At 36.0% G+C, this 63,477-nt stretch overlaps 2 protein-coding genes across 2 annotated transcripts in view; one reads left to right on the forward strand and one right to left on the reverse strand.

The window, feature by feature from the left end:
- The window catches only part of LOC142344544 (uncharacterized), a 566,363-nt gene extending 549,732 nt beyond the window's left edge, over positions 1 to 16,631 (forward strand). Inside the window, exons 2-4 of the mRNA XM_075396306.1 lie at positions 2,421 to 2,641; positions 15,597 to 15,835; positions 16,250 to 16,631. Of these exons, the coding sequence (XP_075252421.1) occupies positions 2,442 to 2,641; positions 15,597 to 15,835; positions 16,250 to 16,470 (660 nt within the window). The 5' untranslated portion in view covers positions 2,421 to 2,441 and the 3' untranslated portion in view covers positions 16,471 to 16,631. The remainder of the gene's footprint in view (positions 1 to 2,420; positions 2,642 to 15,596; positions 15,836 to 16,249) is intronic.
- Positions 16,632 to 22,712: 6,081 nt separating this feature from the next.
- On the reverse strand, positions 22,713 to 49,898 carry LOC142343981 (uncharacterized). The gene is made up of 2 exons (XM_075395402.1): positions 49,513 to 49,898; positions 22,713 to 23,825 (listed from the first exon to the last, which is right to left on the reverse strand). The coding sequence occupies exons 1-2, from the start codon at positions 49,715 to 49,717 to the stop codon at positions 23,161 to 23,163; spliced, it is 870 nt and encodes a 289-aa protein (XP_075251517.1). The 5' UTR covers positions 49,718 to 49,898; the 3' UTR covers positions 22,713 to 23,160.
- Between the last annotated feature and the right edge of the window lie 13,579 nt (positions 49,899 to 63,477).

Raw genomic sequence — 63,477 nt, forward strand, 5'->3', positions numbered from 1 at the left:
CTTCCTTTACGGGAAAGTTGTTGTTTAATTTTACATCTAATGATAGGATTTGTTCATCTTTTTCGAGTTTTATTTGCTCCAGAGTCTTTCGTGCGTCATTGGTGTTAGTTGCGAATGGCCTATTCATTGGTCAAGATTTAAAAAGAATTGTCAATTTAAAACTTTCTTACGAACGTTTTCGAACTCTGAGTTCATCGTCAGGTTATAAATAATACAAAATGCTAAAATGAAAAGCCAGAAAATAAAATGCAAATCACTAAAATAACTCTTTCAAGGAAATTTAAAACGAAATTTTACATATCTACAGTCTTATCTACAAAATTTTACATCTGAATATTTATACATTTTCGATTTGATGTAGCAGATGCATATCGACATGTTTTTTATTAAAAACCTACATAAATTGCTTTAAACTTACTTTAGTTTTGTTCAAATGTAAAATTGAAATTTTCGTTTCATAACGTGTCTTACTTTCAAGTTGGATTTTCATCTCCAAACTAAGCTTTCAGTGTCAACTCTCGTGTTCGGTATTCGTCGCGCGTGTTGATGGCTGGTTTCAGTGTTCTTATATAGAGCGCCTCTAGTGTCATTAATTTAGATTGGTTGCTGCATTGGTCTAATATCTTCCACTGGAAAGCTGATTTGTCACCGTTGCACTCGATTGCATGTACTCCCATCGGTGAGTCCGCCTTGGCATGCTCTGCAACCCTTGTGGTAATATGTCGGCATGTCTGCCCAACATAGATGGATTTGCATCCATTACAAGTGAGTTCATAAACCACGTGGGATTTGAGATCCTTATCAAAGCTAGACTTCAGGCTAGGTAAACAGCTTTTAAGTTTCCGAGTGGTAAAAATCGTCTGTACAGGATGAATTTTGTTGAGCTTCTTTACAAATTCATTAGAGATGTTGCCTCTGTACTGTAATACAAATTGTTGTTTCTCAATTTTTTCACGCTGTTTGACGTCAACACCCGCGTTATATCTATGACCTTTTCTTGGTTCTTTCATTCGCAGCTGGTTAATCGTATCCTTAACAATATTCCCTACCCAATGCCTAGGATATTGATTATGTTCCCAAATTTCTTCATTTTTTGTCAATGCTTCATGGAACGCTTCCCAATTGCTGGTGGCTCGGAACAGGCGGTGTATTGTTCCCTGTATAATGCTTTTCTTATGTTGTAGGGGTGCACAGCTTCGATAGTTTAGGATTGTTCCAGTATCTGATGGTTTTTGATACCATGTGCAAAAAATTGTCCCCTCCGGTTGTACGTTAATTGACATGTCCAGAAATGGCAAACTGTTTTTGTCATCTATTGTCTCTAGTGTAAATTGAAGATTTGGATGGAGGTTATTGACCGCATCTAACAGCTCTTTTGTGTCACCTCTAACTGTTCGCACAATGTCATCGACATATCTTAGAAAAACTTTTGTTTCGGACAAACAGTTAATGTCAGTCTTATCATTTTCACGGCAGAATGAGCACATCCAGAACTGGTTTTCCATGCTATCATATTCCGCGTTACTGATTTGCTGACATTTTGCGTGGAACCATCTATTGCAAATTTCACACTCAACCCCCCTGGACCGTGTTGTCACACGGTGTTCGCAATTGCGACACGTGCTAGATTGTGTGCTCATTTTACATTTAGGTGTCTGTAATTTCAATTGTGGCTCCCACGATTTCATCCAAAGGTTTGCCAAAATTACTGCCAAGGACGCACCCATTGCCAACCCGTCTTTCTGACAGTACCAACTTTCATTGCATTTAAAATGGACGTTGGTGACGGCTAATTCAAGCAGACGTTTCATTGTTGTTCTAGGTATGTCTGGTTTATCGTCCCTAGCGTAAAGCAATCCCAGGGCAATGTTAATGGCTTCCTTTACGGGAACGTTGGTGTATAAACTTTTTACATCTAATGATCTATTCATTGGTGTTAGTTGCGAATGGCCTATGGGGGTCCAGGCTCAGCCGTTATTTTTTTGACGTGAAGATCTTTATCCCACTTGCCAAGTCATGCCCGAAAAACTCAGTTGAAGCGTACAAATATTATGGGTAATTGAAGTGCGTCAAGTGACATACTTGACGCCGAGAAGAGTAACTTCGTTCCGCTCGTATTTTAATGCATGGGGGCGCAGCACCGTCCGCAACGCGCACTCTAAAACAACTAGCTAGCAAATTTGCTGAAAAGAAAGACGAATCATACTCGGAGGCAAGTTTATATAGAAATTAATATTGATTACAGAGCATTTTAAGTGAGTATTAGTTCTAAAATGTTGTATAAGAAAAATAGTTGCTTCATAGATTATTAAGTTATGCTGTTATACCGCTCGTGTACTGTTTTCAACTAAGTTTTTGATATGCGTCTTTAAGGCTATCTTTCACAATGAAAATGTATTTGGTTTTAGATGCTCTTTTTCAGATTAACAAATAGAGTAATAATGTCTCGGAAGCGTCCTTCATCAAGCAGTGCCGAAAGCAGCACCGGAGGGTCACCTTCCAAGAAAAGTACAACTTCGATAACATCTGTTGATAGACTGAGCAATGGTGTTCTAATATTTGAAGATTTTCCTGATTTCAGACCAAATTTGACCCCCAAAGAGGTTTTACAGCTAGGAAGTTTTGGCGGCACGTACTTCAGGTGAATGAAATATTTGTTTTGACAAGTTTTAGTTATTTTGTATCGAGCTGAGACCTTTTGACCTATGGAAATCTGTCTCGTTGCCGGTTCTACCGAATTGTGCAACTCTATTTTTGGCCTCCGGATTTTTACACTCTTTCTCCTGATTTTAGATAAATATTGTGGAATTTTGGTACACATGCTCGAGTTTTACGTAAAAACTATAACAACACTGAAAATTAGGAATTCTTAAAAATTTTTTCATTTTAAATTTGTAAATAGCTTTTAAAAGAAGTTGTTAGCCCTTATTATATTAGTCCTGCGGGTCTTTTCTTGCGCTTTTTTTGCACCACTGTCTTTCGTCTCGTTTTTCCGTTTTGTTACCATTCAACTTGTCGTCTTGAATTTTTTGATCTCCAGTTTTTGACATCATTGCACTGCATCCACCTCAAGTCGACGTAACGAATCGCAGCTCCACGAGCAATTCAAAAAGATCACCGGATTTGTAGTCGGGAAAATCAAGTGGCTTGCAAAAAGAGCTTATTAATAGATGAGCGAAGCTATTATTTTGCAGTCAATTTTTTGTTGCGACCTGTTGCATCACACTCCAAGTTCATTTCGTTTTTTTTCCATTAATCAAAACACATCCTAAACTTGCATCACACTCCAAGTTCATTCCGGTTTTTTTTTCATTAATCAAAACACATCCGAAACTTGCATCACACTCCAAGTTCATTCCGGTTTTTTTTCATTCATCAAAACACATCCTAAACGTCAAGACAAGCATAAGGACGTCGATTGATCACCATCTAGATCAAGACAAAAGCCAACGCGACCTTGGGCTCGTAGGTCTAGCAAATCTTTCTTTTTTTGCAACAAGTTAATTAAAATTATAACCATACGGTTAAATATACCTGAAACAAAAAATATTTCAAATCATTCAAACAATAATAATATAATAAACATCAAATTTCTTAAAGAATCACATTATAAAATTTTCTTTCGATTGTTTTCTTCCTAAAAATAAAAATAACTTTTAAAAGCTCCTATGTTACTATTCAAAGGAATTTTTTCATGTTGTGAGAGCAAGAAATAATTCAACGTTTTCCTAAAAACGTTTTCATTTTTTGTCAACCGAAGCCAATGTGGTAACTTATTCCATTTTTGTACGCATTGACGAACAATCGAATTCATTCCAAAGCTGGTTTTGGCATTTTGTAATTTTGAATTGTTTTGTTCGAGTATTTTGATGAAGACTCAGATACCCGTAAAAATTTTCTGAATTTTTTGGCCTAGCGATATCATAATGAAATTTGGTTAGCGACATTTTTGCCATTATTAGCTCAGCTGGTAGGGTCTTTGTCCGGATTAGCAGATCTCTCGTTTTGTCATACTTTTTGCGTAGAAAGCACACCTTTATACTCCAGTTAATCTGTCGGTTAAGGCGTTTTAAGTTTCTTGCAGATAAATTTTGAAAAAAGATTGCCGTAAACGATAAGTGTGAAAGCACAAGTGATTTTAGAAGAATACGGGCGTTCAGGGGAACTTGATGTCTTATAAGGTAAATTGATCTTATAGCATGAGCCATCTTTTTCAAGGTTTTATTCAGCTGCTCCTCGAAACTAAGATTCCTGTCAATTTGAATACCAAGATATCTGCAACTTTTTGTGTTGTGAGAACTTCGTTTTTGTAAAAAAAAATAGATCCGAAATCTGAATTATCGCGCGAGAAAAAGATTAAGTCGGTTTTGTTTGTATTCAAAGTTAGTTTGTTCATCTCTACAAATTCTTCAGTTTTTTTGTCAAATTTCCGTGACTTTTCCATGTAAGCTACCTTTCTGTCCACAACAGACAATACTTGTCATCTGCGAATTGAATTACTTTTTCCGTTGTGCTTATATTAGATGAGAAATCGTTCACATATAAAAGAAAAATGAGTGGTCCTAAAACAGTTCCTTGTGGCACACCGTGATTCAAAATTTAACAATCAGAGAATATGCCATTAAGTTTTACCTTTCGTCTGCGGTTGGCAAGAAATGAAAACAGTAATTCTTTCGCTTCCTGGGAAAAACCATATATTTCAATTCTTTAAGGAAGTTATGCGAAATGGAATTAAACGCTTTTGCAAGGTCTAGAAAAATAGCCACCGTTTCTTTGCTTTGATCTTAATTGGCGGAAACTGTTTCAACCAGTTCTAGAACTGCATCTGTTGCAGACTTTTTTCTGAAATCCGAATTGCTCTTTGTTTATTATTTTATGCTTATCAACGAACTCCATCATCTGAGTCAGAATGAGGCGCTCAAAAATTTTGATAAACTCGGAGTTACAGAAACTGGTCGATAATTTGTGCTATCTAATTTATCACCTTTTTTGAAAATTGGTGTTACATAGGCTAGTTTCATTTTAGTTGGGAAAATTTTCTCCTTAATGCGCTCATTTAAGGCGAACTGTAGATGTACGCCTATAGCTAATTTGCAAGACTTTGTGAGTCGAATTGAGATTTCGCCAGATCCTGCTGCTTTGTTATCGTCCAGCGAGTCAATGACTGAATAAAGTTCTTTTCTAGTCACAGTTCTGAATGTGAATTAAGGTATATTAAGTTTATCAGGGTGTTTACAAGCAATATCCAATCCTTTGGAAACACCAAGATTAGCAAATGATCTATTCAGACAATTGACAATATTTTTTTGGTTCCCTTGGAATTTCACCACTGTCTAATCTGATTTCATCAACCTTGACAACTCTTTCATTCAGACTGGTCTTTTGTTTAATGAATTTTCATTGTTCCTTACTTGTTGATAATTTTTGGAAGAAATTGATGAAAAAATTGTTATGCGCCTCCCTTATTCTCCTATTAACGAAGTTTCTTAAGCGCTTTAATTCTTTGTACGTCTCGCTGTCAGGATTTTTTTTCCATTTACTGAACAGAAAATGTTTTTGTGCAAACAAATGTTTCAATTCTTGTGTTAACCAGGGCTTAGAATTCTTGTAAATTTCTTCCCCCCCCCTTTTTAACACTCTGAAATGGTGCGTGTTGTTCAACTTTTTTTTCAAAAATCTCGAGGAATAAATCAAACATATCGTTGCCATTCTCACATTGGTACATTCTACACCATTCGGCGAGGGCAAAATCTCTGTTAAATTTAGAGCGTGAGAAAAGTCGAAAATTTCTCTTCGTTATTATGTTGTCACTCTCAGATTTCAATGAGAGGTTTGATTCGAAGATAACAAGAAAATGGTCGGCTTTAAAAGGAGTTGTTGTGACATTGTAGGCAATTATCTTTTTATGGGTAATTATCTGATCTTTATTATCTGATCTTTTTTATGGGTAATTGAAATGCGTCAAGTGACATACTTGACGCCGAGAAGAGTAACTTCGTTCCGCTCGTACTTTAGTGCATGGGGGCGCAGCACCGTCCGCAACGCGCACTCTAAAACAACTAGCTAGCAAATTTGCTGAAAAGAAAGACGAATCATACTCGGAGGCAAGTTTATATAGAACTTAATATTGAATTCAGAGCATTTTAAGTGAGTATTAGTTTTAAAATTTTGTATAAGAAAAATAGTTGCTTCATAGATTATTAAGTTATGCTGTTATACCGCTCGTGTACTGTTTTCAACTAAGTTTTTGATATGCGTCTTTAAGGCTATCTTCCACAATGAAAATGTATTTGGTTTTAGATTTTCTTTTTTAGATTAACAAATAGAGTAATAATGTCTCGGAAGCGTCCTTCATCAAGCAGTGCCGAAAGCAGCACCGGAGGGTCACCTTCCAAGAAAAGTACAGCTTCGATAACATCTGTTGATAGACTGAGCAATGGTGTTCTAATATTTGAAGATTTTCCTGATTTCAGACCAAATTTGACCCCCCAGAGAGGTTTTACAGCTAGGAAGTTTTGGCGTCACGTACTTCAGGTGAATGAATTTATTTGTTTTTGACAAGTTTTAGTTATTTTGTATCGAGCTGAGACCTTTTGACCTATGGAAATCTGTCTCGTTGCCGGTTCTACCGAATTGTGCAACTCTATTTTTGGCCTCCGGATTTTTACACTCTTTCTCCTGATTTTAGATAAATATTGTGGAATTTTGGTACACATGCTCGAGTTTTACGTAAAAACTATAACAACACTGAAAATTAGGATTTCTTAAAAATGTTTTCATTTTAAATTTGTAAATAGCTTTTAAAAGAAGTTGTTAGCCCTTATTATATTAGTCCTGCGGGTCTTTTCTTGCGCTTTTTTTGCACCACTGTCTTTCGTCTCGTTTTTCCGTTTTTTTACCATTCAACTTGTCGTCTTGAATTTTTTGATCTCCAGTTTTTGACATCATTGCACTGCATCCACCTCAAGTCGACGTAACGAATCGCAGCTCCATGAGCTATTCAAAAAGATCACCGTATTTGTAGTCGGGAAAATCAAGTGGCTTGCAAAAAGAGCTTATTAATAGATGAGCGAAGCTATTATTTTGCAGACAATTTTTTTGTTGCGACCTGTTGCATCACACTCCAAGTTCATTTCGGTTTTTTCCATTAATCAACACATCCTAAACTTGCATCACACTCCAAGTTAATTCCGGTTTTTTTTTCATTAATCAAAACACATCCTACACTCGCATCACACTTCAAGTTCATTCCGGTTTTTTTTTCATTCATCAAAACACATCCTAAACGTCAAGACAAGCATAAGGACGTCGATTGATCACCATCTAGATCAAGACAAAAGCCAACGCGACCTTGGGCTTGTAGATCTAGCAAATCTTTCTTTTTTTGCAACAAGTTAATTAAATTATAACCATACGGTTAAATATACCTGAAACAAAAAATGTTTCAAATCATTCAAACAATAATAATATAATAAACATCAAATTTCTTAAAGAATCACATTATACAATTTTCTTTCGATTGTTTTCTTCCTAAAAATAAAAATAACTTTTAAAAGCTCCTATGTTACTATTCAAAGGAATTTTTTCATGTTGTGAGAGCAAGAAATAATTCAACGTTTTCCTAAAAACGTTTTCATTTTTTGTCAACCGAAGCCAATGTGGTAACTTATTCCATTTTTGTACGCATTGACGAACAATCGAATTCATTCCAAAGCTGGTTTTGGCATTTTGTAATTTTGAATTGTTTTGTTCGAGTATTTTGATGAAGACTCAGATACCCGTAAAAATTTTCTGAATTTTTTGGCCTAGCGATATCATAATGAAATTTGGTTAGCGACATTTTTGCCATTATTAGCTCAGCTGGTAGGGTCTTTGTCCGGATTAGCAGATCTCTCGTTTTGTCATACTTTTTGCGTAGAAAGCACACCTTTATACTCCAGTTAATCTGTCGGTTAAGGCGTTTTAAGTTTCTTGCAGATAAATTTTGAAAAAAGATTGCCGTAAACGATAAGTGTGAAAGCACAAGTGATTTTAGAAGAATACGGGCGTTCAGGGGAACTTGATGTCTTATAAGGTAAATTGATCTTATAGCATGAGCCATCTTTTTCAAGGTTTTATTCAGCTGCTCCTCGAAACTAAGATTCCTGTCAATTTGAATACCAAGATATCTGCAACTTTTTGTGTTGTGAGAACTTCGTTTTTGTAAAAAAAATAGAAGAACTTCGTTTTTGTAAAATTTTGAAAAAAGATTGCCGTAAACGATAAGTGTGAATGCACATGTGATTTTAGAAGAATGCGGACGTTCAGGGGAACTTGATGTCTTATAAGGTAAATTGATCTTATAGCATTAGCCATCTTATAGCATTAGCCATCTTTTTCAAGGTTTTATTCAGCTGCTCCTCGAAACTAAGATTCCTGTCAATTTGAATACCAAGATATCTGCAACTTTTTGTGTTGTGAGAACTTCGTTTTTGTAAAAAAATAGATCCGAAATCTGAATTATCGCGCGAGAAAAAGATTAAGTCGGTTTTGTTTGTATTCAAAGTTAGTTTGTTCATCTCTACAAATTCTGTTTTTTTGTCAAATTTCCGTGACTTTTCCATGTAAGCTACCTTTCTGTCCACAACAGACAATACTTGCCATCTGCGAATTGAATTACTTTTTCCGTTGTGCTTATATTAGATGAAAAATCGTTCACATATAAAAGAAAAATGAGTGGTCCTAAAACAGTTCCTTGTGGCACACCGTGATTCAAAATTTAACAATCAGAGAATATGCCATTATGTTTTACCTTTCGTCTGCGGTCGGCAAGAAATGAAAACAGTAATTCTTTCGCTTCCTGGGAAAAACCATATATTTCAATTCTTTAAGGAAGTTATGCGAAATGGAATTAAACGCTTTTGCAAGGTCTAGAAAAATAGCAATCGTTTCTTTGCTTTGATCTTAATTGGCGGAAACTGTTTCAACCAGTTCTAGAACTGCATCTGTTGCAGACTTTTTTTCTGAAATCCGAATTGCTCTTTGTTTATAATTTTATGCTTATCAACGAACTCCATCATCTGAGTCAGAATGAGGCGCTCAAAAATTTTGATAAACTCGGAGTTACAGAAACTGGTCGATAATTTGTGCTATCTAATTTATCACCTTTTTTGAAAATTGGTGTTACATAGGCTAGTTTCATTTTAGTTGGGAAAATTTTCTCCTTAATGCACTCATTTAAGGCGAACTGTAGATGTACGCCTGTAGCTAATTTGCAAGACTTTGTGAGTCGAATTGAGATTTCACCAGATCCTGCTGCTTTGTTATCGTCCAGCGAGTCAATGACTGAATAAAGTTCTTTTCTAGTCACAGTTCTGAATGTGAATTAAGGTATATTAAGTTTATCAGGGTGTTTACAAGCAATATCCAATCCTTTGGAAACACCAAGATTAGCAAATGATCTATTCAGACAATTGACAATATTTTTTTGGTGACCTTGGAATTTCACCACTGTCTAATCTGATTTCATCAACCTTGACAATTCTTTCATTCAGACTGGTCTTTTGTTTAATGAATTTTCATTGTTCCTTACTTGTTGATAATTTTTGGAAGAAATTGATGAAAAAATTGTTATGCGCCTCCCTTATTCTCCTATTAACTAAGTATCTTAAGCGCTTTAATTCTTTGTACGTCTCGCTGTCAGGATTTTTTTTCCATTTATTGAACAGAAAATGTTTTTGTGCAAACAAATGTTTCAATTCTTGTGTTAACCAGGGCTTAGAATTCTTATAAATTTCTTCCCCCCCTTTTTTAACACTCTGAAATGGTGCGTGTTGTTCAACATTTTTTTCAAACATCTCGAGGAATAAATCAAACATATCGTTGGCATTCTCACATTGGTACATTCTACACCATTCGGCGAGGGCAAAAGGTAAATTGATCTTATAGCATTAGCCATCTTATAGCATTAGCCATCTTTTTCAAGGTTTTATTCAGCTGCTCCTCGAAACTAAGATTCCTGTCAATTTGAATACCAAGATATCTGCAACTTTTTGTGTTGTGAGAACTTCGTTTTTGTAAAAAAATAGATCCGAAATCTGAATTATCGCGCGAGAAAAAGATAAGTCGGTTTTGTTTGTATTCAAAGTTAGTTTGTTCATCTCTATAAATTCTTCTGTTTTTTTGTCAAATTTCCGTGACTTTTCCATGTAAGCTACCTTTCTGTCCACAACAGACAATACTTGTGTCATCTGCGAATTGAATTACCTTTTCCGTTGTGCTTATATTAGATGAGAAATCGTTCACATATAAAAGAAAAATGAGTGGTCCTAAAACAGTTCCTTGTGGCACACCGTGATTCAAAATTTCACAATCAGAGAATATGCCATTAAGTTTTACCTTTCGTCTGCGGTTGGCAAGCAATGAAAACAGTAATTCTTTCGCTTCCTGGGAAAAACCATATATTCATTTTTTTAAGGAAAATGTTATGCGAAATGGAATTAAACGCTTTTGCAAGGTCTAGAAAAATAGCAACCGTTTCTTTGCTTTGATCTAAATTGGCGGAAACTGTTTCAACCAGTTCTAGAACTGCATCTGTTGCAGACTTTTTTTCTGAAATCCGAATTGCTCTTTGTTTATAATTTTATGCTTATCAACGAACTCCATCATCTGAGTCAGAAGGAGGCGCTCAAAAATTTTGATAAACTCGGAGTTACAGAAATTGGTCGATAATTTGTGCTATCTAATTTATCACCTTTTTTGAAAACTGGTGTTACATAGGCTAGTTTCATTTTAGTTGGGAAAATTTTCTTAATGCACTCATTTAAGGCGAACTGTAGATGTACTCCTATAGCTAATTTGCAAGACTTTGTGAGTCGAATTGAGATTTCACCAGATCCTGCTGCTTTGTTATCGTCCAGCGAGTCAATGACTGAATAAAGTTCTTTTCTAGTCACAGTTCTGAATGTGAATTAAGGTATATTAAGTTTATCAGGGTGTTTACAAGCAATATCCAATCCTTTGGAAACACCAAGATTAGCAAATGATCTATTCAGACAATTGACAATGTTTTTTTGGTTCCCTTGGAATTTCACCACTGTCTAATCTGATTTCATCAACCTTGACAACTCTTTCATTCAGACTGGTCTTTTGTTTAATGAATTTTCATTGTTCCTTACTTGTTGATAATTTTTGGAAGAAATTGATGAAAAAATTGTTATGCGCCTCCCTTATTCTCCTATTAACTAAGTTTCTTAAGCGCTTTAATTCTTTGTACGTCTCGCTGTCAGGATTTTTTTTCCATTTACTGAACAGAAAATGTTTTTGTGCAAACAAATGTTTCAATTCTTGTGTTAACCAGGGCTTAGAATTCTTGTAAATTTCTTCCCCCCCCCCCTTTTTAACACTCTGAAATGGTGCGTGTTGTTCAACTTTTTTTTCAAAAATCTCGAGGAATAAATCAAACATATCGTTGCCATTCTCACATTGGTACATTCTACACCATTCGGCGAGGGCAAAATCTCTGTTAAATTTAGAGCGTGAGAAAAGTCGAAAATTTCTCTTCGTTATTATGTTGTCACTCTCAGATTTCAATGAGAGGTTTGATTCGAAGATAACAAGAAAATGGTTGGCGTTAAAAGGAGTTGTTGTGACATTGTAGGCAATTATCTGATCTTTTGAAACGAAATCAGAGAATATGCCATTAAGTTTTACCTTTCGTCTGCGGTTGGCAAGAAATGAAAACAGTAATTCTTTCGCTTCCTGGGAAAAACCATATATTTAAATTCTTTAAGGAAAATGTTATGCGAAATGGAATTAAACGCTTTTGCAAGGTCTAGAAAAATAGCAACCGTTTCTTTGCTTTGATCTAAATTGGCGGAAACTGTTTCAACCAGTTCTAGAACTGCATCTGTTGCAGACTTTTTCTGAAATCCGAATTGCTCTTTGTTTATAATTTTATGCTTATCAACGAACTCCATCATCTGAGTCAGAAGGAGGCGCTCAAAAATTTTGATAAACTCGGAGTTACAGAAATTGGTCGATAATTTGTGCTATCTAATTTATCACCTTTTTTGAAAACTGGTGTTACATAGGCTAGTTTCATTTTAGTTGGGAAAATTTTCTTAATGCACTCATTTAAGGCGAACTGTAGATGTACTCCTATAGCTAATTTGCAAGACTTTGTGAGTCGAATTGAGATTTCACCAGATCCTGCTGCTTTGTTATCGTCCAGCGAGTCAATGACTGAATAAAGTTCTTTTCTAGTCACAGTTCTGAATGTGAATTAAGGTATATTAAGTTTATCAGGGTGTTTACAAGCAATATCCAATCCTTTGGAAACACCAAGATTAGCAAATGATCTATTCAGACAATTGACAATGTTTTTTTGGTTCCCTTGGAATTTCACCACTGTCTAATCTGATTTCATCAACCTTGACAACTCTTTCATTCAGACTGGTCTTTTGTTTAATGAATTTTCATTGTTCCTTACTTGTTGATAATTTTTGGAAGAAATTGATGAAAAAATTGTTATGCGCCTCCCTTATTCTCCTATTAACTAAGTTTCTTAAGCGCTTTAATTCTTTGTACGTCTCGCTGTCAGGATTTTTTTTTCCATTTATTGAACAGAAAATGTTTTTGTGCAAACAAATGTTTCAATTCTTGTGTTAACCAGGGCTTAGAATTCTTATAAATTTCTCCCCCCCCCCCTTTTTAACACTCTGAAATGGTGCGTGTTATTCAACATTTTTTTCAAAAATCTCGAGGAATAAATCAAACATATCGTTGCCATTCTCACATTGGCTCATTCTATACCATTCGGCGAGGGCAAGATCTCTGTTAAATTTAGAGCGTGAGAAAAGTCGAAAATTTCTCTTCGTTATTATGTTGTCACTCTCAGATTTCAATGAGAGGTTTGATTCGAAGATAACAAGAAAATGGTCGGCGTTAAAAGGAGTTGTTGTGACATTGTAGGCAATTATCTGATCTTTTGAAACGAAACAGTGATCAATAAGTGTAAATGTTTAATCAGTACCTCTGGTTGCTTCCCTTAGATTAACAATTTCTAATCCTGAATTTGACGCAAAAATGTCCAGTTTACTTTTTTCTGTCTTGTTCAGATAATTCAAGTTGTAATCTCCCAGCAAAATAACGTTATCTGTAACGCTATATGCTCCCGATAATTCGGTACTTAACTGATGAAGAAAATACTCACCAAGACGTTTTTTGGGCAATAAGAAACGTTAACAAGTAATTTTTTCAGTCAGAGTGTAATTTTTCAATATTACAGTCAGTGTCCAACCAGGTTTCAGCGACAAACGTATTAATGGAAGCTGTTTGCAAAAAGTTTGCAAACTCTTCAAACTTGTTCTTCAAGCTTTGACAATTAATAAGAAAAAATAAAGGCGAGTGGCTTGTTCCTCTGTTTTTTAAGTAACTTGAATACTCAATCAAATTTTCCAGATGAGGCCCTGGGTTCAATTCAATGTCCCCTGACAGCATGAGACGTACAAGTGAACAGTTTTAGGAAGGAAACAAAAAAGTATGAATCAACTGTTCTAAAAAAATAATAAACATTAGGTTTGTTGGAATAATACTTTTCAAATGTGCGCTTATGAATTTCAGTATGATTTTCTCTTCCCATAAGTATACTGAAAATTAAAAATATCAAGAAAAGTCGCATTGTTCTATATTTCAACAAACCATCAGCCAAATTTATAATGAGTTGGAGGTAAAAATGCTTGTTTTGGATGGAAACCAAAAAAATTGTTGTTATCATAGTGATCAAAATTTTTTCCAAAATTTCGGTTGATAATTCTCGGTTTTATTTCTGTTTCTGACACCGTAAGCCCAAGATGCACGTAGAAGTTCCGAATATTTCTGAAAAGTTTAGGTACACCATGACTGACTGATGGGTGTACTTCATCATTGCTGATATCTTTCGTTTCCAGTATATTATTCAAAAAAACAACGTCAATATCAAAAACGCCACTCAGCACCGTTGCAGCATTTTCTAACGCTTCATTATATTTGTGTATGTTTTCGTTATTTTTGCTGCGACCAAAAAAAAAACATCTTTAACTGGTGGAATTTTGCAAAGTGCAACTTTGAGTGGTGACAGTTTCTTTATAATTTGCGACGCAGTTTCCATTAAAATACTAGCTGTTTCAAAACCGCTATTTCTCGAATCAATATTGTTATGTCTAGCATGTATGATAAGATTTTCAATCTTGTGATAACCGTTGTATTGTTTTACAAAATTTGATAAGTCTTGAACTTTTGCTGAAGGATAGGAGTGTATAGCTGTACTTGGGCTCAGATCTTTTGCTTGTATTTTTTGTATGTCCTATCCGAAAGAATAAGTGTCTTTGTTGATCTTGGTATAAATTTTGGATAAAAAATCTTGGTTTGTTGTTGATGTTGTTGAACTTTGTTGTTGTCATGGATTTGGTTCGATGTTTTTTCGTCTACTTTGTCAATTAGATTATCAAGCATTTTGTTATTTTGTTGTCGGAGGAAAGCATTTTCATCTTTAAGTTGTAATAATAATTTATTCAAATTCAAACATTCACTTATCGAGTCTTCTTTCTTCATTTTTTCAAAATCTTTCCTCTCTTTATGTACCTCTGTCATTGTTTCAAAAAAGCTGTGGTTTGTTTGTGTGTTTTACAAAAATCTCATGCGACTGACTTCGACTTCATTCAGGAAGCAAAAAGGATTATGCGCCCTTTTCAAACTCAAAAGCAACATTTCTCAAAAATGTCAGCTTAAATCAAAGCTAAACGCTTATTTAGATTACGTTGTACCGATATACTCCCTCTTAGTTCTTATATTGAATTGCATGACTTATTATACCTTATTCCTTTGAATGCAGGTAAATATGAGGAATTATTCTTTGGAATTATTCTAGAGTATTTTATTACGTATGTGTATTTGTATCTAAAGTATCTTTTTAAAGTAACTAGATACGTTTCATTCAGTTCATTTTCAGGGTTCGTTGGTACAAACAAGTTTGGTTGAAAATAATCGATTTTGTTCAGTTTCGTTGTTGGCTTAGATACATCTGCCAAGCAGTTTCACTGATGTGCTGAGCTGTTTATTTTAAACAAATTTTGTGTGATAAGAATTCATTACACACACAATATTTTATTCAATTGAGATACTTTTTATAACCGTTAAGTGGTTCTTTTTTTTTGTTATAGCGGTGAAAAATGTCGTTAAACTGTGATTCTGAAGCTGTGGCAATTGCGTGCAAGAGATATTCGTTCCGTCAAGGAAATGGATAGTTGATCCTATTTTTATCTTCAATTCAATTCGTTTCTCCTAAAATTCTTAAAAATGCATGTCATTTTAATGGCTAAACCACGCGTTGCGTCATCACGCAGATAAACTGAAACTTTATTTAACAAACTGCGAACTTTATTTAACATACTGCGAAGGTCTAAATCCAAGCCGTCCTAAATGAGGCAATTTTGTAAGAATTTGCAAGGAAGGCCCCTATCAACATTTTCGAGAAAAATTATAGCAACTAAAGTCGATTATTTGTGATTATTTGTGATAGAGAGGTGAGCCATTATTTTAAAAATAAAAATTATATTGTAAGTACGTTTCGTGATAAGGTCAATATATTCTGGAGTCACTAAGCAGAAGTATGGAGACGAGGTTTGGAAAGAGCTTCCAGATGACTGGCTCGAGGGACTGAATATAAAGAAGCATATTTCGAGCCAGCACTATGATGAGAACGTGAACAAGTACAAGGCCAAGTGCGGAGGATCTCTTGAAATGTGGGAGTCAAGTGGATGGATTAAGGCTTGTGACCCGTATGGCTGGTTCCAGTGGTACTGCCGATTCTACCAAGGTTTGGTTTATTTATTTTCATCAAATGCAAAACATAATTGGGTGGACTGTATTAGGTTTGAACTCATGGCAAAATTTTGAAGGTTTTGAAAACTATTTTGGAGGTAAATTAACAGGTTTCGTTATCGGATGGTTTTGTGGCAATTTTTCCCCCTGTATTTCAATTTTTGTCCTTATTATAAGCTTTACTGGTGATCTTAAAAATCAAATATAAATTGAATACATCGTGCAACTTAAATATGTTAACGTAAACTTTATCACATTAAATTGACATGGGTTATTTTTTTCAAACTAATGTAATTGTTGTCGGTTTGGGAGAAATTATAATGGATCTTGCCTCTTTCCATTTCTGAATTCATTTTTAGTCTTTAAATTTGCCTCATTTTTGAACGAAATATTGAACTTATTTCTGTAGGTCGTCGATGCGAAGATGATGAGCGTCAAGTTAGCAGATGGCTTAAATGTGCGGGTCTAAGAGGCAGGTGGAAGAACAATCTGATCAGCAAAATTGTCAAATCTGGGAAGAAGTTTGATGACGTATCAGTATCACCAGTTGTCAGACAGGTTCTGCAACATTGGGGGTACGTTTTGACAGAAGCGGATTTTAATGCGACCAAGAGCAAGTTTCAAAAATAGTCTGCAGGAAAATTTCGAATTAAAACTTTGTATTTATGGCTGACTACTTAAATCGTCGTTTCTTATAGTATAGTAGAATACAATGTAATTGTTCATGAGAGGGCTGTGTGGTAATATATTTGATAATTTTGTATCAAATTAATTCAATGATGGCTCGCCCAGTTTTGAACGTCAGGAGGATAAGATATTACGTAATGAAAGTGGCAAACGTGAGTTTGAAAACCTTCAAAATCAGGAATGAGTTCTGTCATAACTAAAACTGTTCATAATGAATCTAAATCGAATCAGTCAATGCCAAAAAGTCCTCTCGACAATCTAAAGAATTTCTGGGCTACAGAATGTTTATCCAGAACTCGTGATTGAGCTGTTGCATTGAGCCCGTGTTCCGTAGTGCAATTCAATTTCATTCTCAGTTTTTGACAGTGAGAGATTATAGTCAATACTCCGTTCTAATCTTGGCTTTTGGCTCACATTCCGCACTTTATGTTCAGGTTGGCGGATAAGAACATCTTTTCAAAACTTCAATAGACCTCGACTTGGGACACTGCAATATAAAATTGTTTAAAAATTTTTAATTGCTCTCAAATTGAAATTTGAAGTACTTATTGTAGTCATGTCATGCAGTGCCTTTTGCAAAAGTTCACCGTTACCGTTTTTGGTTTCTACGTCCTTGATTAATAGCCGCACAGCGATAGCTGGGGCTATTATTGGCCTTCTCTTGGTTTTTTACAATTCAAAGAATTTGAATTGTATTGGGGCGCTGTCTTTTTTTTTAAGATCTGTTCACACATTTCCATGATTTTTGAAGTCAAATTGGAGCAGTGATTTTGGTCACGCCGAAACAGGAAGTGGAGCGAAAAAGCGAGTCGTTTTGCGGCGTGAAATTTTTTCGCTCCAAATTTAAAGTAGAGTGAGAAAACGGTGTTTGAACAAAAATTCGCTTTCTCGCTAGTTGTTTTTTGTTCACATGCGGCAATTTCACTTTGATTTTTACTGTTTTTTCGATTTTTTAGATCGGATTTTTTTCTAAATGGTTTTTCCAATCCATTCATAGTCCGTTCTAGGTCTAGTTTTCTGTTTAGTCAATGAAAATTCTTTGAATTGTACGTCAGGACTTGTCCTGCTATGTTTTTTTTATTTCGTCGTCATGATTTTTGTTACGACCATATGACGTCACAGCCACTTTTTGTTCATTCGTTCATGCAATTTCAGCTGAATTGCATGTGTGACGTCATTTTTCGCTCTTAGTGGAGCGAGTTTTTTGTTCATGCGCGTGATTAAATTTTTGGTCACACTTGACTTACCTCACTCTCAAAAATGACTTCCTCACTGAAATTGACTTTTATTTACTTTAATTCAAAGAGATAAGGTCAAATGGATGTGTGTCACTCTAAATGAAGGTTATTTGAGATCAGCTAATAGAGGCAGCAATAACTTTACAGATTTTTAATCAAAATATAACAGATCAGCCTTCAATGAAAAGACGATTTTTTTTGGTCTGTCTCTTTTACTGTTTTTTTAGACTGCCGATTTACGAATCTATTGCGGCTATTTTCTGGCAATCTGCCAGCTATGTTTTTCGTTTTGCGCTATCCAAATGGCTCCTCCCATCTTATACGGGTTGAATTTTGTGTGATCCACTGGGCTCGTCCCGCATTTTATACGGTTGATTTCAATTGACTGCATTTTATTACTAAGTGAGATCGAAGGCGCGCTAAATTGTGTTTTAGGCATACAAACCCATTGGCAGTTAGTTCATCTGTTGCAATCTTATTTCCAAGTTCTTTTCCAAAAAAAAATGACCAACTTCGATTGTTAAAGTGGGCGATCTTATTCCCGATGTTTGATCATCAGTTTAAATCCTCTATTTTTCCTAATTTGGCCTAATTTTTAATGACTTTCTCATTAAAGATGAAAAATTTTAATTGTCTGTTTTTCATTTCTTTGATCTTGAAGTTGAATAATTCGGCTATGGCGCTAGAAGGCCACTGGAACTCCATATATTTCATTAATGGGGAATATTTTGAATAAAGTATTTTTAATTGCTCTCAAACAACGTTTAGCAATTATATTAGTCCTGTAGTCTTTTTTATGCCATTTTTCGGTTGACTGGTTTTGTGCTGACTCATTTGACTTTTCGTGCTCAAAAATGGGATAAACAGGTAGCGCTCGGAGGGCATTAAGTGGCAGCTCTTTTAGAGCGTTACGCTTAACTAGTCTCTAAGTATGCGATTCACCGGAACGCTTTTGGGGAGACAGTGTCAGGGTGTGAGTTGGGCAGTTCTTAACCTTAAAAATTTGACCCCCCAGTCACCATCACCCCTCCGCCCCCCCCCCCACCCACAGACACACACCAAGTCACCGTCCCCCTTGTTTTTTGTCAATGAGTGATCAGATTAAAGTAGTTGTTACAGTCACGCTGGTGTTGTTACAGTCAAGCTGCTTCTTTAATGGAGTGAAACTGGTGTTTGAACAGATTCTTCTTCAGAGCAATGTTTAATTGCTCTTGAACGCAGTTCATAGCATTTATTGTAAACGTGTGTCTTTTTTATGCAAATTTTTCGCGTGACAATTTTGCGTTTTTCTAGAACATTCTTTGACTTCTCCAGTGACTTTCACGTTTTCGTTCATCATTTTTGAGTGATCTCTAGTGCTCCGAAGTAAAACTTGTTGCTAATATAAAATCAGTTGCAGCATAGGAAAATTTTGTGACTCGTAGCGCAGTGGTTATTGCGGGTGGCCATGGATAGGAAGGTCAGTGGTTCGCATCCCGGTGGGGGCTAGATTTTTTGCACCCATAAAGAAAAATTGATCTACACGGAAGACCATAATCTAAATTGCCTCGCCTGTCGTTAAAGAGCAATTCTTCCGACATTTGTCGGTTTATGTTTTTCTACTGCTGTTATCTGTCTTGCAATTTTGTTGCCTGTTTCTCCTGATTTTCTCGATAATTGTTTTTTAAAGAGCATACACGGGTTCTAAAAATGCAGTTTATTTTTTAAAAAAATTATTAAAAGAGCAGTTTGTTTGAATCTAAAAGGTCAAACAAACACTTTTTACTAAAAGTTCATTGCTTTTTTGCCCGTTTTGTAGTTTTTTGTTCTGTTTCCTAATGTCATTAATGACAGTTATTGGCTCTCTCATTGATCTTTTGAGTCTTAGTTTATTTGTCCTGTCTTTTAGTCTGATTAATGACGGGTCTGACAGGCTCTCTGATGCGCTATTGTGAAAGCTTTTTACTGGTTAATAACCGCGTCCTCAATTCCAGGCGGCTATTATAGCGCTCCTAATTTTTTTTACAGTTCAAAGAATTTGAATTGTATTGGGGCGCTGTCTTTTTTTAAGATCTGCTCACACATTTTCATGATTTTTGAAGTCAAATTGGAGTAATGATTTTGTTCACGCCGAAACAGGAAGTTGAGCAAAAAAGCGAGTGATTTTGCAGCGTGAAATTTTTTCGCTCTAAATTAAAAGTAGAGTGAGAAAACGGTGTTTGAACAATAATTCGCTTTCTCGCTAGTTTTTTTTTTTCACATACGGCAATTTCACTTTGATTTTCACAGATTTTTGGATTTTTTGGATCGGATTTTTTTCTAAATGGTTTTTCCAATCCATTTATAGTCCGTTCTTGGTCTAGTTTTCTGTTTAGCCAATGAAATTGCTTTGAATTGTACGTCAAGACTTGTCCTGCTATGTTTTTTACTTCGTCTGACAGATTTTTGTTTCGTCTTACCCTGACTTCTTGGAATTGACTTTTTCAATGACTTCTGACCCAAAAAATGACTTCTGAACTCACTTATAGAACTGTAAATTTTATGAACATTTACTTGTTAAAGGTCAATAGTGTGCATCTAAGTAGGGCCAAACATATATGCCCTAATTCTTGATTATTAGAGTCTTGAGTTTTTGATTTCGAATATAAATTTTGGGATCTTCTCCGTTTGTGCCCCCAGTACGTTATGCGCCCATAGTTACAGAGCACGTGCCATCACAAAGTAGGTCCTTATGTAAAAAATATTGCACGTGCTTCTCAGGGGTGCAAATAATATGCGCTCATTAAGCTGAGGGGGCACAAACGGAAAAGATCCTAAATTTAAAAAGCCCTATTAGGGTTTTCTCCTTATAGAGCTTATGTGTCTCATAAAAATGACAGTCCAAAGCTAACCCAAAAAGTCTAGCGGTCAATTAAAGGACTGGTTGTCAATCTGTCCATCTAATCTCTTTAGTTGTTTCAATTCATGGAAGGCCCCAAGCGTCTATCGCGGCTATTTTCCGGCAATCTGCCGGCTATGTTTTAAATTCATATCCAGCGTTTTTGTAGATCTGATCCTACTTTTCTCCAGAAAACTATGTGACTTTTTTTTAATTTTACACGCCTTTTATTTTTATCAGTCTCAACCGCACAATAATTATTATTCTCGTTAGTGACTTTTCTGAATGCTTCGATGCAGTGTAATAGAAGCAGTTCGAAAGTTTCAATTGATATCTAAAGGTTCTTAACAACATCCTCACTTGTTTTAGAAAAATATTACTGACTTTCCGACTCATAACCAATTTGTACTTTTTTCCCCTATCGCTTGGTCTCATTAATGGCTGCTCTTAAGGGCTCTCTAATGATAGTGTCAAAATTGTAACTATTTTTTGAAGCTACTTCATTCTATAACTGACTTTTTAACGACTTCGACACTAATGATATCATTGATTGTTTGAGTTCTGACCATTTTTTGGTTATTTTTGTAATCATCTGACTTAACCTCGGTAATGACAGTGAGTTCGTATATCAGTGATATGAAAAAATGTTCGTGCTCTTTTATTATTGTTCTTACTTTTAGTTAGTTATTTTCGTTCTCCACTTACTGTCAATAATTGCAAGTGTCATAGATTTTCTGAATAACTCAAGAAGCACAAAATCTTTATTTCAGTTAGAATTTACTGTTTATGCTTCCCGTGACACCATTTAGTTTGAAAAATCGCTGTTATTTTTTGAGTCTTGATGGTGCTTTTAAAAACTAATTGGTTTCTAAATTTCTAGTCCAAGCATGGGCAGATATCATTTTTTTGACATGAGATCGGATTGATTCTATTTAGTCGTTTCAGGTTTTAGCTGGTAATTTTTTTACTTTAAAACCCTTTGCTTCAGGGAAATTCCTTTTTCAGTGTTTTGTTGCCTGCATTAGTTGTTTGTTTTGCTACATGATGCCTTCTTTGTACCTATAAAAGTTTTAACGTTCTTTCTAACGAGCAGTAGCTGTATGGTTTAGTGATGAATTTTTTTGCGTTTTAATTTTTGGTATGTTTTTGAGAGTTTGGAGAACTTTGAATGTCTTCAATTTTCCTGTCTTTCGTCATCTTACTTTGACTTCCCCTCTTTTTGGAAATTTGGCGTTACTGCATATGTTAACGATTTCATGGACTCAAACGACACGTCTTTATTTGTCTTGTTACTGAAAACTTTTACGAGAGCTCTTTATTTTTTCTTGTCTGTGTTCTTTTATATGCTATGTTGACTATTAAAAGTTGTACTTCTAAGGCAGTTGACTGTCAGATCATCAGTTTTCTTAATTCTTTGGACTGTATTTTAGAACTTCTCCTGCTATTTTCTCTGATCGCACTTGACTGACTTAAATCACTCTCAAAAATCACCATCAAAATGATTTCCGTGTTTCAACTCAAGGAGATGAGCTCTACTGAGATTCTAACTGAATGCTGTTTGAGAGCCACTAATAGAAGCAGCAATAAGTTATACATATTCTTAATCAAAATGTAACATCTCAACGATTATTAAGAAAAATTTCTGTTTCGATCTGTTTTATTTCATTATCTTTTTGAGATTAAAGATTAACGAAGTTATGGCAACTATTTTCTGGCAGTCTGGCAGCTGCTTAGTTTTCTTGGAGAGAAATCTAGAAAATTGTTTCAATTATCTCAGTGAGGTTTTGTTGTGAAAACTTTTTCAGTGAGTAAGAGGCTAGTAAAAAAAATCTATGACCCGAGCAGCTTTTGCGTAAAGTTGTCAGCAGTTATCAAAGACAATAGACAATAGACTTATCAAAGAAATAGACTTATCTCGTTACGCTATTTTGTATTTTTCAGAAAAAAACTGCTTTTAAAGTGCTGATCTATCAACGTATCTGAGCAAGGAAAATATTCGGCTTTAAATCTCATTTTATGGCATTCTGCTCTGCGCCCGTTCGGCTCTACCGGCGTCCTCCATTCCATCCACAGCGAAATGCAAGACAGAATCAGTTAAATGGTTTACTCGTCACAGCTGAAAAACAAGCAATAACAATATAAGCTCTTGTTGTTTTTAGAACTAAAGGTTGGCTGACAGTTTTTTATTAACGATAATATAAATTTACGCTATTGCTGTTGAGCCTTTTCATAAGACATCAGCAACGGAATAACCGCGACGACGGAAAATTAAGCTCTAGTAGAAATTGTTAGGTGATCATACATGTTAATGAAACCAAAATTTTGATCATGGGGTAAACGAAACAAATAGTTCGCAGAAATTTATGTCTTTTTTCGATCATTGTTTCTGTTTCCAAAAAATTTTGTGAGCAGAAAAGTCAGCAATCAATCAACGATTCGATTGCACAAAGGTATACAGCAATCTATTACATTATTGTTTTTCGACTGATGTACATTGGCAGAAAGTTCATCTGTTAATTTTCAATCGTCACTTCATTGTCAGCTGTAGAAGGTACTCTCCGAATGAAGAGAAGCGGACGATGTCGTGGCATTGTCATCATCGTCTCCAATTCCAGAACCGGATTCTTTCGACAGTAAAGAACCCTCTGAGTTTCGAGACTCTGAAAACCTGTATGAATTGCTCTCTTGCGCTGCTTTTAAGTTTCTCGGCTCTGAGTTTGAATGTTGTAATTTGGTTCCATTACATCCTAACCGGTTATTTGTTGGGTTCTGGCGAGAAATGGAACCAGATAAAGTGCCTTCAGTTTTCCCTAGCCGCTGACCTGAGTTGTTTGATCTAAGATTGGTCGGCGAGATTCGCTCCTTCTTCAGATGGGAATAGTTTGGGTTTGCTCCATTCCCAGATTGCAATCTTGGGCCTTTTGAAAAGTTGTGGTTGTATCCTTTGAAGCTCCTTGATACAATCTGATCATGAATATTAATTTCAGGGCTTTCTGAGTTTTTTTCTACTTCTATTACAACTACCGTTGAAAACTGCTCCTCTTGGTTCGGAATTGCGTCGAATATTTGAACATCTCCATGGTCTATGAACTTGAACTCTCTTGGAGGTCTTGCTGCATGTCGACTGGGAGTTTCAAAAGAGGTTTGGTGATTTGAAATTAGATCGCCGAGAAGGCTTGGAATGTGAAGTGTGCTGCCGCTACCTGGAAAATCTTGGATCATAGTAACACAGTAGGGCAGTAGTGAATCAGGATAGCATAAGCCTGCAGTTCTACTAAGATCGGGGTTCTGATTATGCTACTTTTCACCATGAAAAGTGCAAAATCAGACCAACGGAAATCAAACGGAATCGAATTACTGTTTGGAAGACCATGATTCCAAAATTTCCAAAATAACTAACTCTAATGACCGTTTGAGCAACAATCTAAAACCAATGTCTACAACTGAGGACTTAAAAGGTAGTGGAGGTGTATATGAAGCAAAAAAAATTGCTATGAATTTGGAAAAAGCAGAGTGATAATTTGTTGCTTCCTAGCTCCGATTTTAAGTGTACTTAGAGGTATTCAATTTGCGATTTCAAAATTACATCTGTTCGGTCTGGTCCATGGTCTGGCATCGGTTTTTATGGCACAAAGTGATGTGATCATATCCTGCCCGGTCTGATTGTGCGTAACTTCGGTCGTCGACGCTAGTCCGTCTGGTCTATCTATGTTTGGGTTCAAAGACCTCATCTTGTTGAATGATTACGACCCGTGATTACTTTTAAAACATAGATGTATGTTCAACAAATGCGAACCAATTTTCCATTGAACGTGACTTGATTAAACAGGAACAGCGAAAATTTACCAAATTTACCCAAAGTATGAGCCGCCAATCAATATAACGAAGAAACAAATCCTTAAAATCAAAATAGGCATGTGAAGTTAGAGTATCTTCCATAAATCACTATTGATTTTTGATGTGGTGAATTGATATTGAAAATTTAACTCTTTTATATTATAAGTCAATTTATAGATCAAGTTCATTCAATTCACTTTTTACAAGATGCCGTGTACTGAAGTACAAGTTACTTCTTATATTTGGAAACTAAGCTAAGTATTCAAATTACATCATTCTAAAAAAATGATGCAATTAGCTGAACCTTTCACATTGCGTAAAATGTCCAGTGGCATTTTACCGTCCAGCCAAGCGGACAACTTGCCGTCCAGCCAGCGGCACGGGAATTATCCCGTTCTAAAAACTATATATACCAAAGCAAAAAGTACAAATTTGAGAAATTAAGAATTAATAACTCAGAGAAACTGAGAATCTAATAACTCCAAATTGAGAGAGTAATCTCAAAATAAAAGTAATTCAAAGAGGAATTACTAAACACTTTTCTCAACTATTACGATAAGGGAATAGTTAGAGATATTATTCAAATCAGAACTTTGTCTAAGAAAAAATAATTAGTTACTGATAATGATTCAAGCTAATAAAGTTTTTACTAACCTTACCGACCCTTTCCTTTTTACAAGTTAGATTTTATAACTCTAATTGTAATTCTTATAATCATACATTTTGTGCTGTAAATTATATATGTTAAATTTCTACAACGCTTATGCAAATCTTATAACTAGAGTAATTAGTCCAATTTACATATTTAAATCTTTAAGTAATTTTATGAGACTTATCAGGCTTAGAAAGATAGCGTATACTAGGAGTACAACAAGCGAATCAGAAGTTTGAAACTTTGCACCCCCACCCTCTAGTATAAACTGGTGCGACCAGTGAGGAACGCAAAACAAATTCTATCTTTCTAAAGCAGGAAAATAACACAACAAATTTAACATAATGTCCTCCGGTGGAACGCCAAGTAGTGCGGCCTCTTCAACTACCTCCGGTACTACAAGTGGCGAACAACAGTAAGCTCCGGATCAGGTGGCACTACTACAGTAACAAAAACATTAATTGATACCCCCTCTCTCATCCCAACATGTCACTTGTCACTTTATCGGGAAACGACCCAAGACAATATGCAAGTGATTTCTGGAACTCCGTTGAACAAAAAATAAACTTCTCTTTAGGTACAGCGATACCTACAGACCCTACTGCATCAACATATCACCAAAATAGGCGCAAAGCGCTATTTGGATCACTACTAACAGAAACCGCGTTAGAGTGGTTCAATACTGTAGAACCCACAAAAACCTCGACCAAATTAAAGGAGATTTCAAAAATAGATTCACAGATAGCCGTGATCAATTCAAATATCGACGGGAAGTGGAAGGTGCCACTAGACAGGAAGGGGAATTAATGAAAAATTATTTCCACCGTATTAAACACGCTGTTGATAGAAGATGGCCTGAGAATATACCTGCGAGGATAACTAACCCTGCTCAAATTGCCAACGAACTAACAATACAGCAGAGAAAAGAGAGCAAAGGTACATTGATTTTGCTATAAGAGGTCTGCAACCTCCATCTCTAAGGCGCAAAGCTCATGAATATAGAATAGAAAATCCGGATAAAACATGGGATGAAATAACAACTCACTTAAAAACAAAAGACCTAACATTTACTGTTAGCACTGACGGCAGAGTAAAACAAACAAATGATAAAATTATTAGCCTTGAAGCACAAATTAATGAGCTTTCGAGCCTAATAAGAAATAACAAGGTTAGCGCTATTAACTCAGGGCCTTTTAAAGACCTCATTGTAAAAGGACGGCCATAATAACACACGCTTTTGCAACTTTTGCCATAATCATGGGCATTCTATATCTAACTGATCTAAGCATAGGATTGATGAAGGATTTTTAAAAAGAAAAGAGAGCTCACCGAGAAAAACGAGAAAAAGACATCCTTCAGTACTGACTACAAAAAACAGACTAACAGTAAGCCGTGTTTTAATAACCAGAATCTCCCAAATAATACTAACAGTGGACATGACAATCATTGGTACGGGAATAAACACTAAAAAAATAATTATAATAAATCCTATGAACAAAAGTTCCCCCAGAACAACCAGTTTAGTCCGCGTGAAACTGACGCGAGACAAAATTATGAATGTGAGAATCAAAATTTTCAACGTTCTTATCCCTCCCAATCGCACACTAACCCCGCTCGTCCCACTCTGTCCATGGGTAGAGGATCAAAACGAACAAACAGAATACTATGACCAAAATAATAACACCGATGCTATCACAGATTTCTTCCCTTTAAACTTCTAAAGTCTCCAAAAGTTACTACAAAAAGCAATCCAAAATCTAGGGTTTACCTAAATATGTACAATTTCACCACCGGAGACTTCAATAAAAATAGTGGATTGGAAATTTAATACCTAATCGACCCAAGCTCGACATGTACGATAAAAAATTACCCCGCATTTTTAGAAATGCAAAAACTGAACCCTTGCATGAGGATTTTCTCAGCCATAAATATCACAAAATCCTATAATGGATCACAAATTCGTATGCTAGGCCATACTACAGTAACATCATACTTTGACACTGACGGAAAGTATGAAGCGAACTATGAAGTACGGGTTACACAAGAAGGAACGTCTAACCTGATTGGTGTTGACTTCTGTCACATTTTCTTTAAAGCTCTGTATTTCGATAGTCCTGCTGTAGAGTTAAAAGAACACACAGGAGTAATCAGTTTTGGAACAATGAATAATGAAAAACAGTATCCACGGCTATAGGAGACAGAAGCAATAGTCTTGTCTCAGCCACTTTATATACAGGCAAGATCAACCTACTTGTACAAACACCAAAACACTGATTTATGTTACCCCCAAAGGCACTTCTTTTCTACCGCGCAAAAATACAGTAAAAACAGAACTAGTGTTTATTAACACAGTCTGTACACGAGAAGAGAAAAAACTACCTATACTAATAGAAAACCACAAAAATCACCCTATTACACTTAATAAAGGTTTTATCGGGTACGCTGTATGTGATATATGATTAAGTCGTGATACACGCAAAACCAACATGCTGACTGTAGTGAGTTCATATACTCGATACTAAATAAGTATGAGGAACTAGAAAGTTGTTTCATGCTTAGTACAATTGTTAACTTAGTACAAGAGGCTGAGTCAAACGAGTCAGATAATTGCATAAATTTTATTAACCACGAAGATTAATCAATATTCAATAGTAGTATGGCTATTGTACGCACAGTCTCTAAGGACTGTGCTATGAGCAAAGGTTTTGCACTTATGTTGTGTAAAAAGTTCCCCGACTTGAGAGAACATTGTAAGTGGCAAGTAGAAGTGAACGATCGTGATGGAAATACAATAAACCAAAAAGTATTACAATACATTGCTCCTAGATTAGGACACCAAATCTTTAGTCTAATAACTAAAGAAAATTATAATTGTAAACCGACAATCAAAAGTATTACAACCGCACTATTGGAACTTCGCAATATACTTCTAATGCAGAACATTAGATGTATAGCTATGCCAAAAATTGCATGCGGATCAAACAAAATTGACTGGTCTGAGATATATCCATTGCTATACAATGATTTTTATTTTTCGGGAAATAAAATATACGTTTATGGGAGTAAAGCCGAAATTAACCAATATACAGATGAAAGCATCGAAGAGATATTTGGGATTGTAGGTGATGAAATTTTGAACAAATGCAAAAATGATGCTGAAATAGCAACTGACTTCTCAAATGACGCAAAAACATTATGCAAGCCCAATAATTCTGAACAATTCCCCAAGTTCGGAACAAACGAACAAAACCACTTCATTATTCATGAAGTTGTTCAAGAAGGACTTGACACACGACCAAAATATGCAAGTAGAAACTATGCAAACTATATCGAGAACCTTAAAAAGTTTGATTTCACACAGAGTGATTTAACAGACGATGAAATCAGAGTGCTTCTAAAAGTTCTGCTAGTTGATGAGGATGCATACTCCCATCACAAATATGATGTCAGCCGCACAAAACAGAAATTTCATATACCCCTTGAAAGGATTGCCGGTTTAAAAAGCAACGTCCCAGCAAAGTTCCCCCATTTTTGCGTGATAAATTAGAAACATTAATGGACGTACTATTACAAGTTGGAAATACGCGAGCTAAATGAGCACAACGATCTAAATAGCTTATAAAATAGGTTTGTAAACCCAATTATTATATTTCCTAAGAATGATTGTAAAACTTGTAATTGATGCTCGCTACCTCAACTCAATTGCAGATACAAGTAACTCTAGCTGGCCACTCGAGCCACTTCAAGTTTTAATGACACGAATAAATGGAGCATATTTTACAAGTAGTGACTTACCGTGCGCTTATCATCAAGTTCCCCTTACGGAAGAAACTCAGAAATTAACTAGTTTTATTGTAGGTGGACGTCAACTTACCTATCAAGTCGGATTATACGGCTTAAAGCCCCCTCCGAACTTCTTTAGTAAACTTATGTGCTATGGATTTGGATCGCTTATAAAGAAAAGGCAAGCTATTACTGATATTGACGATGCACTACTACAAGCGCAAGATAAACAAGAATTGTTCACAGTAATAAATGAATGTCATGCACTACTGGACACCTAAAAGCTGCGCCGGATAAAACAAAATTCATCTTATGGAAATTGAAATTTCTCGGGCATGTAATATCAAAAGGAACACTTTGCCCAATCACTTCACGCATTGCCGGTATACAAAATTTGAAAATGCCAGAATCAAAAACCGACGTCCTCAGCGTATTAGGGGCGATGGGATTTTATGCAAATTATGTTTTAAACTATCATATTGACGCAAAACCGCTATAAGATTTAGTTAAGAACGACACAAATTTCGAATGGCTAGATAACCACAAGCAAGTATTCGATAAACTAAAAGCAAAAATTGCGAACGATATTTCCGTCGCTATCCCCAACCCAAAATATCCCTTTCATATACACGCTGTCTCCTCTAATTTAGGGACTGGTAGTATATTAATACAATAATTCCCCGAAGAGAAACGAATTGTATCCACCAATTCCCGTGTATTCGATAAAGCAGAACAGAAAATGTCCCCACAGCATAGAGAACTGTGCGGAATAATATCCGCATTACAAACTTACGAGTTCTTCGTTATAGGTTCCCCCTACCCAATATATCTATTTTGTGTTCACAGACCTATGTTGATCTTTTGGTCACGCGGCGGACATTTATCGCATAAATTCTTTAAGTATCAAGTTTTGCTTACTAAATTTAAAATGTAAAGATAATATACACTGAAAGTTAAAACCTTTCCTTCCCCGAATAACTTAGTAGACAAGTCCCACAAGAAGAAACGAGAAAGTTCCAAATTGAACACAAAACAGTTCCAAAGGACATTTGCTTCTACACATCGAATTACAAGCCGATAAACTATTCAATACTACACCGTGATGAAAAGAAAGCACCACCAAATACTAGTTATCCGGTTTATTGCACACATACCGGGACAGGAAAAGAAAATACTAAATATAACTGACGAAGACTTTAGTATCAACGACGCAAGTGAAGATATAGAACAGACATGTAGTGCAATATACAATATTGCAGATTCGTTCAGATATGGACGACAAATGAACCAAATACAAAAAATGTCACTGGAAAATGTATCTACAGAAAGCCTTAACGATCATACATATGAAGAAGTACCCGAAGAGGTACATGCAATAGACGACGGTCTCGATGACGAACATTGGCTAGATATACAAAAAGGGAATGTAGAAATGTCCCTAATACAACAGCTAGAACAAGCAAAAGAGGAATACAAGCAACGCACGCTCAAATGTGACATTGTAGAACCGACAACACTACATACAGAATTAGTCAAAGTATCTTGTAAAGGCTTACTACAAGAATTAACAAACTAAACAATTACTAAACAAACTCACTTAGAAACAGATAGAATTCTGCGCGAACAAATAAATGATCCGGTTTTACAAACCATCCGCCATTGGTTAAAGGCAGGCAAAGAACCGCCGAGCACAAGTACAATTAAGCATTGTAAAGGACTACGTGCATACAAAAATATATTTAACCTTCTACTACTCGAGGAACAGTATGATTTACTATGTTGCAATAAATCAGACGAGAACTGTTTATACGATACAAAGATCTGTGCTCCACTATCACTACTCATGAAATGCTTTGAGTTAGCACATAATAATCCGAACCATGGAGATACATGCACATTTAACATTAGTATATTCTTTTATTGGCCCGGAAGGTACAAATGGATTACAATGCTAGTACATGACTGTTTAGATTGACAAAAAAACTAAACCACAAAGACATGATCTGAACGAAGCACCCTTAGAACATTGGGGAGAATTAGAAAGAACCCCATTTTATACTATACACGTAGACCACAAAGGCCCATTTAGGCCTTGTAGCAACAAAATTAAATTTTGTCTAGTTATTGTAGATAGTTTCTCTTGCTTTATACAAGTATATCCATCAAAAACTGCTGATGCACCAGAAACTGTTAGATTAATAGAATAATATATTACACGATTCAGAATCACCCAACAAATAGTACGTGACAACGGTACTGCACTTTGGAGTAATGTTTTTTTTTACACTGTACGTATGAATTCGGAATTACATTAAAACCGCGAACTTCATACTCACCTTGGACAAACGGCAAGTTTGAAGTACAAAATAAGAACTCAGCAAATTATTTGCGCACTTTTATTAACGACACCGGGTCTAATTGGGCTAATCCTACTAATGAATTTGCCTTTGTGCAAAACACCGCTTTAAGTTACAGTACAGGATATACTCCGTACGAGGTACTATTCGTCATTAAACCGCAAATCCCAATTTCCCTTAAGCTTGGCTTACTACGTGATAACAGAAGAAATTGTTTTTCAGAGTATTCTAAAGACCTTCCATTACATACTCACTGTGAAAATTCTTTTAAAAACGAGAAGGTAGCTAAGCTATTGCAAAATCGACTGTCCAGTACTATACTACAACGCGATAACGAATTCAAAAAAATATATTTTAAAACATATACTCGGGGTCGACGAGTTACAAACAAGGCACACGAGTATAGGAACAGATTAAAATTGGGTAAAACAATCAAAATCGGTCGTGAAGTTTTACTAGAGAATCACGCTAAGGGATTATTGAAATCCAAAATAATATTACAGATGGGCTCTGGACCCTCTACTGTTACTAAACAAATTACTAACACTACGTATGAAATTGTTCACGACTCGAATGAACGAAAGAAAGTAGTGCATAGAAATCATTTAATAGAAAACTTTCCTAAAGAACAAGAAATAGACAAGTTAGTACAGGACTATAGTACTAACTATCATGATTCACAGGCCTGCTATGATTGAGTTCATCCAGTACTCAATAAACAGATTCAATCGCCAAACAATTAATAACCCGGAATATATGCCGTGACCTATTATTAACAACGCAAGTAATCAGGCTGAATAAATAACATCACCACAACCAGTTGAATACTCAACTACTGTTAACCCGTGCCGGAGTGCGCCTAACAGCCCATACAAAACAAATAAAATTGATAGTGAAAGTGCACTACATATCAGGATCTTGTTTACACCCCAAAGTAGTTCACAAAGTACTACATCCAATTCTCATACTTTTTGCCCTATCAATAGTTCAACCCCCCACCCAGTAAAAACGAAAACTAATCCTAACCAAACTTATTCTGATGTCAGACCGCAGAGAAGACGGACTGAACCTAAACGCTATGGTAATACATTTCCATCAGATTTAATTCCCAAAGTTCAAAAGAAACAATTCTTTTGTACAATTTTCTTTATTAAGATTCGAAATTACAAAAACGAAATATACAAATTATAAAAAGAATTAAACCAAGATTACAAAAATTATAATAATCGAGCCCTAACACTGTTAATCAGTTTAATGAACTCGCGGGTGAGAGTAAAGTCTAAAAAGATGCCCGCATCGCAGGACAACAGCCAACCCATATAGTTGCTGAGCAGCTCTTGCTGTCTCAGGGGTCCACCACACTCGCCAAAGCTCGAATTCATAGTTCATCTTTGCTTAATGACACTCAGGGTTCGGAGTTGTTAGCTTACGCTCGAACTAAAATTCAAAGAAAATTATATACCCCACTATATTCTCAAAAATAACTGTAAATTAGGAAATTTACCTCTTCCCCCAACCAACATCTTAGGTACTGCACAGTAGCCGGACATCTATTAGCATGCCTTATTATATTTCTCTCTTTATTATTAAAAGAAAATTCCTGTGCAACTCGCAGCGAATAAAACTCCTCTTCAGAGAGGACAATTTGAGTAGATATATATTGCTCAGAGAGGAAAAATTTCATCTCTCTGGCATCCAGTTTTAAATCTGAGCGCCCGTAGGCAGAGTAATTTGCCTCTTTAAACAGGTTTAATACAGTTTGGTGCATCATTTTTAGAGTTAGACTAGTATTACACTCAGAAAATTTCTCTATTTATAAAGAAATGAAAATATATCCCACACGGACGGACAAAATGCCATTGAGAATACTATAATTTCTCGATAAAATTTATAAGAATCATCCTTCTGAATCCTTCATCCACACTTCAAACCATATACTACATTTACTCCAAAATTCATTTTTAAAAATGAAAACCGAAATTGAATCTCTGTTCCCCGAGGAGGGAGAGGTAATCGAAACCGAAAACCCAAGAAGAAATTTTAACGAGGTAAGTCTTCTTCTTCGTTTTCTGTTTCTGCTATGCAAAAACAAACATATAGATATTATCACAAAATTAATTGTGACTGCAACTTTAGTTTTATCTATACCCCATGCAATTTGTCAGAACCCAAGCCCCCAAATTTTCACAGATTTAAAAGCTGCTCACCATCAATTGTATGCAAAAACTGCAACATCATTATAAGTCGCTCACTACGATTGTTTTGTTCAACTATGGACTCTATCAAAATGTACTCGCTAAACAAAGTCGCTACTTGTAAAATTGAACCGCAAAATGTTGAAATTTCAAAAGACAATGGACAAATTTTGGAGAAGAAAATTAGAAGAAGACTTTAGAAGAAAATTAGAAGCTACTATGTTTAGAGCAAGCCACCAAAGCCTTAGGTGGTATTGCGGCGTTTTCGACGCTAGTGGGATTGATGCAAAACGTAGCACAATTACCACAGACGTAGATTTAACTCCAGAACAGTGTAGGCAGGCTGGATTAACTAGTAAAATAAATATTAACGGAAAAGAAGTTCCGATTAAATCAAATGAAAGAACAACTTACATAAAAAAATTCCGGTCCAAATATTGGAGAAAATCCAAATGAATGTGATTATTCTGGCTGGATAATTGACGATACATTTGAAACGTTTATGCAGGATACAACTTTAAATGTTAACCTACGAGGTTGTCAAAGCACTTCAACCGACCCCCATGCTTATACTTGGGAAAAACAAGATAATTGCTTGTTCGCTGTAAGAGAACAAATTGAAGGCAAAATGATAAAAATAGGAGGTAACTATTACATCTCTATAGAGTCAGAAAAAAACAAAGCCTTCTATTTCAAGTGTACAATAAGCTTCAATCACTATGTAATAGCAATAATATAGTTTATCCGTCACCATAAGACACACTATATGTTGAAATTACAGGCGGATTTAATATGAATACAGGAGAGGCACTCGAACCTCTACCCACTATAAGTAGAATTACTAAACTTCCGAACAGTTCAATAAAGTCGCTTAATATCTCCCGAACAGAGATAGATTATGAGGCGCATTTAAATACTAAATTCGACTTTTTTCAGTACACTAATTTCCGAAGGCTACAACTCTCTGAAATAAATACTATACAGCCAATTTTTGAACTCGAACGTTTACTGTAGAATGCACAACTTGCATATTCGCGTCTCAGCCCTAAGCTCGCTGGTTTTTTGTTAACTAATAATAGATCTTTGTTTCTAGAGACTAATGACAAGGTAGCCTGGCTTTATCACTGTCCTAAATTTTGTTCGCCTTTACAGATAATGGATACTTGTTATGATAGAACACCTGTGTTATAAAAAAATAAGGTTCGCTTTATCGATCCGGTTAGCAGGCAAACCTTTACTACTGCTGAACAACAACCATATAACAACAAGCAAAAAAATTTTTTCTCAACTAGATATTGAAAATGATAACTCTTGGATCGAATTAACTCCACGTACAACACAAGTCACTGGGCCAGCATTATTTGCACCCAGAAATCGGAAACACAAAATGGTTTCAATGAAATTAAAAAAATGGACAAAAGGTTTCCTTTCGTGTCAAAGAAGACATTATTGCATTTTGGAACGAGGTAACTTTAAATTCTGAAATGAAAGACGCAGCGCAAAAATTTTCTCGTGAATTATTTGAAACTCAACATAATAATAGCCGGCCTAGTGGTTATAGCAACTACTACACTACAAAAACAATATTTTTAGATTCTCTAATCTTGTCACAATTTTTACATAACCGGTATATAAAAGCCTTTGGCCGAGTACACTGTTACTTAGAACAATGCTGAATGACTTTTGCTGTATTCCTTTTTGTCAAATTTATAGTTGACATTGTGGTTTGCATCATTCGAGCACTACGAATACAAAAATTTACAGGAGCCTCAGTGAGCTTCGGAAAAGTTATACTATCAGCTACTTTTAATATACTTTTCCAGTCTACAGTAACTTCGGTATTTCGTCCTACCGAAGAAAGAGACGACTCAGAACATTTAGTACAAGCTCCAACTTACAAAGAGCCGACTATAGACATATACCCTCCTATCCATAGTGAGCTACAAACAATTAGGCAAGAGAGGGAAAAGCAATCTAACATTGATGATTTCCCCACCTCTCCAGTGTAATTAAATGTAAATAATTACACCTATAAATAACTTTTATATAAATCTTTTTTAGAACATAGCACTAGATGACAACGACTTTCTTCTACCAGCATTTAAGGAACTTTTAGACGATCAGCCTCCATCGGAACTTCCTATCGACATCGTAGAACAATACCTATTGACAACCGAGGAACCACAATTGCATGAGCAACGAGATATTCAGCAACCATCAGAGCAACCTCAACAACAACCACAACCAGGACCATCGCAACTTCAACCACCAGTAGCAGCCATTCAACCCAAAACTTTTGCGGTACACGAAAAAAATAGCAGACAAATTAAAATTGAATAAAAAGTTTCAAGCCCTAAATTCAAAGGACACCCCAAGTACGACCTATCACTTGCTAACCTCATGCTAACATCCACCATGCAGTACGACACCCACCATGCTAACCCCTACAAACTAGTCTCCTATAACCCAAAAACAAAGACCTGCAGAGCAAAGAATTTAAGTATAGAAACAAATCTGTATCGATAGGGAGATTTTCGAGGCAACGAAGATTGTTCGAATCCCTGAGCCGGGGAGAAGAAAAAACTTGTTTTTTATCTATAACTGTAAACCTTGAAATTCTTACTTGTAGTTTTTTATTAATGCGTATTTGAGTACCTTTTATTGATGCTATGATTTTCATTTTACTCCACTAAGGACCAGGTCGGGATGTACTGAAGTACAAGTTACTTCTTATATTTGAATTATAGAATACTTAGCTTAACTAAGCTAAGTATTCAAATTACATCATTCTAAAAATAGAATGATGCAATTAGCTGAACCATTCACATTGCGTAAAATGTTCAGCGGACAATTTTGCCATCCAGCCAGCAGCGCGGGAATTATCCCGCTCTAAAAACTATATATACCAAAGCAAAAAGTAAAATTTTGAGAAATTAAGAATTAATAACTCAGAGAAACTGAGAATCTAATAACTCCAAATTGAGAGAGTAATCTCAAAATAAAAGTAATTCAAAGAGGAATTACTAAACACTTTTCTCAACTATTACGATAAGGGAATAGTTAGAGATATTATTCAAATCAGAACTTTGTCTAAGAAAAAATAATTAGTTACTGATAATGATTCAAGCTAATAAAGTTTTTACTAACCTTACCGACCCTTTCCTTTTTACAAGTTAGATTTTATAACTCTAATTGTAATTCTTATAATCATACAACTTGTGCTGTAAAACGTTTATGTTAAATTTCTACAAAGCTAAAGCAAATCTTATAACTAGAGTAATTAGTCAAACTTACATATCTATAACTAATTTACAAATCCTTAACTAATTTTATGAGACTAATCAAGCTTAGAAAGATAGCGTATACTAGGAGTACGACCATCGAGTCAGAAGTTTGAATCTTCGCACCCCCTACCCTCTAGTATAGCCGCCACAGATCACACATTGATTTTTATTGCATATCCATTTCACTTGTTTGTTTTTGACAAAGGGTCATGAATCATATCCTCAAAAGAACCGAACAGAAAAATTAGCCTGAAAATAGGATTTTGCCCTGAATTAAGCAATGAAGCTCAACATTTTCCTGAATAATGAAAAATTCTTTTTTGTGTTTATCGGATGAACACGTCAACCTTGCCAGAAGCAACCATTTGAGAGCGGCTACATTTTTATCTCTGTTCTAATGACCAAAGAAATATCTTAGCTGTTGCCGCGGGCTTAAGGCGGGTATACGTTCCCCCGCGGAAATTACAACGTCATAGACAATCAACAAAAAATAGCAAAGTTAGATCTTTGAAAGAAACCGAATTCCTGAAACTTCGGTATCTGATAATAGTCCTAGTTTCAATTGCCCGGGTTGAATTTTTCCGCCCAAAATGATGTAAGAGTGGGGCTACAACGGGAGGATTTTTTAGAAAAATGCAGCTCAAAATTCGTACGTCTTTTTGGGCTGCATTGGGCTTCCAAGGGCGGTAAAATGGTGTAAGAGTGAGGGGGTAAGAGACAAATTAACCCCCCACTCTTACATCTTTTTTGGTCTGCCAAGGGGGGTAAAACGATGCAAGAGTTCGGGGTTAATTTGTCTTTTACCCCCTCACTCTTACACCATTTTACCCCCCTTGGAAGCCCATTGCAGCCCAAAAAGATGTAAGAGTTTTGAGCTGCAATTTCCTAAAAAATCGTCCCAATGCAGCCCCATTCTTACATCATTTTACCCCCAGGTTCAAAGCTTGTCCAACTCTTCACGGTTCATATATATGAATAATACTTGTTAGAATTGCCCCATCTCAACAAATTACCCCCTCACTTTTACATCGTTTTACCCCCTCAGAACAAATTACCCGCTCACTCCTACACCATTTTACCCCCCCCCCTTGGCAACCCAACTCTTACATCATTTTACCCCCTCTGAACAAATTACCCCTCACTCTTACACCAATTTATCCCCCTTGGCAGCCCAACTATTACATCATTTTACCCCCTCTGAACAAATTACCCCCTCACTCTTACAACATTTTACCCCCCTTGGCAGCCCAACTCTTACATCATTTTACCCTCTCATTAATTCCTGAAAAGTCCTCCCATTGCAGCCCATTGCAGCCCACTCTTACATGGCAATTTCAGTCAGGGGGGATAATTCCTGAAAAGTCATCCCATTGGAGCCCATTGCAGCCCACTCCTACATGGCAATTTCAGTCAGGGGGTAATTCCTGAAAAGTCTTCCCATTGCAGCCCATTGCAGCCCACTCTTACAAGGCAATTTCAGTCAGGGGGTAATTCCTGAAAATTCCTCCCTTTGCAGCCCATTGCAGCCCACTCTTACATGGCAATTTCAGTCAGGGGGGGGTAATTCCTGAAAAGTCCTCCCATTGCAGCCCACTCTTACATGGCAATTTCAGTCAGGGGGTAATTCCCGAAAATTCCTCCCATTGCAGCCCATTGCAGCCCACTCTTACAAGGCAATTTCAGTCAGGGGGTAATTCCTGAAAATCCTCCCTTTGCAGCCCATTGCAGCCCACTCTTACAGGGCAATTTCAGTCAGGGGGGGGGGGTAATTCCTCAAAAGTCCTCCCATTGCAGCCCAACTCTTACATCATTTTACCCCCTCTGAACAAATTACCCCCACACTCTTACATCAATTAACCCCCATGGACAAATTACCCCCCCCCCCCACTCTTACATCAAAATGGGAGGATTTTAGGGAGGACATTCGACCCGGGTGGTGATCTAAACCAAAGTTGTGAATCAATGTGAGTCGAGAAAACGGAATATTTCGTCTGTAATGCATGGGCTAATGGATAATGGAATGGAGAGCACACTGATGTAAAATCACAGTATAAAACGCAGGGCAGAACTACAATTTAGCTAATACTGCGCCAAAGTACTGGACCAGCAAAAGTTAAATTTGACTTGCGTAATGAATAAAAAAAATCAGACGATTCCATGAAACTTTAACCTGGACATTCTTTTGAACGAAAATCACATTGCAGGACCAGATGAAGTCAATGTGAAAGCGGCACAATTCAGTGTTGAGGTACTGGACCTCTATATCGGCAGAACGTTTCTGCAGCAACACTATCTGCAGACAAGCACAATTTGATTCATCAGAGCCCTCATAATCGTCAACAAGCAGCAGCTCTCAATACGAAACATCTTGACACATATGGAGTACTTATACACCTGATTTGACATAAAAAAGGAGTGGAAATTGTGATTGGATTCATCAACACTTAGAAACTTCAGATGAAAGATTTCAATTTTTCTAATGAGACAAACACATAATTAAGAGTATATTCTCTGTTGCTTATACTAATAATGGCGTAATATGTGAGTTTCTAAAAATGATTCTGAGATACAGGAAGCAAAAGGACTTCAGCATTTGCAACCAAGATCTATCATATCTATGTATAAACACTTTATCTCTTATGTTATCTATTTATTGTCTATGTACATACGTAAACCTACTGGAGCGAACTGCTCAGTTTATGCAACCTGTTAACTTAACGTGTTAAGTTGAAAGTGTCATTGACACCTATGAAATAAGTGCAGACGAAAAAGAGACTTAGTATGATACAGTCGCCTCGTGGCCAATTAAATGTTACTGCACCAATTGGTTTTCCTATTGAGACAGTTGAGACTTATATGAATCCAGATCATAATAATACTTCACCACAAACACAAGATACACATAATACAGATCCACCTGACCCACTGGTTTGGTCAAATCCAATACAGACAAATTTACATCCACAAATTCTCAGACAAATAGCATCTCTGACAACCTCCTTCAAATGGCGCAGTCAGCGAAAACTCCATTAGGAGTCAACCCATTTTGGGAACAAGGCGCAACACCCCCGATAGAGTGGAAACAATGGTTCTGCACGTTGAAAATGGCGATAATGGCACGCGACAGTATTGAAGTAGATAAACTACTCAAACTGAAACCACAACCCACAGATTTATTTTATCCGACATTACCAACATACGAGGAAGAATTCGAAGGAAAAACAGAGGATGAAGCCAGAAACAGAGAACAACGAAATGAAAGGAGAAGAGTAGATTTTGAAAACGAATGCAAGGTGAACGAACGCAAAGGAGCAATGGCTGACAGAATCCCGTGGGACGAGGCGGACACAAAATTTAAAAGCCTTATTTATTTATCACTCGGAGCCGAAGCCAGAAGAAATTATCATCAGAAAAACCCACACACACACACAGATAGAAAAATGCACCACAAACGAACTAGTACACGAACTCAACATTACCTTCACTATTCCACGCAATACCACATTCGACAGATTCAAATTTTTCATATCCATGCAACAAACACACGAATCACTAGAAACATTCTACAGTAGAATTAGAGAAGCCGGAGCAATGTGCAAATTCAAAGACCTAGAAGAAGATCTGGTAAAAGACCTTTTTATCTCTAACATGACAAACACTTCTATACAAATGGACTTGTTATCGGAGGTCAGAACCCCACAACAAGTGCTAAATTTCGCAATAAATAGGGAAAGAGGTCAAGCCAACCAACAAGAAATATTAAGAGCACACTCAAGCAGTACCAACTGGTCGAATGTTTCATACATTAGAAACAACACACGGCAACAACAACAACAACAACAACAACAACAACTACGCCCATTCAAACAACCCATTCTCCCAACACCACCCACAGGCAAAATACAACCATGCTTCAAATGCGGACAACCATTCATAAGAAATCACTTAAACATGTGCAAAGCACAAAACTTCACATGTCAAATTTGTAAGAAACCAGGACATTACACATCAATGTGTAAAGCACCAATGCCAGAAAGAAAGAAACCCACAACACCGCGACAAGAAAACAGATACACACCACAGAATCCACCACAAAACACACGAAGAGTTCGCCACATCCAAGAAGAAAAAGAACAGGAGTCACCGGAAGAAGAAAGCGAAACAGTTGATGGAGAAGCGGCATTATACATCAAGGAATTAATGGAAGACTGGTCGGCAATAAACATTGTAAGACCAACTGGTGTTAAAGAAGTCAATAATGTATCACTCAATAAGGACACAAGTGGAGAATTCTGGGTGAAGACAAATTTCAGAAAATCAGAAATAGATTGACTAGCGGATACAGGATCTCCCAGATCGTTCATGCAGGAGTCAGTTGTCAAAGACTTAATAGGCAAACATCAAGATGCAAGTATATCAAAATTCACAGAAAAAACGAAGTACAAATGTTTCAACAACCAGGAAATCCAATTAAAAGATGCTCTAAACATAACGCTCAGCTCAGGCTTGTGGAAGGCAACAAACTGCAAAATTTTGCTGGTCAACAACCTATCACAAAATGTTATGGGAACAGACATTCTACGTAAACTGGGAATCCACCTGAGCGCATCCAAACCAATAGGTAAGACAGTTGGTTTAATTTCAGACACCACCATAGAACAAAACATAATTAAATGGATATTCAAAAAATACCCACACCTATGCACTAGAATAGGAAGATCAAAAAACCAGATGGCAAAATCAACATTCAAAGAAAATTTTAGTCCCACACAACATAAAGGAAGAAGAGTACCACTACACCTATTAGAACGGGTTGAAAAAGAATTAGAAAATCTAATCGAAGACAAACAAATAAAACGCCTGGAGAAATGTTCAGACGAGTACTTCATAAGCCCAGTGGTAATAACAGTAAAAAAGGACAAAAGTGTAAAAATAGCACTAGACTCTAAAGAATTGAATGATGCTATTCATAAAAACAAATATCAAATGCAAAGCATTGACCACTTGATAGATGCGGTAGCAACATACACCTCCGAAAGGAGCAACGAAATTGGCACATTTTACTTTTCAAAAATAGACTTAAAATACGCTTACAGTCAGATTCCACTAGACCCTGAACTACAAAAACACTGCAACTTTAATATACTCGGAGGAAAAGCAACAGGAACGTATAGATTTCTAAATGGATTCTACGGCCTAACCGACATGCCAGCAACATTTCAAAAAACAATAGGTGTCACACTACAAAATTGCCAAAACAAATTCGCATTTCTAGACGACGAATTGGTCATAACGAAGGGAAACATAGCCGACCATTAAAAAGAAATAAACAAAATATTATACCAACTGGACAAAGAAAACCTAGCAATAAAGTTACAAAAATGTGAATTTGCAAAGAAAGAGAAAACATGGTTAGGATTTCAGATAGCACCAACTGGTATAACTCCAACCAAAAGGAAATGCGAATCAATATACAAGCTCGAGATTCCAAAAACGTTGAAACAACTAAGATCATTCATGGGATGCATACACCACTTAATAAAGTTTACACCAAAACTCGCAGAATTATCAGAACCACTACGACCACTACTATCAAAAAATAACACAAAATCACAGAACAGACTAGATTGGAAAAACCATCACACAATAGCATTTGAGGAAATAAAAAGACAAATAATAAATATAACAGAAAACAAACGCTTCGACATCAATAAAGAAACAAGAGTTAAGTGCGACGCCAGCAGAAAAGGTTTAGGCGCAGCGTTAGAACAAAAACATAACTCCATCTGGAAACCAGTAGCATATGCATGCAGATTTCTGAATAAACTGGAAGAAAGATACAGCACCAACGAACTAGAACTTTTAGCAATAGTATGGGCACTAGAACACTTTAAATACTATCTGTATGGTAATAGATTTACTTTACAAACGGATCATCAAGCACTACTATCAGCATTAAAAAATAATCGCGGAAACAAAACATACCAAAGTAGATTATCTAGATGGGTAGACAGACTACTACCATTCAACTTTAACATAGAGCATATACCAGGAAAAAATATGGGTTTCGCTGACTACTTAAGTAGAAACCCATCAGGCAAAGCATCACCAGAAAGCGAAGACGACGAGAAGTATGTCATAAATACAATTCAAGAAATAAAGCATGCTTGGTTAAAACACACAATAAAACCAAGCGAATTGGTAAAACCAACACACTAAACGAACAACACGCTTTTTGCCTTAACACAGCTAAGAACAAGTTGCATTCTATTGAACAAAATTTAAACTCACACAATTCAAAATTAATCGCTATTACAACAAGAAATAATCCGAACAAAAACACTTTTGATATCGAAATTAGAAAAAGAAAACGTGCCCCCAACAAAAAATTACTCCAAATGAATCCACAAACAACAATTACAAACCTATCCCATAATAAACAGTTACGCGACAGCACCACCCAGACGGAAGCAGGATCTAACAAAGGGAAAGGAATAATTCCAATACAAAATGATTAGCACGAGGACCTATTCACAGCAATTGACGACGTACACACGCCGGAGTACCGGGCAAATCTAATGAGAGTGTACAACGAAGAATTCCTGGCAGAACACTCAAAGAAAGAATTAGGCCATATCATAGATCTGGTTATAAAACAAGACTGGTTAACACTTAAACAAACAAATCCAATCTACCATAAGATCCGACGAGACTTATCGGTTACACCAACTGGCTGCCTACTATTCGACAATAGAATTGTCATTCCCAATAAGTTACGCCCATTAGTACTCCAAACTATTCACAGTAAGCACCCCGGCCAAGCGGGTATGCTTGCACTAGCGCGTCTGATATGGTATCTCCATATCCATAGTGAAATTGTCGCCCAGGCGCAGAGCTGTCGTCACTGCATTGACAAAGGTAAAAACCTAAAACCAATTCTCGCAAAAAACAATATAGGTACACTTAGAAAATTAACTGAACCAAATGAAGAAATCCATATGGATTTTGCAGGTCCAATACCATTCAAAAACAATACACAAAACAATTACATACTAGTAACTGTTGACAGACTCTCTCGGTTTCGTCATGCAGAAACATTCAATAATTGCGACGCAAACACAGCAATAGAATACTTAGAAAGCTACTGTAGACTACACGGATAACCCCGATCAATAGGATGTGATCAAGCACAAGCATTTAAAGCAAAAGAGTTTGAACTATTCTGTTAAAACAGAAACATTAAACTAATTCTAGCACCAGCTGGTGATCATAGAGGAACAGGGATGATAGAAAGATTGATACAAACAATAAAAAAAACGCTTAGCAGTGTTAGATAAGGACCCCAACTGGTCAACAGTGACACTAGCAAATTGAGTAGCAAACATTATTGAAAACATCAGGTTATTACCAAACTCCACAACAAAAATAACTCCGTTTGAAGCACACTTCGGACGAAAACCTAACACTGAAATTTCCAACATCACAACTAAACCATCAAAACAAAACCTCACGTACAAAAACATGACCAATACATGTTTAGACAAGAAGATACTATCTCAAAATGCCCTTACAATGGAGGAAATCTGGAGAAGGGACGGCAACTCAGAGGACGAGTTGGACATGAGGTACAGGGACAATGAGGCAGCACCGGAACCCATCGAGACAACACAAACAACCCAGCCAAGTACTAGCGCACAAAGTAACCAACTGGTTGACATTAACACAGATAGTGACAACTCTGAAAACGTTCCCATCGCCAGAAAGAAATCCATCTCTACTCCAACACGTAAGATAACTCCATCCGAAATACATTTCACATTAGGCGACAAAACCACAAAATACATCAGAACACGCAAAAACATAGCAGGAAAATCACTCGCAAGAAAAACCAAAGAACCAAGACACACACTTGCACCACAATGGAACATCATTGAAGACGGTACAATCAGCGGATACTCACCACACACAATCACTTTAGACACACCATTAAGAAGAAATACAGTAATCAGAAAAAATGATCTAGCAATCGTTACTGAAAAGAAAACACTACCAACACATCAAATAGTAGAAAATAAACTACGTCTAATACACATGGTCGCGTGTAAAACAGTAGGTGAATATAAAAGAAACCAAGAGAAAATTAAAAAAATTTGTTTAGAAGAAGCCAAACAAAAGAAGATACAAGAACGGTCAGCCCCAATAAACGTTGACAACACCAAGTGGACTCCCGAAACAATAAGAAAAACGGCAACAAAAAACCAGAAATGTCAGCAACCGACAAGAAGGGCACCAACAACACCAAAGAGAGAAACCATCTGGAGAAAAAAGGACCCCAAAAAAGTCCCCTGGTGAAGACTTCAAAGTCGGTTCGAAACAAGCAGCCCTCCAGAGCAGTTCCCAATTTGATGTTAATAGATCATTCTTAACAATCAATGCAGAGCAGATACTCCAATCGGAGAATGCAGAACAAATCACAATCGACTCAGATTTTAACCAAAATTTTAACATCATAACATCTAACTATCCGTCATTATTCATGCTAACATCATTAGATAGTCCACCAATTGGCCCGGAAAACATCATAATCAATGAAACACAAGCCAAGTACAAATCGACACCCAAAATTGAGAAAGCTATGTCAAAGATCAAAGCAACCAAGAGAGACACACCAACAGTGGTATTTTTAGATAACCAAGCAGACAACACAACCAAGAACACACCAGAACAGAACAGAGAAATAGAGTTGATACAATTAGAGGAAGAACGCATCAGATTGGAACAAGTAAACATCATCACAATTGTACCAGCACACACTGATTCGAACAACCTACTGGAACAACACAACAAATACTCGACTCAAGAGCAAACATCCACACAACAAGACACAGCACAGATTCAAGACACCGCACAACCCCAACTCAAAACTCAACAAGAACCACTCCACCAACAGGGCACTACAAAACGACATGACAACATGGAATCCAAAGACAAGCTATCACCAACATCCGCAACTATACCACAATCACTCAGAAGCAGCACAACTTCACAAGAGTACAAAACCCCACCCGTGTCGCCAATCAGAGACGACATTTCAGACTTGAATTCAGAGGACATTAGAGATTTAGATGAAACATTTTAGAAAAGAGTTTCATATAGCGGAGGGAGTGAGATACAGGAAGCAAAAGGACTTCAGCATTTGCAACCAAGATCTATCATATCTATGTATAAACACTTTATCTCTTATGTTATCTATTTATTGTCTATGTACATACGTAAACCTACTGGAGTGAACTGCTCAGTTTATGCAACCTGTTAACTTAACGTGTTAAGTTGAAAGTGTCATTGACACCTATGAAATAAGTGCAGACGAAAAAGAGACTTAGTATGATACCGTCGCCTCGTGGCCAATTAAATGTTACTGCACCAATTGGTTTTCCTATTGAGACAGTTGAGACTTATATGAATCCAGATCATAATATTACTTCACCACAAACACAAGATACACATAATACAGATCCACCTGACCAACTGGTTTGGTCAAATCCAATACTGACAAATTTACATCCACAAATTCTCAGACAAATAGCATTCTCTGACAACCTCCTTCACAGATTCAGTTTTCATCTTTTTTTTGAACAAGTAAGTTGAAAATATATCCCGGGGGTTAAATATTACAAGTTTAAAATTATATATACAAAATTAGTACAATGTTAAAAATCAAAATTAGTGGTTCCGTTTTTTAAAGGTAAAAATAACTTTTGAAGCCACCAACGTTCCTTTCCAACGGTACAAGTTTGAATTGTTGGAGCAGATGCTGTTTTAACATGTGTTTAAACTTTGAGCGTGATCTGATAGTCCGGACTTCACGCGGAAGTTTATTCCATTTTTGGATGCTTCTTTTTTGTAATGATCGACTGCTCGACTTTAGGAGAATTAGCTGTTCAGTTCTGTTGTTTTTTCTCACTAAGACATTACCACTCAGAGAAAAACTCTCAGTGCCATCTGATTCCAATAATGAAATATCATTCTTAAGTTTTGAAACGCTCATCTGGCTTATTAAAAGTTCTGCAGGCAAATTGTTATATTTTACTAAGAGATCTGTATATCTCTCAAAATTTTTTCTCATATAGCAAACTTTAATTCCCCAATTGATTTGTCGATTAATTCGCTGCATTTCAGAGAATTTCAAGTTTTGAAAAAAAAGAGCACTGAACGTTAAATCTGGTGCTTTTTGATATGACATTTTGATTATCATTAATACTTCACCCTCCTCACAGGTGCAATTTTTAAATTAAATTTTGATCTGAATGAACCCTCGTTTTCACACTCTTGTCATGAAAAGAATAATATAATCCTACGTAAACGTGGCCCAAAATAGCACTCTAATCCTGTAAAATGTTTTTGTCTAATTTAAAAATTTGTGTTCATTGCTTTTAACTTCTCAGTTTATAAGAACTTTTTTGAACTGTGTTAGAGAAAACGAGAATGCTTTCCAGACCATTGACCAACTAACATTTTTTGGTGCTGCAATTTGTCGAGCCAATTGTTAAGGGGAATATGACCTGTGTGGCAAATTGTTAAGGTCAGAAGAAAGCAAACAAAGTCAACACAAAGGTCCCACAATGGGGCCCTATGAGTCTTAAAAAGTTATTAGACACTTCTTTTTCTGAGTATTTAATAGACACTCCTTTTAGGGAGATCAGAATGCCACGCAAAACTAGGATTTCTAAGTTGAGGTTAACAACACTTTAAAAAGATTTGTTTTGGTCACTATTCCAAGTTGTACGAGAATTCGATGGCAATTTGCTAGCGCGTCTCAGAGAAGATGTACTTTATTGTTTTCTCCAAATACAGTAAAAACAATAGCTAATCGTTGAGATGGAGTTAATAAAACCAACTTTTATCTCATGATTGAAAGACTTTGAATGAAAACAAGTAGACAGCTTTAACAGAAAGCCAGCTTTATTTGTTATTAAACTGACCGAAATTTAACAAAGAATCAGTCTAGCAAAGGTTTCGGCGCGCTCTTTCTAAAATTACAAGCCATTTACTGGGAACAAAGAAGTTGGGTGCAACTTCGAAAAGACCACTTGGAGCCTAAACAACAAGCAAGGCCAAAGATAAACCAATTGGCGTCCGAAGAAGCAATTTGCATACATAAAAGTGTTTGAACACTTTTTTTTAATTTGCACTCTAGCAACTTTTTTCGCACTGACCAGAAATTGCAACACCTGTGTAAAATTATGGCACCTTTCAAATATTTCTTAAATTAATTTCAAGCGAACAGTAGGTAAATATATTAGTTAGAACCAATTCTTCAGAAAAAACTCTCCGGTATCAGAGCCGACAGTGTATAATATAATAATATAGCATGTCTGCAGCACGGGAATATGTATAAATGACAACTGGTCATTAAAAGCAAGTGGATAAAGGTGCGTATTACTCAGCAGCACTACTGGAAATGTAAGTTTGGTAAACTTCGTTTACAGGGTAATATGAGACACATCGAAGCATATGATGGGATGGGCACCAAAGCATCTGAGATTGCTCGTTTTCCGCATTGAGTGAATCAGGAACAGGCAGTGACAAATGGCACTTGCTCAGACTGTCCAGAATTTGGATGTTCTGGAGGTGAACTTCTGTCCAAGAAGTTTGTGAACAATTTTTTTAACGAACAAGTGACTACTCTGATCGCGTGTAAAACATATGTGAAATTGATACGAGAATCACAGCCAAATTTCAGCAAAATAATGGAAGATCATCTAACCCTTCTAGAAAAAAGACTCAGAGCAGATGTCGGGACAGATTATCCCGGAAACTTTACAGCAAAGAGAGAAGTCACTAATGAATCACCAATGGTATGGCCGTGAAATAGGAGTGGAGAACAAATACTTTGTCTAGCTTTTACAGTGCATATCGATGATGAGATCACGGATGTGGATTTACCAGTACAGTACATGCAGACAACCTTCCACGACTTCCCTTGGACTCGCTCTTACTTCGACAAAATCCAACCCATGAAACCTTCTATCAAATTCTTGTTCATTATTTGGCAAACGTATGCATAATTAACACAACCAAAGCACTGTTACCTTCACATTTTTTCAAAACTGCGTCTAAAAAGCACTCAAATGAATTAAAGTGATTGTGATTTTGAAGAAGAAATATGGTCTATGGAACTGCCAACGAGCAGTCGAGATGCTCGCAGTCGAGAGGCAAATACTTGAGAAAAACAATACTGAAGCGAGAAAAATTCGAACGCCGTATCAATCAACAGTGCTACATTTTTAAGATCTTCTGCGGATGGAATATTATCAGATTACGAAGGAGTTGATGAAGCTAAAGTGCAAGGCCACTCGCTAACAGCAAACAATTTGAATCTTTTGATGAGCTAGTGAACTTTTACTGAAGAACTGTTCGTGACTGTGAAACTATGCTATCATTAAGGATCAAGAGATACGATGAGATCACATTGAGCAAAATACAAAAAGTCTTTTGACAATAACTTGAAAATGAATTTTGTACTAACCTACATGTAAAGCCTTACAGCTTTCACTGATCTTCGTCTTTGGGTAGTTGTGTTTGTTGGAACAAAGTTATTCAAACATGGAGCTATCAGAACGAACAGCTGTGTTTTCGGTTATATAGTAGAAAGAATTTCTTCGTGGATGTTGATGCTTATGGTAAATATCGAAAATGTATGACAACGTTTGAAAATTGACAAACTTGACACGATAAGAGTGCGATCAAACCATCAAAAAGAATTCAATATGGAATCTTACCTCTAGGCAGAATGTCCCATTCTGATTTCTGGTAGTCCATTGAGGTCACAGAAGAGCCCATCGATCCGATGCCGCTGATTTTTTGTCTTGAATTCCGACGTAACAATTTTCTTGGTTCCTTATACCTCGCTCCCAAAAAGTGCTGACTTTCTTTTCGTTGCCTGCTTCCTTGTGAAGGTTGAGGCGATTTTGAATTGCATATCATTTTATGCTACAACTGACTTCGTAACTGGCTACTTCGTAAATTATGTTTCTGCTACTATTTAAGAATTTAAAGGCCGAATTGCTTTTGACGAGCCTGCATGTTTTTGGCCAAAATGGAGTTACCAAACGTAGTAAGAGCAATTACTAGCGACGAAAAAACAAAAAGTTTTTGTTTTCATTTTCTTGAATGAACTCTGATTAAGCTTTGAAGTGCTCTTTTTGTTTTGAGTTTGTTGTAGCTTTCTTTGTTATACTTTAGAGGTGGCTTTTTCAGCCACTCATTATTTCTGCTTGAAAAACAGCATGAATGAAAGATAAAGTACGATTTTGTGGCTTTAATTATTTATCAAACAAGTAGATCGGATACGAAATATTAAAAAAACCAATGTTTTATAGCTTTGTTCGTATAAATAACATGAGAAGGCGCACCTGAAAATCAGGTTTGCAAACTCGCACTGCTTTAGATCAGCCATTTAGGTTTTTGTGGCGCTTTTCATCTCAATACAGGCAAATTTGTTGTTTAATTCAATTGGTGCTGCAATTTTGTATAAGATATACGCTGAGTGCGCAAAAAAAACAGATATGCAAGAAAAGTCATTCACCAAAAAATGTCAATTAGAAATAGATCCAGAAAGAGGGTATTCCTATTTTTTCAATTTCTTTGACATTTTTTGTCATTATTCAAGCTTTTCAATATTTGCAATATTTTTCAAGTTTTATTATTTTTTAGGTTTTCCAGCCTCAACAGCCAAGGATAGCTTACTGCATAGTTTCTAGGTGTAATTTTTTCAAGTTTGAAAATTTTTGATTTTTTGGATTTTGCCGGTCCCAGGGACCAAAGGTTTGGTAAAAGGCTACTGCATAACTTTTAGAGTTAATGGAAAGGAATGGTTATCAATATTTTAATGACTCAAATTTTAGCAACTTTTTGATAAAATTTAAATTTTTTCAAGTTGCGGAAAATTATTATATTTCTTGTTAAAGGACGTTTGAGCCACTGACACTATTTAAGGCTTGAAAATGGGATACTGGGTACTCTCATGAGTCAATGAAAAGGTTCTGAAGATATTGATATCACGAATTATTGTAAGATTTTGTTAAAATTTGCAATTTTAAAAATTTTGAATATTTTTGACCTTTTCTTATTTTAACGATCATTACTGGCCAACGGAACCTTTTAAGTCTTGCAGATGGGGTTTATGACAGAACTAAAGAGACAAAAAACGGTTTTGAGATTGTGAGAGGTCAATGACCGAAAAAAAATTGCTCTCGCAAAAAGTCAATGTCCGAAAAAGTGCAGACTGCAAAGGAGTTATCGACCTAATTGCAAAAGAGTCATTGACCTAAATGCAAAAGGAGTCAATGACCGATAGTACAACTGCCAAAAGGTTTACGCGCCGCAAAAAAAACAGATACGCAAGAAAAGTCATTCACCGAAAAATTTGAAATCGAAGTAGATCCAGAAAGAGGGTATTGCTATTTTTTCACTTTCTTTGAAATTTTTTGTCATTATTCTAGTTTTTCAATTTTTTAAAAAATTTTCAAGTTTTATTTTCCTTTAGGTTTTCCAGCGTCAACAGCTAAGGAAGCTCCTCTAGAGTTTGATAATAGCTTACTGCACAGTTTCTGGCTGTAATTGAATGTTTTTTAAGATTTTAACGAGTTTTTGCATTTTTTTTTGGACAAAACCTTCAATTTTTAACTTTTTTGGCCTTCATTGTCATTATTCAAATTTTGGGTCAAGAAACCTCCCTCACGGTTTAGGAATAAGTTACTGGACAATTTTTATTGGCCATAGTATAGTTTTCAACTTTTTAATATCGCGAACTTTAGTCATTTTTTTGTTTCTGTTTTTCCAGCCTCAAAGAGCCAAGGCACCTCCTCTTGGATTTGATAATAGCATACTGCATAGTTTCCAAGTGTAACTTTTTCAAATTTGAAAATTTTTGATTTTTTTTGTTTTTTCCGGTCCCAGGGACCTAAGGTTTGGTAATAAGGTGCTGCATAATTTTTAGAGTTAATCGAAAGGATTGGTTAACAATGACTCAAATTTTAGTAATTTTTTGATAAACTTTAAATTTTTTCAAGTTGCAGAAAATTATTATATTCCATGTTAAAGGACGTTTGAGCCACTGACACTATTTAAGGCTTCAAAATGGGATACTGGGGAGTCTCATGAGTCAATGAAAAAGTTCTGAAGATATTGGTATCACGAATTATTGCAAAATTTTGTTAAAATTTGCAATTTAAAAAAAATTTGAATGTTTTTGACCTTTTCTGAGTCTAACGATCCTTACCGGCCAACGGAATCTCTTAGGTCTTGCAGATGGGTTTTATGACAGAGTTCCAGCGACAAAAAATGTTTTTGAACCTTTTTCAACTCCGAAATTTGGAAAATTTTCTTTAATTTTTTGAATTTTTTAGTTTCTATATGATTTATTTACTAATAACGCTAGAAAACTAGAAGTCCATTCTCGTCATCAAAATTTTTCCGCTCTCTCTTTCTCTCTCTGTCTCTGTCTCTCTGGCTCTCTCTCTCTCTCTATCTATCTATCTCTGCCGGTTTGGGCTTCTTTCCTTCTCTTTCACGTTCACGTCTTATCTCTCACACTCTATCAAACCAAGTTTGTAGAAATAATTTTAATCCTGTTGTTCGTATGCATTTTTTTGCTTGGCCATTTTTTTCAGACCCATTTGACTTTTCGTCCTAAGAAATAGGATAAAGAGGTTGCGCCCAATGGGTATTAAGTTCTCTTAGAGCCTTTCAGCTCATTTGTCTCCAAGTTTGAGAATCACAGAAACTGTTTTAGAGACTTATACTTATGGTGTGAAGGGCGTTTCTTAGAAATTGATCCCCAACCCGGTCAGCCCCCATATTAGCCCCCCCCCCCCCCACCAATCCCAACCCCTGCACTTCGTTCAGACCGTAAGGGCCCCGTGAAGCCAAAGACCCCCTCCCATCAGTTGCGGCTCACCCACTTCTGCCCCCTCCCCTCGGTTTGGTGCACCCCACTTGATCATCTCATGCATTAGCCTCACTAAACCGTGGCTAGCTACTGATGGAGCCAACTGCTCGCCGGCCGTTTGAGAGCAATTCGCCCGACGTTAGTCGCTTATGATTCAACTTTTGCGAAGTAAGTTTTGTTGGTTTAGCGAGTTTTACAATTTCTCGCTCACGATAGAATAAATTATCCGTTAATTGCTGTCCATCAAATTTTTTCAGGCAATGTTTTTGCCTGACAGATCCGGATTTTTGATATACTTGTTTGCCTTTGTATTAATGATTTTATCCTTCACACTTTCAAGCACAATTTTTAATTTGGAAAGTGATGTGGAATGTTTACCAAGTTGAATTATTAAAAGTTTATCGGACGTTCTGATATTGCTTTAAATTGCTTGAAGAAGTTTTTAGCTTACCGCCAACAGAGGTTGGATTTATCCCCCTACTTCTTTTCGGGGGCATTTCTTTGGATTTTAGTCGGATATTTTATTGTCATCAGAACGGAACAAAAAACTTTTGTTTTAATACTAATTAAGCAGTTTTGCTTAATCTTAATATTTGTGATCATTGAGCTGATTTTCCATATTTTTGACGGATTTTTTCAATTACTTCACGATCGTATGCATTTTTTCAGTTCTCTTTAATTGCATCAATGAAATTAGTATTGTGATGCGCACATTTGTTCGTCCAAATTTTTTAGAAAGTTCTTGAAAAGAAGTTCATTTAGATTGCTTTTACGGACATGCTAGTTCTTTTCAAATTTTAGATAATTTCAGAAATTCTCGGTGCTCCAGTTTTATATACTCCTTCGAAAATTCTCAGCGCATTCCTTCGCAACATTAACAAATTTTTTGCTCTATTATGTAAGGTTTTTGAACTGACGTTTTCATCTTTTAGCGCATTTCAACAATTAGCTAACAAAAACAGCAGCAGAATTGTGTTCTCATGTGTTGCGGATGAATGTTGCAACCTCAAAGAACGTCAGATGTCAATGCATTGGATTACTTGGATTACTTCTTTAGGAAAGTTGAAATCGGCTAACCGCAAATTTGAACCATCGAAACACTGCAACCAAAACCTTTGCTAACGCACATACAAAAATTGTCTTGTTTCAATAGTCTGAACAAGTTATTGGTGACCCGACAAGATTCGAACACAAAACCTTGGCATTTTGCTATATATAGAAAATGGACGTGAGTGACATAAAAAAGGCACTTGAAGTTTCGTAAAGTGAACTCCGCACTGCATGAAGTCCACAAAGTGTCTCCAATTGAAGTCCACAATCTGTTCGCATCATAGCTAATATCACAGCCAGTGCAATCAGGCAGTGCGGAGTGCACGTTACGAAGACTTAAGAACCTTGAGAACACTTTAAGACTTTGTAGGTAAAAAAAGAACAAAGCAGAAAAAAAACAGTTGGATGCCCAAAAACAAAATGCAGGCAAACAACCAGACCAAAGATTTCGACAGGACAAAATTTTCACATAGGATTTAAGACGTCAGCCGTCAGGAAGAGTTCAAGTTGGATTGACGTCGTTCGTGGAGATTTTTTTCGTAAACAGTGGTCTCAGTCGTAACCGTACCTAATAGCCCGAGGTTCCAGACGTCAACTCAAGAAGTCCGAATCCCATTTGAGATCAATCCAAAAATCATTTTTCTAAAATGAGAGTTGTAAATTTAGAAAAACGAATGGCAGTTTTTGTTCACCCTAATGAGTTATAACAATTAAACAAGTCAGCTTTAATTTGCCAATACGAATGTTTTTTTGGCAAAAACGATAAATAACAAAAAACGTTTTTGAAGCCAGAAAATGGAAAAACGTTGTTTGTAATTTTGGCTGCTGATTATGATGAAACCTAATGTTAATACTTCATACTTTCCTTTAAATTAATTTTGAATCAGTCAAAAAGACTTCCCTAGAAAAAGTGAAAACTAAAACAAAAATACGATGCCGTCTGCGATGTCTTCTAGCCCCTTTGTTTACGACGCTACAAAAATGACAACAAAATTAATGGAAAATATGATTTCAGACGTTACGGAACTTTTGTTTATCATCGAAAAGGAATTTCTTTACCAAAGAGATACCAGACGTTATCTCAATTATTATTGAAATGCTGTACCAAATGCAAAAATGATAGTGTTTCTAGAGTGTAAAGAACAACAGGAGACCCAAAAGACCACCAGGATGTACAAAAGGAAGAAGAAAAGAAAGCTGTTTGAGAAAGACGCATATGTCAGCTTCTACAATCTATAGAATCTTCAAGCTGCTTACTAAAATTGTTCAACGGTTTCTGCCTTCCTGTTACCCTTAATGCCTAAATTTATAGCATTTGAAATAAGTTTTCTGGTTTTAGACAATAACAAAAAGCTACAGAAGTTGATTGCACTACAACACAAAACATCACCACAATAATCGTCAAAATATGTTGAAATTTGAAAAATCATCAAATTACTAATAAATCAAAAATTTGACTTTTATAATTCTCACTGAAAAACAAGATTTGAAAAATTCTCAGTTATTGCTGCAGTTTAATAATCGATCTTTTTCTGGAAACCACAACCAATTTATAAGAACAACTGCTGTGCAAAATACCACTTTTCATAAGCTGTACAGTCAGTGAACAAACTAACTGCAATTCTATCGCTGCTTCAGCCCGTAGTATGGCCTTATGGATTGTGCAATAGTTTGAGCCATGATCCGACTCATTTTCATGCGGCTTTAAATCTCGTTTCAAAACTTTCAAGCATCGTTGTCCTATACAAACCTAGACGCAGAACAAAATCAGCTCAGTCACCCAAATTTTTACCAAATAACATTGTTGCCGATAGCCCGCAAGCCAATCCTTTAAACGTTAATTTTAATTTTGATCCCACATGTAAATCATTAGCTTGAGACATAGGTCAACAGCGTTAAATGTGCATAATACTATTCTTCATTAGTTCCGTCGACCATTTTAAAAAGTTAATTTAAAAAAATTAAAAAACAGCTTTCAACATGAAAACTTTCTTTGAAACAGTTGAACTTCATCAACCTTATTCCTTTCGAATTCATGAGAATGGACATTCACTTCAATGAAAATCAACAAACTCTGTTTTATGGTTCGCCAGAACACCTCTCTCAAAGATCGAACACATCGAAAAACATTATTGCAGAATTTTTTGTCTGGAATAGCAAAGGGTTGATTGAAAAGACGCAATCAAACTACCCGTTTTATTATCGGCCCTCTGGTAATAAAACGGTCAATTGAATGTGCTCAATCAAATTTGTTGGTTACACAAGTTGTTAAATCACTATTCAACGTGATAGAACCATCGTTTTAACAACGTGTTGGAACCATCTTTTTAAACATTTTTTTTTATCAAACAGCTTGATAAACTGGAAAATAAACCATCCAAACAAGCCAATTTTTTGCCTTTTATTCTTTGTTAAAAAAATCTTTTGCAACCGATTCCTCACCTTGTGTTCAAAGCAGATCTTCAATCAACAACTATTTTGAGAGCCCTAAATTCAATACTGACTCTGCTAACCGAAAAAAAACAAAATACAACCATCAAACAGTCCAGTTGCCACTCAGGAGGAAACGTCACGCTTTTATCATAATTGAATCGCCTCTGCAGCCCAATACAAGTCCGTTTTGGTATCAAACAGAGCCTAAAGATCACAAAATCACGTGAAAAGGCAATAGAAATCAATTTCCAGCAGTCAACTTCGCACGACAGATCACGGTGTAAGGTTTTGTATTTTGAATGCTTTGTGACTATTCAATTGAAATTTTGCGCAATTAGGGTAACGAAAAAAAACAGAAACTTTCTTGGTACTATTTCAACTGTGCTGATAGATAATTAGATTTTTATTGAAAAAAATACCAAGTTATTGATGTTTTGGAACGGAAAATGAGATAAAAGTAACGGTTTTCTCAATTCTGGTCTAATATGTTTCAACCGTGTGATAGTGACCCAACACTCCTGTCTACTAGAGTAGCGAAATCAATCGTTTTATTTGGTTGCGCTCGACATTTAAACAAAACTCTTTTTGACAGTCAAACAACCAAAAAATTTAAGAATGTTAGGTTAAACGCGAATGGAACTCGCTCAACATTAACATGAAAACTCTTGAGAGCAAAAGCTAGATTTAGGAAACAAAACTATTTTAAAACGTTCATAACAAAACCCGTCACATGATCTTGCGGAAAATTCTGATATACAAAGTTCTCAGTAAATTTTGAGCACTTTTCCCATCAGAACAATATTTTTTTTTAATTTCTGATTAGTAGAATCCTCAGTTGTTCCTACCGTTTACGAACCAAATTTTTCATTGAAAATTGAAAACATTTCCTAAAGCAGCCGCGGTGCAAAAAAACTACTTGCAATCAACTGCTGTAAAATCGGCAACAAGAGAACAAACTACGTGCCGACCTATCGTTACTACCACGCAAATTGTGGCCCATTAGATAACAAAACAATTGGAACCTCTTTTGGGCTTATTGTGAAGCGTCTTCAATGCCTGGTGCAGATCTACTTTTTTCTCACAGACACAAATAACGCAGAACAAAATCAGTTTGGTCACCCAAACTTTGTCGCAAATAATATAGTTACCAACAGCCTAAAAGCTAACCCTACAAAAAATATAGAAGTTGATTGCACTACAACACAAAACATCATCGCCACAATAATTGTCAAATGATGTTGAAATTTGGAAAATCGTCAAATTACTAATAAATCAAATACTTGACATGCATAATTCGCACTGAATACCAAGATTTAAAAAATTCTCAGTTATTGCTGCAGTTTAATAATCAGACTTTCTCTGGAAACCACAACCAATTTGTAAGAACAACTGCTCTGCAAAATATCACTTTTCTTAATCTGTACAGTCAGTGAACGAAATAACAGCCATTCTATCGCTGCCTCAGCCCAGAGTATGTCCTAATGGATTACACAATAAATTGAACCATGATCCGACCCATTTTCATGCGGCTTCAAATCTGGTTTCAAATGTTTCAAACATCGTTGTCCCACACACAACTAAACACAGAAAAAAATCAGCTCAGTCACCCAAACTTTTCACCAAATAACACTGTTGACGATAGCCCGCAAGCCAATCCTTTGAACGTTAAATTTAATTTTGGTCCCACGTGTAAATATTTGGCTTGAGACATTTAAATAGGTCAACAGCGTTAAATGTGCATGTTACTACTCTTCATTAGTTTCGTCGACCTTTATGAAAAAGCTGATTTAAAAAAACAGCTGTAAACTTACAATTTTTCTTTGAAATAGCTGAACTTCATCAACCTTTTTCCTTTCGAATTCAGGAGAAGAGAAACTCACTTAAATGAAAATCAACAAACTCTATATTATATTTCAACAGAACACCTCTCTCACAGATACACACCGAACAACATTATTGCAGAATTTTTGTCTGGAATAGCAAAGGAGTTGATTGAAAAAACGCAATCAAACTACCAGTTTATTTCCGGCTTTCTGGTAATAAAACGAATAATTGAATGTGCTTAATCAGGTGTTTTAAGCATACAGTTTGTTAAATCCCTATCTAACGTGAAAGAACCATCGTTTTAACAACGTGAAAGAACCATCGTTGTAAACATTTTTTTATCAAAGAGCTTGATAAACTGGATAATAAACCATCCTAACAAGCCAATTTTTTGCCTTTAAATCTTGGTTACAAAATATTTTTACAAGCGATTCCTCGACTTGTGTTCAAACCAGATCTTCAATCAACAACTATGTTGAAAAAGGCCACAGAAAAGCATACACGAAACCTTCTTTAAAAATTGACCGCGCACTGCATTACTGACACACTCACTGAGTCGAAAACTTTTGAGAGCCCTAATTTCCATTCTGACACTGCTAACCAAAAAAGAAACAGAATACACCCACCAAACAGCCCAGTTGCCACTCAAGAGGAAACGTCACCCTTTTATCATAACTGAATCGGACTTGCAGCCCAACACAAGTCCGTTTTGGTATCAAACAGTGCCTAAAGATCACAAAATCACTTGAAAAGGCAATAGAAATCAATTTCCAGCAGTCAACTTTGCACGACAGATCACGGTGTAAGCTTTTGTATTTTGAGTGTTCTGAGACTATTCAATTGAAAATTTGCGCGATTAGGGTAACGAAAAAAAAACAGAAACTTTTTTGGTAGTATTTCAACTGTGCTGATAGATAATTAGATTTTTATTGAAAAAATACCAAGTTATTGATGTTTTGGAACGGAAAATGAGATAAAAGTAACGGTTTTCTCAATTCTGGTTTAATCTGGTTCGACCGTGTGATAGTGACCAAACACTCCTGTCTACTAGAGTAGCGAAATCAATCGTTTTATTTGGATGCGCTCGACATTTTCATTCAAACAAAACTCTTTTTGACAGTCAAACAAACAAAAAAATTTAAGAATGTTAGGTTTAACTCGAATAGAACTCGCTCGACATTAACATTAAAACTCTTGAGAGCAAAAGCTAGATTTAGGAAGCAAAACTATTTTTAAACGTTCATAACAAAACCCGTCACATGATCTTGCGGAAAATTCTGATATACGTAGTTCTCAGTAAATTTTGAGAACTTTTACCATCAGAACAAGATTTTTTTTCTTTCTGATTAGTAGAACCCTCAGTTACTTCCGTTTACTAACCAATTTTTTCATTGAAAACATTTGCTAAAACAGCCGCGGTGCAAAAAAAACTACTTGCCATCAACTGCAGTAAAATCAGCAACATGCGAAACAAACTACGTGCCCACCTATCGTTACTACAACGAAAAGTATGGGGGCATTAGATAATAAAACAATGGTAACTATTTTGCTGATTGTATTACTGCTATTTTGTTATATTGGGCTTGTTGTGAAGCGTCTTCAATGCCTGGTGCAGATGTACTTTTTTCTCACAGACACAAATAATGCAGAAAAAAATCAGTTTGGTGACACAAACTTTGCCGCAAATTATGTAGTTGCCAACAGTCTAAAAGCTAACCCGTCAAACGTTAAATTCAATCTTGCTCCCCAGATGTAAAGTTTTGATTCTAAACTCTTAACAAAGTTACCGGCGTTAAAATTACAAATTGTCAAAAGAAAATCTCTCTAGTGTGCAGTAGACTACTTTTCATCAGTTCTGTCCAGAATTTGAAAATATTTATGACAAAGGTTTATTTAAAAAACTGCCAGCCTTAAAGTTACAACCATTTGTTTGAAAAAGTTAGACTTCGTCAACTTCAATCCTTTAAATTTCATCAGTTGAAATTCATCTATTTAAGTTCAGCAATTTCAACAAACACTAAAAACTTGAAACACTTCAAGTGCCAATACGGAAGAAAACTAGACGCATTCAGCGCAATCGAAGCTGCAGCCAAAAGCTAGTTCTCTTTGAAAAAATTTCAAAGCCTTGAGATCAAGTTATAAATGCAAAAGCATTCACAGCATTGCAAGTTGACCTGAATGCCAACTGAACCATACTAATAAAGGATACAGCATGATAAATAAAAAAATTTGTGCAGAAAATGTCTGAGTAACAAACAATTTAAACGAATTTGTCATCCAACGAATCCAAACTAAGTATGCATTGTTTTTCACCATAAAATGTTATTGATCATCAAAAGCTCTTTAGTCAAACTCTAGATAATGCAAATGTCATTTGGAATAGATTTCGCAAATAGTATTTATCAATTTTAAACGATCAGCAAAATTGGCAACCTACAGCAGACGGAATTCCGGAAGAAAACGATGCCGTTTTGTTGATTGCAGATAACGAGGGTATTGTAAACTGGGTTGATTTTCAGAAACCATCGAGGGGTCTGACAGTGTCTTCAAAGAAATGTCGAACAAAAGCAGGGATAACAAGAGGGAAATAGTGAAGCTCACTCACTGTTTATCAAACAAGACATTTAAATAGGTCAACAGCGTTAAATGTGCATATTACTACTGTTCATTAGTTTCGTCGACTTTTATGAAAAAGCTGATTTAAAAAATGAAAAAAAAAACAGCTGTTAACTTACAAAACTTTCTTTGAAATAGCTGAACTTCATCAGCCTTTTTCCTTTCGAATTCAGGAGAAGAGAATTTCACTTAAATGAAAATCAACAAACTCTATATTATATTTCAACAGAACACCTCTCTCACAGATACACATCGAACAACATTATTGCAGAATTTTTGTCTGGAATAGCAAAGGAGTTGATTGAAAAAACGCAATCAAACTACCCGTTTATTTCCGGCTTTCTGCTAATAAAACGATTAATTGAATGTGCTCAATCAGAATTTTTGATTATACAGTTTGTTAAATCCCTATCCAACGTGAAAGAACCATCGTTTTAACAACGTGATGGAACCATCTTTTTAGACATTTTTTTTATCAAACAGCTTGATAAACTGGAAATTAAACCATCCAAACAAGCCAATTTTTTGCCTTTTATTCTTTGTTAAAAAAATCTTTTGGAACCGATTCCTCACCTTGTGTTCAAAGCAGATCTTCAATCAACCACTATGTTGAAAAAGGCCACAGAAAAGCATACACGAAACCTTCTTTAAAAATTGACCGCGCACTGCATTACTGACACACTCGCTAAGTCGAAAACTTTTGAGAGCCCTAAATTCCATTCTGACACTGCTAACCAAAAAAGAAACAAAATACACCCACCAAACAGCCCAGTTGCCACTCAAGAGGAAACGTCACGCTTTTATCATAACTGAATCGGACTTTCAGCCCAACACAAGTCCGTTTTGGTATCAAACAGTGCCTAAAGATCACAAAATCACGTGAAAAGGCAATAGAAATCAAATTCCAGCAGTCAACTTCGCACGGCAGATCACGGTGTAAGCTTTTGTATTCTGAATGTTTTGAGACTATTCAATTGAAATTTTGCGCAATTAGGGTAACGAAAAAAAGAACAGAAACTTTCTTTGTAGTATTTCAACTGTGCTGATAGATAATTAGATTTTTATTGAAAAAAATACCAAGTTATTGATGTTCTGGAACGGAAAATGAGATAAAAGTAACAGTTTTCTCAATTCTGGTCTAACATGGTTCAACCGTTTGATTGTGACCCAACACTCCTGTCTACTAGAGTAGCGAAATCAATCGTTTTATTTGGTTGCGCTCGACATTTAAACAAAACTCTTTTTGACAGTCAAACAACCAAAAAATTTAAGAATGTTAGGTTAAACGCGAATGGAACTCGCTCAACATTAACATGAAAACTCTTGAGAGCAAAAGCTAGATTTAGGAAACAAAACTATTTTAAAACGTTCATAACAAAACCCGTCACATGATCTTGCGGAAAATTCTGATATACATAGTTCTCAGTAAATTTTGAGAACTTTTACCATCAGAACAAGATTTTTTTTCTTTCTGATTAGTAGAATCCTCAGTTACTTCCGTTTACCAACCAAAATTTTCATTGAAAACTTTTACTAAAACAGCCGTGGTGCAAAAAAACTACTTGCCATCAACAGCAGTAAAATCAGCAACAAGCGAAACAAACTACGTGCCCAACTATCGTTACTACAACGAAAAGTATGGGGCATTAGATAACAAAACAATGGGAACTATTTTGTTCATTGTATCACTGCTATTTTGTTATATTGGGCTTATTGTGAAGCGTCTTCAATGCCTGGTGCAGATGTATTTTTTTCTCACAGACACAAATAATGCAGAACAAAATCAGTTTGGTGACACAAACTTTGCCGCAAATTATGTAGTTGCCAACAGCCTAAAAGCTAACCCGTCAAACGTTAAATTCAATCTTGCTCCCCAGATGTAAAGTTTTATTCTAAACTCTTTACAAAGTTACCGGCGTTAAAGTTACAAATTGTCAAAAGAAAATCTCTCTAGTGTGCAGTAGACTACTTTTCATCAGTTCTGTCCACAATTTTAAAATATTTATGACAAATGTTTATTTAAAAAAACTGCCAGCATGAAAGTTACAACCATTTGTTTGAAAAAGTTAAACTTCGTCAACTTCAATCCTTTAAATTTCATCAGTTGAAATTCATCTAGTTAAATTCAGCAACTTCAACAAACACTAAAAACTTGAAACACTTCAAGTGCCAATACGGAAGAAAACTAGACGCATTCATAGCAATCAAAACTGCAGCCAAAAGCTAGTTCTCATTGAAAATATTTCAAAGCCTCGAGATCAAATTAGAAATGCAAAAGCATTCACAGCATTGCAAGTTGACCTGAATGCCAACTGTACCATACTAATAAAGGGTACAGCACGATAAATAAAAAAAAATTTGTGCAGAAAATGTCTGAGTAACAAACAAGTTAAACGAATTTGTCATTCAACGAATCCAAACTAAGTATGCATTGTTTTTCACCATAAAATGTTATCGATCATCGAAAGCTCTTTAGTCAAACTCTAGATTATGCAAATGTCATTTGAAATAGATTTCGCAATAGTATTTATCAATTTTAAACGATCAGCAAAATTGGCAACCTACAGCAGACGGAAACCCGGAAGAAAACGATGCCGTTTGTTGATTGCAGATAACGAGGGTATTGTAAACTGGGTTGATTTTCAGAAACCATCGAGGGTCTGAAAATGTCTTCAAAGAAATGTCGAACAAAAGCAGGGATAACAAGAGGGCAATAGTGACGGTCACTCACTGTTTATCAAAAGTAAAAGATCTTTTTGCGATGGAAAATAGGGCAACTGATGTGGAGGCCGCTGCGCTTAACTGAAGTTTACATTTTTAGTGAACGAATAAATCCAGCCAAAGTTTCTTGATGTTGGTTTAGATTATAGGG

Source organism: Convolutriloba macropyga, chromosome 8 (genome assembly GCF_964194025.1).
Source record: "Convolutriloba macropyga chromosome 8, txConMacr16.3, whole genome shotgun sequence".
NCBI lineage: Eukaryota > Metazoa > Xenacoelomorpha > Acoela > Convolutidae > Convolutriloba > Convolutriloba macropyga.

Excerpts from the sequence above, each read along its gene's own strand:
- LOC142343981 (XM_075395402.1), bottom strand. The coding sequence starts at position 49,717 with ATGATATGCAATTCAAAATCGCCTCAACCTTCACAAGGAAGCAGGCAA. Across the intron at positions 23,826-49,512 it reads ATGGGACATTCTGCCTAGAG|GTAGCGGCAGCACACTTCAC; the intron begins GTAAGATTCCAT and ends AAGATTTTCCAG.